We start from the raw sequence: 72,089 nt of genomic DNA, 5'->3' as shown, positions 1-72,089 counted from the left end.
AATACATGCCGTAACACATCTTCTGGTAGTATGGGTAGTTTTTCTTGGAGGCGGAGAGCACCTTGCTCAGGTAGTAGACCGGGCACTGGAAGGCTTGGATCTTGCCCTTCTCCGGCCGCTCGACCACCACTACCGTGATGACCGACCGCGAGGTGGCAGCAATGTAGAGCAACAGTGGCTCCTTCTCGCTTGGCGTGGCCAGGACGAGTGCGGTGGAGAGCATACACTTGAGATCCCGGAAAGCCTCGTCTGTCTGGTCGTTCCATTCGAACGGTGACGTCTTCTTCATCAGCTAATACAGGGGCAAGGCCCTCTCGCCCAGCCGACTGAGAAACCGGTTGGCCGAGGCCAAGCAGTCGGTGAACTTCTAGACATCGCGGAGCTGGGCCGGCTTGCGCATGCGCTCGATGGCCTTGATCTTCTCTGGGTTTGACTCAATGCCACGCTTTGAGACGAGGAAGCCGAGTAAATTTCCGGCCGGGACGCCGAAGACGCATTTATCCGGGTTGAGCTTGATCCGGTACTTGCGCAGGTTAGCGAAGGTTTCCTTTAGATCATTGAGGAGTGTGAGGTGCTGCTTGGTCTACACCATGATGACGTCCACGTAGACGTGGATGTTGTGGCCGAGTTGCGGCAGCAGGCATTTCTGCATGCAGCGTTGGAACATGGCGCCGGAGTTCTTCATGCCGAATGACATGGCGATGTAGCAATATGCCCCAAAGGGCGTGATGAAGGGCGTCTTCAGGGCGTCGGCCGAGTCCCGGAGTAAGCATCCAGGAAGGACAGGAGCTCACAGCCAGCGGTGGAGTCGATGACTTGATCGATCCGCGGGAGGGCGAATGGATCCTTGGGGCAGGCCTTGTTCAGGCTGGTGTAGTTGATACACATGCGCCAGGTCTTGTTTTTCTTCAGGGCGAGGACTAGGTTGGCCAACCACTCGGGGTGGAACACTTCCATCATGAAGCCGGACGCCAAAATCTTGGCGACCTCTTCACTGATGGTTCTTCTCTTCTCCTCGGAAAAGCGGCGTAGGGGTTGGCAGGCAGGCTTGGCGTCCTTGCGGACGTGGATTTTGTGCTCGGCGTACTTCCTCGGAATACCTGGCATGTCCTTTGGAGTCCATGCAAAGATATCCCGATTCTCACGGAGGAAGTCGACGAGCTCGCCTTCCTATTTGCTATCGAGGCGGGTGCCAACGACAACGTACTTGCTGCAGCTGGGGTCTTTCGGGTTCAGCTTAACCTTCTTGGTCTCCTTAGAGAGCTGGAACGAGGCCTCGTCGGTCGGCTCCTTGGCTGGGGCCGGCACGGCTGGCATCTCATTGGCCAGCGCGACGATCCGGTCGAGCTAGCGCCGGTCCTCGGCTATGACCAGCGACTCGGCCAGTTTGTCGGCGTCTCGGGCACACTCTAGAGACTTGCGGTAGTCGCTAGTGATGGTGATGAGGCCCTTCGGACCTGGCAGCTTCATCTTCAGATAGGCATAGTGGGCGACCACCATGAACTTGGCGAGCGCAGGCCGGCCCAACAACACATGATACGCACTGGACGGGTCTACCACCTCCAACCAGAGCGGCTCGCGTCGGAAGTGGTTGCTATCGCCAAACAGGACGTCAAGCCAGATCCAGCCGATCGGGGAGCAGGACAGGCCAGGTACGATGCCATGGAAAATCGTCTTGGTCGGCTCCAGGTCTTTGGCCTCAAGGCCGAGCTTGGTCATGGTGTCGCGGTAGAGGATGTTGATGTTGTTGCCGCCATTGATGAGGACCCAGGAGAACTTACACGTGCGCCGAGGCACGACTATGGTAGGGTTGAGGACGAGGGCATAGCCACCCGGGTTCAGCATGACGGTCGGGTGGTCTTTCCGGGTCCAGGTGACCGGGTGCTCCGACCAGTGCATGTACTCTGGCTTGGCCGGGATGACGGTGTTCACCTCCTACCGGAGCAGGTGCTCGCTACGCTTGTCGGGGTACACATCATCGCGCATCGCGGCGCCGGCCGGACATGGGGGAGGAGGAGGCGGAGGCGGCTACCACGCTCCCGGAGCCGGAGCCGGAGGAGGCGGGATGTCGCCACGCATGATGCGCTTGTTGTTCCGCTGGTTGTTCTGTTGCCAGCTGCTCTCGCCGGCCGGCTTGGGAGGGGGAACCGGCTTCGCCTTGTCGGCTTCGTCCAGTGCCACTTGGATCTTCATGGGGGAGTCGTCGTTGGCGTACTTGTCCGTCATCACCATGAGCGCGGCCATGGTGGCCGGCTCGGAGCGCAAGAGCCTGTGCTTGAGGAGGGTGCCATCCCGGCACCTGCTGACAAAGTACTGGATGGCCTGAACTTCATGGACGCCCTCGTAGCTGTTCCGGAGCTCGGTCCAGCGTGCGAGGTACTCGCGCCCGGTCTCCGTCGGCCCCTGCACGCACATGGCGAGCTGGCTGGGGCGGTCGGGTCGCTTGTAGGTGCCGGTGAAGTTGCGCACGAAGGCCTGCTCGAAGTCGACCCACGCATTGATGCTGCCCACCGGCAGGATGTTCAACCACGTGCGGGCCGAACCCTGGAGCATGAGGGGAGCATAGCGCACGGCGAGACGGCGGTTGCCGCCCACGATGCCAATGGCGGTGGTGTAGTCGATGAGCCAGTCCTCCGGCTTGATGGTGTCGTTGTACTTGGGGGTGTCGCGGGGGAGCATGAACCCCTTGTGGAAAGGCTCATCCCGGATTCGCTGGCCGAAGCACGCCGGCCCGACGGCGTTGTTCTCCTCCAGCTCTAGGGAGAGGGCAAGCTGGTCGAGGCGGTGGCGGGCGTCGGTGTCGTCGGTGGCGCGCGGGCCTAGCCGGCTGGCAACCGCGCCACGGGGGGTCGGGTCGACCGAAGCTGGACGTCGGTCGGGTTGCGGGGGAGGATCACGTCGGCGCCAGTATTCTGGGGCTGGCTCATCGCCCAAGCCGCCGGCAGTCGTCGGAGCATGGTTGCACCGGGTCCGGGTGCGGTCGGAGTGCGCTTCATCGGACGGCGAAGACGCCGTGTTCTGGTGGTCCTCGGGACCATTGGTGTGGATCAAGTAGGACCCCACCGGCTTGGCAAGTTGGTTGAGGTGGTCCTGCTGCGCGTTGGCCGTGTCGAGGAGGTTGTTCACCCGCTTCAGGCGGTCCTTCAGCTCCTCGCCGGCGAGCTGGTCCAGGCCGACTGCGGCCGCCTAGGCGGCACACATATTCTTCACGGGGGTCTCATAGACGGCAAGGATCGCGCTGCCCCGGGCCCGCACATTGGCGACCCGGCTTGGCTCGGCCACGGCGGACGTGAAGCCGTAAGCGGTGTTGCGCTCCAGTTGAGCGGAGTCCAGGCGGCGCTGCGTGGCAGCGAGCGTCTCGGACAAGTCCAGCAGGCGTTGGCAGTCCTCCTCGAGCCGAGCCCGGGTCTCGGCAATGTTGGAGGCGTCGACGTCGGTGGTGATGGGAATGCGAAGGCTTTGCATCATGGCACGTAACGGGTTCGTCTGGTTGGCGCAATCCGCCGCGACCCTGGCTTCGGCGGCCTTCCTCGCGCGCTGGACGAAGTAGAAGCACCGGTGTCGGTAACGAATACCTCCACGCAGAGGTCCATCGCCCTAGCGGGAGCACCGTCGCCGGGGGAGATGGGGGAGTCGGAGATGTCAAGTACCTTGCTGGGGTACTCATCAGCCGCGGGCGCATCGGAGATGTGCAGCACGGTGAAGGAGGCGGCGAGCGCGGCAATGACTTCATCCGCCAGCGTGACGGGCTCATCGGAGTCGGAATGGAGCCCTGTCTGAACATGTCTCCGGCCGAAACCTCGAGCTGCCCTGGAGGCGAGGTCGGCATGAGCGGGCGTGGGATGCAAGACATACCCAGTTTTAGGGCTCTCCAGAGAGATAACACCCCTAGTCCTGCCGAGTTTGGTTTATATGGAATAGTACAAATTTGCTCCTCGAGCAGTATGAAGGAAGAAGGAATACATGCCAAGGCTTAGGCTGATCCCTCTCTTATGTGTGTGTGTGTGGCTAGCCTGGTCGATCTTGTGTCTGCTCGTATGCATGAGGGCTCCTTGGGGGGTTTATAGGTCAACCCCCAGGGTTACAATGGTAATGTTACAAGGCCGTAGGGCCGGGTTGTCATTGTCCGGGAAGCCGGCGCTAGGACCCGCTGGATGTCAGTGCTCGTAGGGTTCTCCGGGCGCGGGCCCCGTGCACCAGGGGGCACGGTTTGCCGTCTTGTCGATCGTCATGGAGTGGCCGGGTCGAGTCCGCTACAGTGGTGCACCGTCAGGTCACCGCTTGCTGGCGTTAGCAGTGACGACGGGTGCACTGTAGCCACGCCGGCCCTGGTCAACAGGTAGGTGGGGCACTGTTGCCACGCCTCGGCTGGTCAGAGGAGTTGGTGGGGCAATGTTGCCTCACTCACCCTTGAATGGAGACTCGTCCCATCGTACATCTGGGATGGGACGGGAGCTGGCCCGTGGCCGGGTTGAGGAATACGCCAAGGGGGAGCTGACTTCTTGGAGAAGTCTTGATATGTCGGGTTCGGTCGTCTTGCGCCAGCGGTCGGGGCCGGGTTGAGGTGTTCGGCCAGGTCGAGGGGCTTGGCCGGGTTGAGCAACCCGGCTAAGTGCGAGCCGGATTGAGGGGCATTGTTGGCCCCGATGTTTTTGAAAAGGATGCGGGTTCCGTTGCCTGCCCGGGGTTCATCCCCCCGACAGTAAGAATCGCTAACCTCGATCTCGGGAGGAATTGGTTCCTCCTTTGGCCCTTCATATTGTATGACCAACTCATCATTATAAGCATTTTTTGGCAAAAAGTCATGAGCTTGTGTCCAAGAGAGAAACCCAACCCGTTGTTTTGTATAGCAAAATCATCATTAAGCTCACAAATCTTATCAATTAAAACATCGGTAGGGACCCTCTTTCTTAAATTTCGTTATAAGCAAAATGATCTATGGATCGTAGACGCATTATGTCCTCTTGATTAAAAAGAATTCCCTCTATGGGAGTACGACCACCATCTACTTTATAATGAGCGAAAATTTCACTAGCTTCTTTCATAATAAATCTAAATTCATGAGCTAGGAATATAGTGGCGGCGCTCTTAATAGAAGAATGCTCAATATTAGAAAATCTAGAAAAACCCTTTGTATGGATGGATGCATGTGAACAAATTGTCTTCCAAGTTCAACAACAAGCAAAGATATAGCATCCACAACACTACTAATTTTATGGAGGATAGATCCGCCCATGGTGGGGAGTGCACCAGCACAAGTAAAGAAAACTTGAATAACCCCCTTTCCAATAATATTTCCACTACCTATGCGGAATTTATTAGCGTGCAAGATGGTAGTTTCTTCATGTGGACCAGAATTAGCAAAATCATCAAAGTTTTCCCCATCCTTACTACTGTCCTTTTCAGCGATAACCTCCCCAGTTTCAGACATGGTGGCAACTGGCAAACGAGCAAACGAAGAAGACAAACGGAAAAAAAGGGGCGAAGAAAAGGCGAATCTTTTCGAAAATCATTTTAGAAGTGGGGGAGAGGAAAACGAGAGGCGAATGGAAAATAATGTAATGCAAGGGATGAGAGTTTATGATGGGTACTTGGTATGCCTTGGATTGGCGTAGATCTCCCCAGCAACGGCGCCAGAAAGTCTTCCTGCTACCTCTTGAGCTTGCGTTGGTTTTTCCCTTGAAGATGAAAGGGTGATGCGGCAAAGTAGAGTAAGTGTTTCCCTCAGCTTTTGAGAACCAAGGTATCAATCCAGTAGGAGACAACGCAACAAGCCACCGAACACCTGCACTAACAAACACCAACTTGCACCTAATGCGACAAAGGGGTTGTCAATCCCTTCACGGTTATTTGCAAAGTGAGATCTTCTATAGATGGGTAAACGGTAAAGTAATATTTTTGGTATTTTTGGTTTATAGATCGGAAAGTACAAGATTGCAAAGAAAGTAAACTAGAAACTAAAATTGTAGATTGGAAACTTATATGATGGAAAATAGAAGATTATATGATGGAAAATAGACCCGGGGGCCATAGGTTTGATTAGAGGCTTCTCTCAAGATAGAAAATAATACAGTGGCTAAATAAATTACTGTCGAGCAATTGAGAGAAAAGCACAAAGTTATGACGATATCTAAGGCAATGATCATGAATATAGGCATCATGTCTGTGTCAAGTAGACCGAAACGATTCTGCATCTACTACTATTACTCCACACATCGACCAACTCCTGCCTGCATCTAGAGTATTAAGTTCATAAGAACAGAGTAACGCATTAAGTAAGATGACAAGATATAGCGGAATTAACTCAAGCAATATGATGAAAACCCCATCTTGTTATCCTCGATGGCAACAATACAATACGTGTCGGTTCCCCTTCTGTCACTAGGATCGAGCACCGCAAGATTGAACCCAAAGCTAAGCACTCCTCCCATTGCAAGAAAAACCAATCTAGTTGGCCAAACCAAACCGATAGTTCGAAGAGACTTGCAAAGATATCAAATCATGCATATAAGAATTCAGAGGAGATTCAAATAATATTAATAGATAAGCTGATCATAAATCCACAATTCATCGGATCTCGGCAAACACACCGCAAAAAAAGTATTACATCGAACAGATCTCTAAGAACATCGAGGAGAACATGGTATTGAGAATAAAAGAGAGAGAACAAGTCATCTAGCTACTAGCTGTGGACCCGTAGGTCTGTGGTAAACTACTCACGCTTCGTCGGAGAGGCAATGGTGTTGGTGTAGAAGCCCTCCGTGATCGAATCCCCCTCCGGCAAGACGCCAAAAAAGGCCCCTAGATGGGATCTCATGGGTACAGAAGGTTCGGCGGTGGAAAAGTGGTTTCGTGGCTCCCCTAGAAGGTTTTGGGGTATTTGAGAATACATAGGTGGAAGAAATAGGTCGGTGGAGTCATGAGGGGCCCACAATGGTGGGGGCGCGCCCTACCCCCCTGGGCCCGCCCTCCATCCTTGTGCATGCCTCGTGGCTTCCCTGACGTGTACTCCAGGTCCTATGGATGTCTTGTGGTCCAAGAAAAATCATCGGGAAAGTTTCATTCCGTTTGGTATTCCTTTTCTGTGAAACTCTAAAATAAGGGGAAAAACAGAAACTGGCACTGGGCTCTAGGTTAATAGGTTAGTCCCAAAAATCATATAAAATAGCATATTAATGCATATAAAACATCCAAAATAGATAATATAATAGCATGGAACAATCAAAAATTATAGATACGTTGGAGATGTATCACCATCCATCTTATCTGCCAAGTATTTGGGGTAGTTATGCTTCCAGTGACCATTCCCTTTGCAGTAGAAGCCCTCAGTTTCAGGCTTAGGTCTAGCTTTGGGCTTCTTCATGGGAGTGGCAACTTGCTTGTCATTCTTCTTGAAGTTCCCTTTTCTTTTCATTTGCCCCTTTTCTTGAAACTAGTGGTCTTGTTAACCATCAACGCTTGATGCTCTTTCTTGATTTCTACCTTCGCCGATTTCAGCATCGCGAAGAGCTCATGAATCTTTTCCGTTATCCCTTGCACATTATAGTTCATCACGAAGTTCTAGTAGCTTGGTGATAGTGACTAGAGAACTCTGTCAATCACTATCTTATCTGGAAGATTAACTCCCACTTGATTCAAGCGATTGTAGTGCCCAAACATTCTGAGCACATGCTCACTAGCCAAGCCATTCTCCTCCATCTTGTAGGAAAGTACTTGCCAGAGGTCTCATACCTCTTGACATGGGAATGATTCTAAAATACCAATTTCGGCTCTTGGAACATCTCATATGCTCTGTGGCATTCAAAACATTTTTAAAGTCCCGGTTCTAAGGCGTAAAGCATGGCGCACTAAACTATCAAGTAGTCATCATTCCAAGCTTGTCAAATGTTCATAACGTCTGCGTCAGCTCCTGCAACAGGTCTGTCACCTAGCGGTGCATCAAGGACATAATTCTTCTATGCAGCAATGAGGATAATCCTCTAATCATGGACCCAGTCCGCATCATTGCTACTATCATCTTTCAACTTAGTTTTCTCTAGCAACATATCAAAAAAATAGGGGAGCTACAACGCGAGCTATTGATCTACAACATAATTTGCAAATACTATCAGGACTAAGTTCATGATAAATTAAAGTTCAATTAATCAAATTACTTAAGAACTCCCACTTAGATTGGCATCCCTAAAGTCATCTAAATGGTATGTGATCCAAATCAACTAAACCATGTCCGATCATCGGGTGAGATGAAGTAGTCTTCAATGGTGAACATCTTTATGTTGATCATATCTACTATATGATTCACGTTCGACCTTTCGGTCTCTAGTGTTCTGAGGCGATGTCTGTACATGCTAGGCTCGTCAAGTTTAACTCGAGTATTCTGCATGTGCGAAACCGTCTTGCACCCGTTGTATGTGAACATAGAGCCTATCACACCCGATCATCACGTGGTGTCCCAGCACGACGAACTATCGCAACGGTGCATACTCAGAGAGAACACTTATACCTTGAAATTTTAGTTAAGGGATCATCTTATAATGCTACCGCCGTACTAAGCAAAATAAGACGCATAAAAGATAAACATCACATGCAATCATAATATGTGACATGATATGGCCATCGTCATCTTGTGCCTTTGATCTCCATCTCCATCATCACTGGCTTGACACCGTGATCTCCATCGTAGCGTCGTGGTCGTCTCGCCAACTATTGCTTCTACAACTATCGCTAACACAAAGTAATAAAGTAAAACAATTACATGGCGTTTACATTTCATACAATAAAGAGACAACCATAAGGCTCATGTCGGTTGCTAATAACTTCTACAAAACATGATCATCTCAAACAATAACATATATCACATCATGTCTTGACCATATCACATCACAACATGCCCTGCAAAAACAAGTTAGACGTCCTCTACTTTGTTGTTGCAAGTTTTACGTGGCTGCTACGGGCTTCTAGCAAGAACCTTCTTACCTACACATCAAAACCACAATGGTGATTTATCAAGTTTGTTGTTTTAACCTTCAACAAGGACCGGCCGCAGTCAAATTTGATTCAACTAAAGTTGGAGAAATAGACACCCGCCAACCACCTTTATGCAAAACTAGTTGCATGCCTATCGGTTGAACCAGTCTCATGAACGGGGTCATGTAAGGTTGGTCCGGTCCGCTTCATCCAACAATACTGTCGAATCAAAATAAGACGTTGGTGGTAATTAGTATGACGATCACCGCCCACAACTTTTTGTGTTCTACTCGTGCATATCATCTACGCATAGACTTGGCTCTGATGCCACTGTTGGGAAACATAACACGCAATTTCAAAAAAATTACTATGCTCACGCAAGATCTATCTAGGAGATGCATTGAAACGAGAGGGGGAGAGTGTGTCTACGTATCCTCGTAGACCGAAAGCGGAAGTGTTTGACAACGCGGTTGATGCAGTCGAACTTCTTCTCATTCCGACCGATCAAGCACCGAATGTACGGCACCTCCGAGTTCTGCACACGTTCAGCTCGATGACTGCTACCTCTTGAGCATGCGTTGGTTTTCCCTTGAAGGGGAAAGGGTGATGCAGCAAAGCAACGTAAGTATTTCCCTTGGTTTTTGAGAACCAAGGTATCAATCCAGTACGAGACCACGCGTGAGTCACCTCGTACCTACACAAACAAATAAGAACCCCGCAACCAACGCGATAAAGGGGTTGTCAATCCCTTCACAGCCACTTGCAAGAGTGAGATCTGATAGAGATAATAATAAGATAAATATTTTTGGTATTTTTATGATGTAGATTGAAAGTAAAGATTGCAAAATAAAATAGATTGGAAACTTACATGATGGATAATAGACCCAGGGGCCATAGGTTTCACTAGTGGCTTCTCTCAAGATAGCATAAGTATTACGGTGGGTGAACAAATTACTGTCGAGCAATTGATAGAATTGAGCATAGTTATGAGAATATCTAGGTATGATCATGTATATAGGCATCACGTCCGTGCCAAGTAGACCGACTCCTGCCTGCATCTACTACTATTACTCCACACATCGACCGCTATCCAGCATGCATCTAGAGTATTAAGTTCATAAGAACTGAGTAGCGCTTTAAGCAAGATGACATGACGTAGAGGGATAAACTCATGCAATATGATATAAACCCCATCTTTTTATCCTTGATGGCAACAATATAATATGTGTCGTTTCCCTTTCTGTCACTGGGATCGAGCACTGCAAGATTGAACCCAAAGCTAAGCACTTCTCCCATTGCAAAAAAAAAGATCAATCTAGTAGGCCAAACCAAACTGATAATTCGAAGAGACTTGCAAAGATAACCAATCATACATAAAAGAATTCAGAGAAGATTCAAATATTGTTCATAGATAATCTTGATCATAAACCCACAATTCATCGGATCTCGACAAACACACCGCCAAAGAAGATTACATCGAATATATCTCCAAGAGAATCGAGGAGAAATTTGTATTGAGGTCCAAAGAGAGAGAAGAAGCCATCTAGCTAATAACTATGAACCTGAAGGTCTGAGGTAAACTACTCACACATCATCGGAGGGGCTATGGTGTTGATGTAGAAGCCCTCCGTGATCAATGCCCCCTCCGGCGGAGCACCAGAAAAGGCCCCAAGATGGGATGTCACGGGTACAAAAGGTTGTGGTGGTGGAATTAGGTTTTTGTGGTGCCCTCTGATGTTTTCAGGGTACGTAGGTATATATAGGAGGCAGAAGTAGGTCGGTGGAGCCACGAGGGGCCCACGAGGGTGGAGGGCGCGCCCCCCTGCGTCGGGGCCTCCTCGTTGATTGCTTAACGTCCACTCCAAGTCCTCTGGATCACGTTTGTTCCAAAAATCATGCTCCCGAAGGTTTCATTCCGTTTGGACTCCGTTTGATATTCTTTTTCTGCAAAACACTGAAATATGCAAAAAAAACAACAATTTGGGCTGGGCCTCCGGTTAATAGGTTAGTCCCAAAAATAACATAGAAGTGTATAAATAAGCCCATTAAACATCCAAAACAGAATATATAATAGCATGGAACAATAAAAAATTATAGATACGTTGGAGACGTATCAAGCATCCCCAAGCTTAATTCATGCTCGTACTCGAGTAGGTAAATGATAAAAATAGAATTTTTGATGTGAAATGCTTCCTAACATATTTTTCAATGTAATTTTTCTTTATTGTGGCATGAATGTTCAGATCCGAAAGATTCAAGATAAAAGTTTATTGTTGACATAAAAATAGTAATGCTCCAAGTATGCTAATGAAGCAATTATGTCTTATCAAAATACCATAGCCAAAGAAAATTTATCCTTACAAAGTCATATAGTTTGTCCATGCTTCATTTTTGTCACACAAAATGCTCTCATCAAGCACAACCCCGATGACAAGCCAAGCAATTGTTTCATACTTAGCCTTTTCAAACTCTTTCAACTTTTACGCAATATATGAGCGCGAGCCATGGACATAGGACTATGGATGGAATAGAATATGATGATTGAGGTTGTGTGAGAAGAAAAAAGGGAGAAAGTCTCACATTGACGGGGCTAATCAATGGGCTATGGAGATGCCCACCGATTGATGTCAATGCAAGGAGTAGGGATTGTCATGCAACGGATGCACTAGAGCTATAAATATATGAAAGCTCATCAAAGAAACTAAGTGGGTGTGCATCCAACTCGCTTGCTCACGAAGACCTAGGGCATTTGAGGAAGCCCATCATTGGAATATACAAGCCAAGTTCTATAATGGAAAAAAATTCCCACTAGTATATGAAAGTGACAAAATAAGAGACTCTCTATCATGAAGATCATGGTGCTACTTTGAAGCACAAGTGTGAAAAGGATAGTAACATTGTCCCTTCTCTTTTTTTCTCTCTTTTTTTATTTGAGCCTTCATTTTTTGGCCTCTTTTCTCTTTTTTATTTTTTTATTTTTCGTCCGGAGTCTCATCCCGACTTGTGGGGGAATCATAGTCTCCATCATCCTTTCCTCACTGGGACAATGCTCTAATAATGATGATCATCACACTTCTTTTTTACTTACAACTCAAGAATTACAACTCAATACTTAGAACAAAATATGACTCTACGTGGGTGCCTTCGGTGGTGTACCGGGATATGCAATGAATCAAGAGTGACATGTATGAAAAAATTATGAACGGTGGCTTTGCCACAAATACGATATCAACTACATGATCATGCATGGCAATATGACAATGATGAAGTGTGTCATAACAAACGGAACGATGGAAAGTTGCATGGCAATATATCTCGGAATGGCTATGGAAATGCCATAATAGGTAGGTATGGTGGCTGTTTTGAGGAAGGTATATGGTGGGTGTATGATAACGGCGAAAAGTGCGCGGTAATAGAGAGGCTAGCAAATGTGGAAGGGTGAGGGTGCATATAATCCATGGACTCAACATTAGTCATAAAGAACTCACGTACTTATTGCAAAAATCTATTAGTTATTGAAACAAAGTACTACGTGCATGTTCCTAGGGGGATAGATTGGTAGGAGAAGATCATCGCTCGTCCCCGACTGCCACTCATAAGGAAGACAATCAATAAATAAATCATGCTCTGACTTCATCACATAACGGTTCACCATACGTGCATGCTACGGGAATCACAAACTTCAACACAAGTATTTCTCAAATTCACAAATACTCAACTATCATGACTCTAATATCACCATCTCCATATCTCAAAACAATTATCAAGTATCAAACTTCTCATAGTATTCAATGCACTTATATGAAAGTTTTTATTATGCCTAAAAGCAAATTACCACGCTGTTCTAAAGGAGTCTCAAAATAATATAAGTGAAGCTGAGAGATAAATTATTTCTATAAAATAAAACCGCCACCGTGCTCTAAAAGATATAAGTGAAGCACTAGATCAAAAACTATATAGCTCAAAAGATATAAGTGAAGCACATAGAGTATTCTAATAAATACCGATTCATGTGTGTATATCTCAAAAGGTGTGTACAGCAAGGATGATTGTGGTAAACTAAAAAGAAAAGACTCAAATCATACAAGATGCTCCAAGCAAAACACATATCATGTAGTGAATAAAAATATAGCTCCAAGTAAAGTTACCGATGAACGAAGACAAAAGAGGGGATGCCTTCCGAGGCATCCCCAAGCTTAGGTTTTTTGGTGTCGTTCAATTTTACCTTGGGGTGCCTTGGGAATCCCCAAGCTTAGGATCTTGCCACTCCTTGTTCCATAATCCATCAAATCTTTACCCAAAACTTGAAAACTTCACAACACAAAACTTAACAGAAAATCTCGTGAGCTCCGTTAGCGAAAGAAAACAAAACACCACTTCAAGGTACTGTAATGAACTCATCCTTTATTTATATTGGTGTTAAACCTACTTTATTCCAACTTTTCTATGGTTTATAAACTCCATTACTAGCCATAGATTCATCAAAATAAGCAAACAACACACGAAAAACAGAATCTGTCAAAAACAGAACAGTCTGTAGTAATCTGTAACTAACGCAAACTTATGGAACCCCAAAAATTCTAAAATAAATTTCTGGACGTGAGGAATTTATATATTAATCATCTTCAAAAAGAATTAACTAAATATCACTCTCCAATAGAAAATGGCAGCAATTCTCGTGAGCGCTAAAGTTTCTGTTTTTTTACAGCAAGATCAAAAAGACTTTCCCCAAGTCTTCCCAACGGTTCTACTTGGCACAAACACTTAATTAAACACAAAAACACAACCAAAACAGAGGCTAGATAAATTATTTATTACTAAACCAGAACAAAAAGCAAGGAATAAAAATAAAATTGGGTTGCCTCCCAACAAGCGCTATCGTTTAACGCCCCTAGCTAGGCATAAAAGCGAGGATAGATCTAGGTATTGCCATCTTTGGTAGGCAATCCATAAGTGGCTCTCATAATAGATTCATATGGTAATTTAATTTTCTTTATAGGGAAGTGTTCCATGCCTTTCCTTAACAGAAATTGGAATCTAATATTCCCTTCCATCATATCAATAATTGCACCAATCGTTCTAAGAAAAGGTCTACCAAGAATAATAGGACATGAAGGATTGCAATGTATATCAAGAACAATGAAATCAACGGGCACATAATTCCTATTTTCAACAATAAGAACATCATTAATTTTTCCCATAGGTTTCTTAATAGTGGAATCCGCAAGGTGCAAGTTTAAAGAACAATCATCAAATTCACGGAAACCTAGCAAATCACACAAAGTTTTTGGGATCGTGGAAACACTAGCACCCAAATCACACAAAGCATACAATTCATGATATTTAATTTTAATTTTAATTGTAGGTTCCCACTCAATATAAAGTTTTCTAGGGATAGAAACTTCCAACTCAAGTTTTTCTTCATAAGATTGCATTAAAGCATCAACGATATGTTTCGTAAAAGCTTTATTTTGACTATAAGCATGAGGAGAATTTAGTACGGATTGCAACAAGGAAATACAATCTATCAAAGAGCAATTATCATAATTAAATTCCTTGAAATCCAAGATAGTGGGTTCATTGCTATTTAAAGTTTTAACCTCTTCAATCCCACTTTTACCAATTTTTGCATCAAGATCTAAAAACTCCGAATTTTTGGGACGCCTTCTAACTAAAGTTGACTCATCTCCAGTCCCATAATTATCAAGATTCATATTACAAAACAAGGATTTAATAGGGGACACATCAATCACTTTTAGATCTTCATATTTATTATCATGAAAACTAGAAGAACACGCTTTCACAAAGCAATCTTTCTTAGCACGCATCCTAGCGGTTCTTTCTTTGCACTCATCAATGGAAATTATCATGGCTTTGAGAGACTCATTGATATCATGCTTAGGTGGAATATATATAAGTTTCAAAGAATCAACATCAAGAGAAATTCTATCCACGTTCCTAGCCAATTCATCAATCTTAAGCAATTTTTCTTCAATCAAAGCATTGAAACTCTTTTGCGAACCAATAAATTCTTTAATACTAGATTCAAAATCAGAGGGCACCTTATTATAATTTCCATATGAATTGTTGTAGGAATTACCATAATTATTAGAGGAATTACTAGGAAACGGCCTAGAATTAAAATTACCTCTATACGCGTTGTTACCAAAATTGTTCATACCAACAAAATTCACATCCATAGATTCATTATTATTCTCAATAAAAGTAGACAAAGGCATATCATTAGGATCAATAGGAGCACTCTTATTAGCAAACAATTTCATAAGTTCATCCATCTTTCCACTCAAAACATTAATCTCTTCAATTGCATGCACCTTTTTACTAGTAGATCTTTCAGTGTGCCATTGAGAATAATTAACCATAATATTATCTAGGAGTTTGGTAGCTTCACCTAAAGTGATTTCCATAAAAGTGCCTCCCGCGGCCGAATCTAACAGATTTCTAGAAGCAAAATTCAATCTGGCATAAAAGTTTTGTATAATCATCCATAAATTCAAATCATGTGTAGGGCAATTACGTATCATCAATTTCATCCTCTCCCAAGATTGTGCAACATGCTCATGATCTAGTTGCTTAAAATTCATAATATCGTTTCTAAGAGAGATGATCTTAGCGGGAGGAAAATACTTAGAGATAAAAGCATCTTTGCACTTATTCCATGAATCAATACTATTTTTAGGCAAAGACGAAAACCATGCTTTAGCACGATCTCTAAGCGAAAACAGAAATAGCTTAAGTTTAACAATATCATTGTCCACATCTTTCTTCTTTTGCATAACACACAAATCAACAATGTTGTTTAGATGGGTAGCGGCATCTTCACTAGGAAAGCCAGAAAACGGATCTTTCATGACAAGATTCAGCAAAGCAGTATTAATTTCACAAGATTCAGCATCGGTAAGAGGAGAAATCGGAGTGCTAATAAAATCATTATTGTTGGTATTGGCAAAGTCACACAATTTAGTATTATCTTGAGCCATCGTGACAAGCAAGCAATCCAACACACAAGCAAACAAGTGAAGAGCGAACGGAAAGAGAGGGCGAAAGGAAAAGAGGGCGAATAAAACAGCAAGGGTGAAGTGAGGGAGAGGAAAACGAGAGGCAAATGGCAAATAATGTAATGCGAAGGGTAAGAGTTGTGATGGGTACTTGGTATGTCTTGACTTGGCGTAGATCTCCCCGGCAACGGCGCCAGAAATCCTTCTTGCTACCACTTGAGCATGTGTTGGTTTTCCCTTGAAGAGGAAAGGGTGATGCAGCAAAGCAGCGTAATTATTTCCCTTAGTTTTTGAGAACCAAGATATCAATCTAGTAGGAGACCACGCGCGAGTCACCTCGTACCTACACAAACAAATAAGAACCTCGCAACCAACGCGATAAAGGGGTTGTCAATCCCTTCACAGCCACTTGCAAGAGTGAGATCTGATAGAGATAATAATAATAATAAGATAAATATTTTTTGTATTTTTATGATGTAGATTGAAAGTAAAGATTGCAAAATAAAATATATTGGAAACTTATATGATGGAGAATAGACCCGGGGGGCATAGGTTTCACTAGTGGCTTCTCTCAAGATAGCATAAGTATTACGGTGGGTGAACAAATTACTGTCGAGCAATTGATAGAATTGAGCATAGTTATGAGAATATCTAGGTATGATCATGTATATAGGCATCACGTCCGTGACAAGTACACCGACTCCTGACTGCATCTACTACTATTACTCCACACATCGACCGCTATTCAGCATGCATCTATAGTATTAAGTTCATAAGAACGGAGTAACGTTTTAAGCAAGATGACATGATGTAGAGGGATAAACTCATGCAATATGATATAAACCTCATCTTTTTATCCTCGATGGCAACAATACAATACGTGTCGTTTCCCTTTCTGTCACTGGGATCGAGCACCGCAAGATTGAACCCAAAGCTAAGAACTTCTCCCATTGCAAGAAAGATCAATCTAGTAGGCCAAACCAAACTGATAATTCGAAGAGACTTGCAAAGATAACCAATCATACATAAAAGAATTCAGAGAAGATTCAAATATTGTTCATAGATAATCTTGATCATAAACCCACAATTCATCGGATCTCAACAAACACACCGCAAAAGAAGATTACATCGAATAGATCTCCAAGAGAATAGAGGAGAACTTTGTATTGAGATCCAAAGAGAGAGAAGAAGCCATATAGCTAATAACTATGGACCCGAAGGTCTGAGGTAAACTACTCACACATCATCGGAGGGGCTATGGTGTTGATGTAGAAGCCCTCCGTGATCAATGCCCCCTCCGGCGGAGCGCCTGAAAAGGCCCCAAGATGGGATCTCATGGGTACAGAAGGTTGCGGCGATGGAATTAGGTTTTCGGGGTACCCTTTGATGTTTTCAGGGTACGTAGGTATATATAGGAAGAAGAAGTAGGTCGGTGGACCCACGAGGGGCCCACGAGGGTGGAGGGCGCGCCCAGGGTGGTAGGCGCGCCCCCTGCCTCGTGGGCTCCTCTTTGATTGTTTGACATCCACTCCAAGTCCTCTAGATCACGTTTGTTCCAAAAATCACGCTCCCGAAGGTTTCATTCCGTTTGGACTCCGTTTGATATTCTTGTTCTGCAAAACACTGAAATAGGCAAAAAAACAGCAATTTGGGTTGGGCCTCTGGTTAATAGGTTAGTCCCAAAAATAATATAAAAGTTTATAAATAAGCCCATTAAACATCCAAAACAGAATATATAATATCATGGAACAATCAAAAATTATAGATACGTTGGAGACGTATCAATGAAGTCCCTCGAACTCTTGATCCAGCAAAGTGTCGAGGAAATAGATGAGTTCCGTCAGCACGGCGGCGTGGTGACGGTGATGGTGATATGATCCACGCAGGGCTTCGCCTAAGCACTACGAGAATATGACCGAGGGTGTAATCTGTGGAGGGAGGCGCCGCACACGGCTAATAGATATTAGTCTATCTTCTAGGCGCCTCCCCCCTCATATATATAGGTGGGAGGGAGAGAAGCCAAGGGGGTGCCCCAAGTAGGAGCAATCCTACTTGGGGGCCTTGTCCAATCCCCCCCCCCTCTTACCATATTTTCCGGAGGGGGGAGGAAGGAGGATGAAGGAGGGAAGGAAGGGGGAGGCAGAATCCCTCCCCTTCCTTCTCTCTTCCCCTCTTTCCTTCCCCTTCTGGTTCGGCCCATATGAGGGGCGCAGCAGCCCCTGCTGGCTGTTGCGTTACCCCTCTTGGCCCGTTAGGCCCATATCTTTGCCAGGGGGGCCCGAAACCCTTCAAGTGACCTGATATGTACCCGATACTCTCCGGAACACTTCATGTGTCTGAATACTATCGTCCTATATATCAATCTTTACCTCTCGACCATTTCGAGACTCCTCGTCATGTCCGTAATCTCATCCGGGACTCCAAACAACATTCGATCACCAAATCACATAACTCATATAATACAAAATCGTCATCGAACGTTAAGCGTGCAGACCCTACGGGTTCGAGAACTATGTAGACATGACCGAGACACCTCTCTGGTCAATGACCAATAGCGGAACCTGGATTCTCATATTGTCTCTTACATATTCTACGAAGATCTTTATTGGTCGAACCGTAATGACAACATACATTATTCCCTTTGTCATCGGTATGTTACTTGCCCGAGATTCAATCGTTGGTATCTTCATACCTAGTTCAATCTCGTTACCAGCAAGTCTCTTTACTCGTTCCATAATACATCATCCCGCAACTAACTCATTAGTCACATTGCTTGCAAGGCTTCTTATGATGTGCATTACCGAGAGGGCCTAGAGATACCTCTCCGATAGTCAGAGTGACAAATCCTAATGTCGATCTATGCCAAACCAACAAACACCTTCGGAGATACCTGTAGAGCATCTTTATAATCACCTAGTTGCATAATCTCATAGTCAAAGGAATATGTATATGACATGAAGAAAGCAATAGCAATAAAACTGAACGATTAATATGCTAAGCTAACGGATGGGTCTTGTCCATCACATCATTCTCATAATGATGTGATCCATTCATCAAATGACAACACATCTCCATGGTTAGGAAACTTAACCATCTTTGATTAACAAGCTAGTCTAGTAGAGGCTTACTAGGGAGACGGTGTTTTGTTTATGTATCCACACGTCGTAATGAGGATTTTATGGTTGCGACTATTGTTGTCAGTGACCACATTTCTAGGCAGCATCCGAGGTTTAGGGGATCGATCTGGGGCCATGATCCGACGTTGAATCACGACCATAGTTTAAAAAACGAACCACCGACGAGGCCGCCGATTCAGGTTTTTACCGATTGCACCGCCGGTTCACTGATTCGATGTCTGTTTTTATACCATAAATAACACATTTTCTGTACTAGTGTCGTACTAAATAGATGTAAAATACAATAATTTACTTAAATTTGACAAGAAAGTTGGCTAGACAAGATGGTTATTGGGCCAAAGGTGCAAATTACGCGCCTATATCTAGCATCCTGGCTTTGAATTCCCTTTGATGCAGGTAATTTTTCTATTTTTGTGTGTGGCACTGGTTCAACCGTCGGTTTTATACCTCTAGTTCATGCAAAAACCATCCGGTTTACATGTTTTTTCTCGATCCAATTGCAGGTCGGTCTTTTTAGCTTAAAAAGTCGATAGGGGCGCCAGTTTCGGTTTTTTAGGTCCAACCGCCGGTCCGGTCCGGTTTTTTAAACTATGGTCACAACAGAGAATTCGGCCATTGCCTACTCTTTGTCGATTACTTTTAGTGCATGTCGCCACTCTTCAACCCCAAGGTTTTCGGATGCCACCTTTAGATGGCTAGACATGTGTTCAACCGTATTCGCAAGGGAGTGATGGAGTATGATGATTATTTCGTATGCAAGGAGGATGCCCTTAGAAAGGTTGGCTTCTCCTCTTATTAGAAATGCACTGCAGCTATTCAGATGCTTGCATATGGAATTCCTGGTGATCTTGTTGATGAGTATGTATGCATGAGTAAGTGTGACGCCCCTGATTTGACCGTACACTAATCATACACGCAAATGTGTACGATCAAGATCAAGGACTCACGGGAAGATATCACAACACAACTCTAGACACAAATTAAAATAATACAAGCTTTATATTACAAGCCAGGGGCCTCGAGGGCTCGAGTACAAATGAGTCAGCGGAAGCAACAATATCTGAGTACATACATAAGTGAAACAAGTTTGCCTTAAGAAGGCTAGCACAACAGTAGCAACGATCGAAAAGGCAAGGCCTCCTGCCTGGGACCTCCTAACTACTCCTCAAAGCCGAACTCCACGTTGAAACATCCTCGGGATCCTCTGGCTCCTGGACTCCATCATATGATCGCAATGACCAAGAAAAGGGGAAAAGAAGTAGCAAAGCAACCGTGAGTACTCATCCAAAGTACTCGCAAGCAAGGATCTACACTACATATGCATTGGTATCAATGAAATGGGTAGTATCTGTGGACTGAACAGCAGAATGCCAAAAAAGAGGGTGATAGCTAGTCCTATCGAAGACTACGCTTCTGGCAGCCTCCATCTTGAAGCAGTAGAAGAGAGTAGATGATAAGTTAACCAAGTATCATCGCATAGCATAATCCTACCCCGCGATCCTCTCCTCGTCGCCCTGTTAGAGAGCGATCACCGAGTTCTATCTGGCACTTGAAATGGTGTGTTTTATTAAGTATCTGGTTCAAGTTGTCATAAGGTCAAGGTACAACTCTGGGTCGTCCTTTTACCAAGGGACACGGCTATTCAAATAGATAAACTTCCCTGCAGGGGTGCACCACATTTCCCAACACGCTCGATCCCCTTTGGCCGGACACACTTTCCAGGGTCATGCCCGTCCTCGGAAGATCAACACGTCGCAGCCCCACCTAGGCACAACAGAGAGGTCAGCACGCCAATCTAAATCCTATGCGTGCAGGGGTCTAGGCCCATCGTGTAACACCCACGATGCGGCTATATCTCCCACGTGTCGGAGCACGACTTAGAGGCATAACCGCATTGTAGGCAATGTCGCAAGAGAGGTAATCTTCACACAACCCATGTAATGAATAAGGAAAGGGATACATAGTTGGCTTAAAATCGCCACTTCACACAATACATGAATAAAGCATTACAACATCCAAATACAAACAAGGTCCGACTACAGAACCAAAATAAAAGAAGACTACCCCTAATGCTACAGATCCCCGATCGCCCCAACTGGGCTCCACTACTGATCAACTAGAAACGGAACAACATAACGAACACGATCTTCGTCGAACTCCTCCTGAGCTCGGTTGCATCACCTGCACGATATCATCGGCACCTGCAAGCTGGTTTTGGAAGTATCTGTGAGTCACGGGGACTCAACAATCTCACACCCTCGCGATCAAGACTATTTAAGCTTATGGGAAGGGTAAAAGGTATGAGGTGGAGCTGCAGCAAGCACTAGCATATATGGTGGCTAACATACGCAAATGAGAGCGAGAAGAGAGAGGCAAGGCACGGTCGATAAACTATGATTAAGAAGTGATCCTAGACTACTTACGTTCAAGCATAACTCCAACATCGTGTTCACTTCCCGCTCCGCCGGAAAGAGACCATCACGGCTACACACGCGGTTGATGCATTTTAATTAAGTTAGGTTTCAGGTTTTCTACAACCGGACATTAACAAATTCCCATCTGCCCATAACCGCGGGCACGGCTTTCGAAAGTTCAAAACCCTACAGGGGTGTCCCAACTTAGCCCATCACAAGCTCTCACAGTCAACGAAGGATATTCCTTCTCCCAGGAAGACCCAATCAGGCTCGGAATCCCGGTTACAAGACATCTCGACAATGGTAAAACTAAACCAGCAAAGCCACCCGAATGTGCCGACAAATTCCGATAGGAGCTGCACATATCTCGTTCTCAGGGCACACCGGATGAGCCAGACGTCGGGTAAGCCAGCCTAGAGTTGCCCCTGGTGGCCCCGGACATCGCTCAGTTCGGATCAACACTTAGAGAAGCACTGGCCCGGGGGGGTTAAAATAAAGATGACCCTTGAGTCTGCAGAACCCAAGGGAAGGTGATAGGTTATTAGTGCAAATGGTAAAACCAAGGTTGGGCCTTGCTGGAGGAGTTTTATTCAAGGCAAACTGTCAAGGGGTTCCCATTATAACCCAACCGTGTAAGGAACGCAAAATCAAGGAACATAACACCGGGATGACGGAAACTAGGGCGGCAAGAGTGGAACAAAACACCAAGCATAAGGCCGAGCCTTCCACCCTTTACCAAGTATATAGATGCATTAATTAAATAAAAGATATTGTGATATCCCAACAAATATCCATGTTCCAACAAGGAACAAACTCCAATCTTCACCTACAACTAGCAACACTATAAGAGGGGCTGAGCAAAGCGGTAACATAGCCAAACAACGGTTTGCTAGGACAAGGTGGGTTAGAGGTTTCACATGGCAACATGGGAGGCATGATATAGCAAGTGGTAGGTATCGTAGCATAGGCATAGCAATAGAGCGAGCAACTAGCAAGCAAAGATAGAAGTGATTTCGAGGGTATGGTCATCTTGCCTGCAAAGATCTCTGAGTTGACGTTAGCTTGATCCTCGTAAACGTACTCAACGGGCTCCTTGATCACGTACTCGTCTCCCGGCTCTACCCAAGCAAGAACACAAGCAAAGGGAGACACAATCAACCACGTGCAATGCACAAGCAACATGATGCAAAACATGGCATGATATGCGGGATGTGATATGCGATGCATATGCATGTCTTGGAAAGGAAAAATTGAACCTGACCTCAACTTGGAAAACCAAGAGTGCCACTGGAAAGGGGAGTTGATTTCGGTCGAAATCGATATAAAGATCACCGGAATCGGATGCACGGTTTGGAAATGACAAGCCAAAACAAATATGGCACCGATCTGCGATTAACAGCACGAGACCATCTAAATGCATCAAGAACAACAAGCTACAGCACTCTAACACCACAACAAAATACATGGCAGAGATCCACTCATGATGCTTGACAAAATATGAACACTGAGATACGGCTAATTCACTCAATAGCAGGTTCAAACAAGCATGGCGAAAGTGCAAAAGATATCAGGTTACAGACTTAGTGAAAACAACAAGTCAGGAATTTAACATCAGGAAGCAATGTTTAGAGCAAGATGACAACATGCTACAGGAACATATCATGGCAAGGCAACGCATGGCATGAAGCTACTCAAAGCATAAAATAAAAGTCCCTTACTGACCATAAGCCAAAAGGGATCAGAAAATATAATGGCAACCATGTGAACATAGCAATTATCGTTAACAGATTCAGACTTAGCAGAAAACTGGAACATGGCAAAACAGATATTAAGTAGGCATGTTTACGAGCTCGATGCACTCACCACAAGGCATTGCATGATAAACTAAGCATACACCCAGCAAGTAGACATGGCATAGAAGCTAAACATGGCAAGAACAACAACATAGCATGCATCGAACAACTACAACAACCTCGGCAAAAATGCTTAACATGTAAACATTCTGCCAGGAACATTTTATAGCAAAAGTAGAGCTCAATTGAGTCAAGCTAGGGTGCTCCATAATTGCAAACAAAGACATGGATGGATAGAGCACGACAATATCTACAAAACATCCCTACTGGTCATGCTCAAAAGAGGCATGGATCACTCTGTAGCAACAAGAATATATGGCATAAAAATAATGGCAGGGCAAAGACTTAGAATATTTCTAAGTCCCTGAAATCAGCAACATTACGAGAGCTACTTTGCATGCTTGTGCTAGTCACCACAAAGACCACAAAAATACATGGCATACAACCATGTAAAGATGGCATGGCATACTTCAAAACACATGTAGGGAACAAGTTCATAGGAGGCACACATCAATCATGGCGAAAATGACAAATGTCCAATTACTGATATGAATCTGAAACTAACAGAAACTAGCACTCTTGCAACAGCATTTAGGGCATCAATATTAACTCAAATGAACATGATGCAATGGAATTAAATGAAGTACTCGTCGAGACGAACAATTTGATATGCTACACGCCCAAAACGGAGCCACGGAGATGAAGTTATGATGCGATGAAAATGCCCAAAAATACTGGGGACTTAGACGAAAATTAGACCTCCGATAAGTCAACGGGATGAAGCGGTGCGGGACGACGAGATCCGGGATGGGGACGATGCGCTTGGATGGACGAGTGGGTCGATCTGATCCCACTCTCTCCGGATCCGGCCGGGGAAACTCCGGTGAGGGGCGAGGACGAACTCCGGTGAGGTCGCGGGGGCGGACCCGGTCGGAGGCGAGGGCCGGCGAGGATGCGCGGTCGTCGGCGTGGGCGCACGCGGTGGCGGAGCGGAGCGGATCCGGGGCGGCGGTGACTAGGCGGTGCGGCGGCGCGGCAGGTCGGGCGACCGTGGCGACGAGGTGTGGTGGAGGCGGCGAGGTGAGACGGCGGCGGAGCGCCTCGGCAGCGGCGGGCGGCTGCGCCGGCGATGGTGGAGATGCTCGGGTGGCGGCGTGCGTGAACGGGCGCGGGCGGCGGAGATGCGCGCACCGGGCGGGCCGGCCTCGGGCCCCGCGGGCCGCGGCGGCGCGCGGTGGAGAGAGAGGGAGGCGGTGACAGGTGGCGGTGCCTAGTTGGCTAGCGGCGGCAGTGGGGTGATGTGGCATCATGCCATTTGTCGGAGTGAGGTGGCTGCGGGGCGGCGGACATGTCCGGTGCGGTGGGAAGTTTTGTCCGGCGGCGCAAGGAGCGGGGCTAGGGTTTCATCTGCGCGAAAAATCCGGGAGGCACGCATATTTATAGGTAGAGGGGGCTAGGAGACTCCAAATGAGGTGTGGTTTTTGGCCACGCGATCGTGATCAAACGACCTAGATGATGGAGGAGGTTTAGGTGGGTTTTGGGCCATTTTGGAGGGGTGTTGAGCTGCAACACACACGAGGCCTTTTCGGTTCCTCGGTTAACCATTGGAGTACCAAACGAAGCCCAAATGGCACGAAACTTGACAGGCGGTCTACCGGTAGTGAACCAAGGCCGCTTGGCAAGTCTCGGTCCAATCCAAGAACGTTTAACACCCGCACACGAAAAGAGGCAAAAGGGGACGCCGGAGGACATAGGAGCACCAGAATGCAAAACGGACAACGGGGAAAATGCTTGGATGCATGAGACGAACACGTATGCAAATGCGATGCACATGATGACATGATATGAAATGCATGACACGCAAGCATATGACAAGGCAACAACAGCGAATAACTAGAAGACACCTGGCACAACGGTCTCGGGGCGTTACACATCGCCCATTGCACACCTGCACGTTGCGTACGCGGCCGGTGAGCAGACCTAGCGACCTCCATTACAAAGAAAGTTGCGTTATGCGGTCCAACCTGGCACGCACTGCTCAGTCGCTGACGTCAAGAAGGCTTCGGCTGATACCATGACATCGAGTGTCCATAACTGTTCCCGCATAGTTGGTTAGTGTGTATAGGCCAGTGGCCAGACTCAGATCAAATACCAAGATCTCGTTAAGCGTGTTAATTGATGTAACCACGGACACCGACCAGGGCCAGGCCCACCTCTCTCCTAGGTGGTCCCAACCTGCCCTGTCGCCCCGCCACAAAGATCCACCCAGAGGGCCGTCGGGATAAAGGTCCTTTCAGCCCCCAATCCATGAATCACTCGCGGGTACTCTACGAGTCGACCCGTCTTTAGTCATCACATGTATCATGTATAAGATATATAATATATAACAGTGATCACCTCCCTAGTGATCATGACCCGATAGTATAGCATGGTAGACGGACAAGAATGTAGGATGACTGATGATAAAATAGCATCCTATACTAAGCATTTAGGATTGCAGGTAAGGTATCCACAACTGTAGCAACAATGACAGGCTATGCAACCGAATAGGATTAACCGAAAGCAGTAACATGCTACACTACACTAATGCAAGCAGTAGAGAGAAGAATAGGCGATATCTGGTGATCAATGGGGGCTTGCCTGGAAGCTTTGTTGCATAGGAAGAAGGGTCGTCAGTGACGTAGTCATACTCAGTGGCCTCAACGCTGGTCTCGGGGTCTACCAAAGAAGAAGAGGGGGGAACAAACAATAAATACGGAGCAAACAAGGCATCACAAAATATAACAAGGCAATACGTGGTGTCAGGGATGATCTAACGCAGGGATAGGTGATACCGGAAAAGGGAGGAAACATTCGGGAAAGTATCCCCGGTGTTTCGCGTTTTCGGACAGATGAACCGGAGGGGGAAAGTTGTGTGTTTGCTATGCAAGGGACATGTGACAGATGAACAAACTGCGCATTCGGATTTGTCTCATTTTTTGATCAACTTTCATGTAGAAAACTTTTTCATCAGAGCTACGTTTGAATTTATATGAATTTTTGAAGTTTAAACAATATTCTAAAATTCATGGGTTTATATTAATAAAAAAACTATGCAGAAAAGGCCAGGTGTACCCGGTGCAGTGCACCCAGAGGTGCACCAGTGGCCGACCGGTGGGGCCAGTCAACTACTGACGCAACACTTGACTGGTTAAACTTTGACCAGTCAGCGGGTCCAGTGTGGCCCGCATGTTAGTGTCTCATTTTTATTTATTTATATTTGTTTTTAGTTCTATTCTTTCTTTTTCCTTATTTTACAGAGGGAGGGGTAGTTAGGACTAAAGGGGAATTAACCCCAGTTGGCAGCGGCCTAGCTGACCCCTCCCGTGGTTGGGCACGCACAGGAGCAGAGGACTTCGACGGCCTAAGCCAGGAGCAGCAGCGGGCTCCGGCTGGGGGTGGCTCCGGTGGCCGGAGCGGGCGCAGCAGTGGCGGTGGAGGCGAGCTCAGCGGTGAGGCGCAGGGCGAGCAGGGGATGGTCGGGGTGCGTGGCTGCAGCGGCTGGGCCACGCGCGGGCACGCGAGATTGAGGCGGCACGGGAGCTCGCGGCGAAGCGGGCACGCGGGCAGGGGCAAAGCAGTATGCCAGGATGCGGCAGCGGTGCAGGAAGAGGGAGCGGCGACTCGCGGGGCAGCGTGGAGCGGCGGGTGCAGGAGGCGACGGCGGTGGTGCGACAGTAGCAACAAAGGAGGCGAGCGGCGTCGGATGGCCAAAGCATGCGGTGTAGGCGGCGTAGGGTGCAGCCGAACGCGGGCATAGACGCGGGGGAAGCACAGCCACAGGCGCGACGAGCGCGCGCGGGACCGAGCCCGGTGCGGGTATGGTGGCGCTTCGGCCATGGCGGATGCGAGCTCGCAGGACGACACTACGTCGACTGATCGACAGGGGCAAGCCGGGATTCGGAGGAGGGGCTCATCTCGGTGCCAAAGATGAGCTCGAGGTGGCAAGGGACAGACCGGAGTGGCGGCAATCAAGGACGGAGGCCGGCGATGTACACGGTGAAGATGAGCTCTATGGCGAGTGTACGGGGCAGGTCTGCTCGATTTGGTGCTTGGGATGGACGGAGTCGATGGTGACGGTCCTCCTGGACGTGTTCTCATGCACCGGGAAGCATGGTGGCCGTGGTGACGACGACGACCGTGACGAGCGGCGGACGGGCCGCGACCATTTGGACAAGAGCGAGTGAGGGAGGGGAAAGTGAGGGTTTGTGTTTCGTCAGGGGGTCGTGGGGATGCACTTAACCTCCAGGTGGGCTCCGGATGGTCGCCACGACGACAATCGGCGATGTGGATGGCAACAGAGGTGGGGGAAAAGGCATGGTGGGCTGGCCTGTGGGGTGGCCGACTGGGCCGGCTGGGTCGAGGCCCAGTGGAGGAAGGGGGGTTTACTATGTTTGCCTTTCTCATTTAATGTTTCTATTTCTATTTAGTTTTATTTTATTTTCAGTTTTATAAAAATATGACACTAGCCCCTAAATTTGTTTTATTAATTAAGACACTGCCACAAATAACTTGGCACCTAAATAAAATAGTTTTATATTTGTTTTTTATTTAAAATAATTTAATAATTATTTTTAGCCACTATTTTATTTAATTTAGGACATGAATCCACTTTTAGAAAAATGTTGGTTCACCACCATATTTAGTTATGGAATACTTGCAACACTTTGAACATTTTAGTTTGAAAGTTTGAAAACTTTCGCTGTTTGACTTGATTTTGAATTTTGAATTTGAACAGGATTGAACCACCACGGGATTAACAATAGTAATCATGGTGATGTGGCATCATTAGCAAAGGTTACTGTAGCTTAATTACCCGGGCGTCACAATTCTCCTCCACTACAAGAAATCTCGTCCCGAGATTTAAGGAGTGGGGTAAGGGGGAAAGACTAGGTTACGAAATTCTAGCGATTCTTCTCGGTCTTGGTTGCTTTTCTCGAAGAGGTCGACCCACTATGTTGATGTATTCATTTCTCTGCTTCCAGTCATCATGATGAAGTCGGCATCCTTTCTTCAAGAACTTCATCGTACTTGCGAAAGAATAAGGAGGGTTTCTGGGAGAACGGACCTCTACAAGGTTGACTATCTGGTAGATAACATCGGGGAAGGTGGCGGAAAGTAACTCTCAAATTGAAACTTAAGAAAATATCATGAGCAAAGTAAGGAAGTATCATGGGAAGTTTTGAGCGTGCAGGCAATCGTTTGATGCCTGAAACAGGGCGTGAAAGGGGTTCAAAGCAACGGGAATAAGTATTGTGTCTGATAGCAGAATTGATCACTAGGAAGGTGGCCCGTGAATTACATACGAAATCAAGCGCGAGGAATAACTTTAGCTACAGGAGAGTCAGGTTTTGATCCTGTGGAACTGTGGGTTATGGGCCCACCATGTGGGTTAAAAGTAGAAAGGGCGCTGACTTCTTGCACGGTCAGGATAGCAAGGTATGTCAGAGGCTAACCTATCAGTCATGTTGGCAACAATAGTTGGTACCAAGGGTGAGGGATGAAGAGAACCATTTTCTTGCTCGTTGAACGAGGCGGACCAATAGGCAAAGTTCTCATCCATCAATGGCTATCGGAAGGTCATCAACAATAGTAACAGGGTCTTACTGACAGAGTTGTACACCGAGGTGTTTTTATAAGCAATGAATTATTACTTCTTAGATCATATAGATCACAAGAAAGGTTAAACGAAGCAATGGAAAGGAAAATATGGTTATCAGATTTAAACAGAACAATGAAAAGGAAATGTGCACACACGAGTATTAGGTGTATCTCCTTCCCAAGAGCAAGCATAGCGGGATAATCATGACATGACTGAAAATAGATAACCACCTAGGGAAAGGGGCAAGGAAATTCATGATGTTACCCATACATCGGTTGGATAATTGATAAAGAAAATTTAGCATTGTGATTCAAATGTTCTTATTGAAAATCGGAGTACCACAGACATGCTTCGAGATAGCATTGACATGGTTATCAGGTAAAGATCGACTTTGGATACACAAAGGATCCATCAGGAACAACTCATAGAATAAGTCTTATAATTTTCTCATGGAAGAATGGCTAACCTTGCTAAAAAGGAAGCTATAACAATAGGTTATCCGGCCAGGGGTGCTAGGCATGACATCACCTTATCGGGTCATATAAAGACCAATGTTATAACTCTTGGGAATATGTTCCAACCATCATATCTGACCGAGATTCAGATCTGATTGGTGTCAGGATACCTCAGTCTCAGGATGTCTGAGAAGAAAACGTGCGACACAAATTGACGGTATGACAATGTAAGATTCTCGGGAAATGAACTGTGGAAGCGGGTTCCGAAACAAGAGTTCATCATTAAACCAAGGAGAGGATGAGGAGGTGGCTGATGGACTCAGGAACATTTCCTCGAGATTTCCAAAAAGATGGATGTCCTCAATCATGTGAACAAGGAGATAACATTTGTTAGATCAAATGATATAATGATGTATGCCCAAGGGAAACATACGCGATTAAACATTGATCGAAAAGTGCATCCAAAATATGGACTAAGTAGCATGAACAGTGTTAGGATGATGAGTCAACAATCAACACATGAAGAAAGAAACTATCATTCGTAACTTTCAAGAAATAGGTTTGCTAGAAGTTTTGAGTTCACACATCATAGTTCGTTTGTCATCATTCTGTTGGGGAACGTAGCAGAAATTCAAAATTTTCCTACGTGTCACCAAGATCTATCTATGGAGAAACCAGCAACGAGGGGAAGGAGAGTGCATCTACATACCCTTGTAGATCGCTAAGCGGAAGCGTTCAAGAGAATGGGGTTGAAGGATTCGTACTCGTCGTGATCCAAATCACCGGAGATCCTAGTGCCGAACGGATGGCACCTCCGCGTTCAACACATGTACAGCCCGACGATGTCTCCCATGCCTTGATCCATCAAGGAGAGAGGGAGAGGTTGAGGAAGACTCCATCCAGCAGCAGCACAACGGCGTGGTGGTGGTGGAGGAGTGTGGCAATCCTGCAGGGCTTCGCCAAGCACCACGGGATATGAGGAGAAAGAGAGGGAGGGCTGCACCAACGAGAGAGATCAAATCGCGTGTTATGAGCAGCCCAAACCTCAACTATATATAGGGGAAGGGGAGGGGCTGCACCCCCTTTAGGGTTTCCACCCCTAGGGGTGGCGGCCAGCCTAGATCCCATCTAAGGGGGGCGGCCAAGGGGAGGGGGAGAGGGAGGCGCACCAGGATGGGCCTTAGGGCCCATCTGCCCTAGGGTTTGCCCCCTTCTCCTCTCCCTTGCGCCTTGGGCCCTTGTGGGGGGCGCACCAGCCCACCTGGGGCTGGTCCCCTTCCACACTTGGCCCATGAAGCCCTCCGGGGCTGGTGGCCCCACTTGGTGGACCCCCGGGACCCTCCCGGTGGTCCCGGTACGTTACCGATAAACCCCAAAACTTTTCCGGTGACCAAAACAGGACTTCCCATATATAAATCTTTACCTCCGGACCATTCCGGAACTCCTCATGACGTCCAGGATCTCATCCGGGACTCCGAACAACATTCGGTAACCACATACAAACTTCCTTTATAACCCTAGCGTCATCGAACCTTAAGTGTGTAGACCCTACGGGTTCGGGAGACATGCAGACATGACCGAGACGTTCTCCGGTCAATAACCAACAGCGGGATCTGGATACCCATGTTGGCTCCCACATGTTCCACGATGATCTCATCGGATGAACCACGATGTCGAGGATTCGATCAATCCCGTATACAATTCCCTTTGTCTAGCGGTACGATACTTGCCCGAGATTCGATCGTCGGTATCCCGATACCTTGTTCAATCTCGTTACCAGCAAGTCTCTTTACTCGTTCCGTAACACATCATCCCGTGATCAACTCCTTGATCACATTGTGCACATTATGATGATGTCCTACCGAGTGGGCCCAGAGATACCTCTCCGTCACACGGAGTGACAAATCCCAGTCTCGATTCGTGCCAACCCAACAGACACTTTCGGAGATACCTATAGTGTACCTTTATAGCCACCTAGTTACGTTGTGACGTTTGGCACACCCAAAGTATTCCTACGGTATCCGGGAGTTGCACAATCTCATGGTCTAATGAAATGATACTTGACATTAGAAAATCTTTAGCATACGAACTACACGATCTAGTGCTATGCTTAGGATTGGGTCTTGTCCATCACATCATTCTCCTAATGATGTGATCCCGTTATCAATGACATCCAATGTCCATGGTTAGGAAACCGTAACCATCTATTGATCAACGAGCTAGTCAACTAGAGGCTTACTAGGGACATGGTGTTGTCTATGTATCCACACATGTATCTGAGTTTCCTATCAATACAATTATAGCATGGATAATAAACGATTATCATGAACAAGGAAATATAATAATAACTTATTCATTATTGCCTCTAGGGCATATTTCCAAAAGTCTCCCACTTGCACTAGAGTCAATAATCTAGTTCACATCGGCATGTGATTAACACTCACAGGTCACATCGCCATGTGACCAACATCCAAAGAGTTTACTAGAGTCAATAATCTAGTTCACATCACTATGTGATTAACACTCAATGAGTTATGGGTTTGATCATGTTGCTTGTGAGAGAGGTTTTAGTCAACGGGTCTGAACCTTTCAGATCCGTGTGTGCTTTACAAATCTCTATGTCATCTCCTAGATGTAGCTACCACGTTCTATTTGGAGCTATTCCAAATAACTGTTCTACTTGGAGCTATTCTAAATTGTTGCTCCATTATACGTATCCGGTATGTCTACTCAGAGCTATCCGGATAGGTGTTAAGCTTGCATCGACGTAACCCTTTACGACGAACTCTTTTACCACCTCCATAATCGAGAAAATTCCTTAGTCCACTAGTTACCAAGGATAACTTTGACCATTGTCCTGTGATCCATTCTTGGATCACTCTTGTACCCCTTGACTGACTCATGGCAAGGCACACTTCAGGTGCGGTACACAGCATAGCATACTGTAGAGCCTATGTCTTAAGCATAGGGGATGACCTTCGTCCTTTCTCTCTATTCTGCCGTGGTCGAGCTTTAAGTCTTAACTTCATACCTTACAACTCAGGCAAGAACTCCTTCTTTGACTGATCCATCTTGAACACCTTCAAGATCATGTCAAGGAATGTGCTCATTTGAAAGTACTATTAAGCGTTTTGATCTATCCTTATAGATCTTGATGCTCAATGTTCAAGTAGCTTAATCCAGGCTTTCCATTGAAAAACACTTTCCAAATAACCCTATATGCTTTCCAGAAATTCTACGTCATTTCTGATCAACAATATGTCAACAACATATACTCATCAGAAATTCTATAGTGCTCCCACTCACTTCTTTGGAAATACAAGTTTCTCATAAACTTTGTATACACCCAAAATCTTTGATCATCTCATCAAAGCATACATTCCAACTCCGAGATGCTTACTCCAGTCCTCAGAAGGATTGCTGGGGCTTTGCATACTTATTAGCATCTTTCAGGATTGACAAAACCATCCGGTTGTATCACATACAACCTTTCCTCAAGAAAATCGTCGAGGAAACAATGTTTTTTGACATCCTATCTGCAAGATTTCATAAATAATGCAGTGACTGCTAATATAATTCCAACAGACTCTTAGCATCGCTACGAGTGAGAAAGTCTCACCATAGTCAACTCCTTGAACTTGTCGGGAAACTTCTTAACGACAAGTCGAGCTTTCTTAATGGTGACATTTACCATCATTGTCCGTCTTCCTTTTAAAATCCATCTGTACTCAACAGCCTTACGACCACCAAGTAGCTCTTCCAAAGTCTACACTTTGTTTTCATATATGGATCATCTCTCGGATTATATGGCCTCAAGCCATTTATCGGAATCCAGGCCCACCACCGCTTCTCCATAGCTCGTAGGTTCATTGTTGTCTAGCAACATGACTTCCAAGACAGGATTACGTACCACTCTGAAGTAGTACGCATCCTTGTCATCCCACGAGGTTTGGTAGTGACTTGATCTGAAGTTTCATGATCACTATCATAAGCTTCCGCTTCAATTGGTGTAGGTGCCACAGGAACAACTTCCTGTGCCCTGCCACACACTAGTTGAAGAGACGGTTTAATAACCTCATCAAGTCTCCACCATCCTCCCACTCAATTCTTTCGAGAGAAACTTTTCCTCGAGAAAGGACCCGATTCTAGAAACAATCCCTTATTGCTTTCGGATCTGAGACAGGAGGTATACCCAACTGTTTTGGGTGTCCTATGAAGATGCATTTATCCGCTTTGGGTTCGAGCTTATCAGCCTGAAACTTTTTCACATAAGCGTCGCAACCCCAAACTTTTTAAGAAATGACAGCTTAGGTTTCTCTAAACCATAGTTCATACGGTGTCATCTCATCGGAATTATGTGGTGCCCTATTTAAAGTGAATGTGGTTGTCTCTAATGCCTAACCCATAAATTATTGTGGTAATTCGATAAGAGACATCATGGTATGCATCATATCCAATAGGGTGCAGTTATGATGTTCGGACACACCATCACACTATGGTGTTCCAGGCTGTATCAGTTGTGAAACAATTTCCACAATGTCTTAATTCTGTGCCAAACTCGTAATTCAGATATTCATCTCTATGATCATATCATAGATCTTTTATCCTCTTGTCACGACGATCTTTCAACTTCACCCTGAAATTACTTGAACCTTTCAATAATTCAGACTCGTGATTCATCAAGTAAATATACTCAACATCTACCCAAATCATCTGTGAAGTAAGAACATAACGATATCCACTACACGCCTCAGCACTCATTGGACTGCACACATCAAAAATGTATTACTTCCAGCAAGTTGCTTTCTGGTTCCATTTTACTGAAACCGAGGCTTTCAGTCATCTTGCCCATGTGGTATGATTTGCATGTCTCAAGTGATTCAAAACCAAGTGAGTCCAAACGATCCATTTGCATGGAGTTTTTTCATGCATATACACCAATAGACATGGTTCGCATGTCTCAAACTTTTCAAAAACGAGTGAGCCCAAAGATCCATCAACATGGAGCTTCTTCATGCGTTTTATACCAATATGACTCAAGTGGCAGTGCCACAAGTATGTGGTACTATCATTACTATCTTGTATCTTTTGGCATGAACATGTGTATCACTACGATCGAGATTCAATAAACCATTCATTTTAGGTGTAAGGCCATTAAAGGTATTATTCAAATAAACAGAGTAACCATTATTCTCCTTAAAGGAATAACCGTATTGCGATAGACATAATCCAATCATGTCTATGCTCAACACAAACACCAATCTCGATGGTAGAGGGAGCGTACGATATTTGATCAACCTTGGAAATACTTCCAACACATATCGTCATCTCACCTTTAGCTAGTCTCCGTTTATTCCGTAGCTTTTATTTCGGGTTACTAACACTTAGCAACCGAACCGGTATCCAATGCCCTGGTGCTACTAGGAGTACTAGTAAAGTACACATCAACACAATGTATATCCAATATACTTCTATCGACCTTGCCAGCCTTCTAATCTACCAAGTATCTAGGGTAATTCTGCTCCAGTGGCTGTTCCCCTTATTACAGAAGCACTTAGTCTCGGGTTTGGGTTCAACCTTGGGTCTCTTCACTAGAGCAGCAGCTGAATTGCCGTTTCATGAAGTATCCCTTCTTGCCCTTGCCCTTCTTGAAACTAGTGGTTTCACCAACCATCAACAATTGATGCTCCTTCTTGATTTCTACTTTGGTGTCAAACATCGCGAATATCTCAAGGATCATCATATATGTCCCTGATATATTATAGTTCATCACGAAGCTCTAGCAGCTTGGTGGTAATGACTTCGGAGAAACATCACTATCTTATCTGGAAGATCAACTCCCACTTGATTCAAATGATTGTTGTACTCAGACAATCTGAGCACAAGCTCAACAATTGAGCTTTTCTCCCTTAGTTTGCAGGCTAAGAAAATCGTCGGAGGTCTTATACCTCTTGACGTGGGCACGAGCCTGAAATTCCAATTTCAACCCTCGAAACATCTCATATGTTTCGTGACGTTTCAAAACCGTCTTCGGTGCCTCAACTCTAAACCGTTTAACTGAACTATCATGTAGTTATCAAAACGTGTATGTCAGATGTTCGCAACATCCACAGACAACGTTCGAGGTTCAGCACACTGAGCGGTGCATTAAGGACATAAGCCTTCTAAGAAGCAATGAGGACAATCCTCAGTTTACGGACCTAGTCCGCATAATTGCTACTATCAACTTTCAACTAAATTTTTTTCTCTAGGAACATATCTAAACAGTAGAACTAAAGCGCGAGCTACGACATAATTTGCAAAATCCTTTTTGACTATGTTCAGGATAAACAAGTTCATCTTATGAACTCCCACTCAGATAGACATCCCTCTAGTCATCTAGGTGATTACATGATCCGAGTCAACTAGGCCGTGTCCGATCATCACGTGAGACGGACTAGTCAACATCGGTGAACATCTTCATGTTGATCGTATCTACCATACGACTCATGCTCGACCTTTCGGTCTCTTGTGTTCCGAGGCCATGTCTGTACATGCTAGGCTCGTCAAGTTAACCTAAGTGTTTCGCGTGTGTAAATCTGTCTTACACCCGTTGTATGTGAACGTTAGAATCTATCACACCCGATCATCACGTGGTGCTTCGAAACAACAAACTGTCGCAACGGTGCACAGTTAGGGGGAACACTTTCTTGAAATTTTAATGAGGGATCATCTTATTTACTACCGTCGTTCTAAGCAAATAAGATGTATAAACATGATAAACATCACATGCAATCAAATAGTGACATGATATGGCCAATATCATTTTGCTCCTTTTCATCTCCATCTTCGGGGCTCCATGATCATCGTTGTCACCGGCATGACACCATGATCTCCATCATCATGATCTCCATCATCGTGTCTTCTTGAAGTTGTCTCGTCATCTATTACTTCTACTACTATGGCTAACGCTTTAGCAATAAAGTAAAGTAATTACATGACGTTTAAGTTGACACGCAGGTCATAAATAAATAAAGACAACTCCTATGGCTCCTGCCGGTTGTCATACTCATCGACATGCAAGTCGTGATTCCTATTACAAGAACATGATCAATCTCATGCATCACATATCATTCATCACATTCTTCATGGCCATATCACATCACATAGCATACCCTGCAAAAACAAGTTAGACGTCCTCTAATTGTTGTTTGCATGTTTTACGTGGCTGCTATGGGTTTCTAGCAAGAACGTTTCTTACCTACGCAAAAACCACAACGTGATATGCCAATTGCTATTTACCCTTCATAAGGACCCTTTTCATCGAATCCGATCCGACTAAAGTGGGAGAGACAGACACCCGCCAGCCACCTTATGCAACTAGTGCATGTTTGTCGGTGGAACCGGTCTCACGTAAGCGTACGTGTAAGGTTGGTCCGGGCCGCTTCATCCCACGATGCCGTCGAAACAAGACTGGACTAGTAACGGTAAGCATATTGAACAAAATCAACGCCCACAACTACTTTGTGTTCTACTCGTGCATAGAATCTACGCAATAGACCTAGCTCATGATGCCACTGTTGGGGAACGTAGCAGAAATTCAAAATTTTCCTACGTGTCACCAAGATCTATCTATGGAGAAACCAGCAACGAGGGGAAGGAGAGTGCATCTACATACCCTTGTAGATCGCTAAGCGGAAGCGTTCAAGAGAACGGGGTTGAAGGAGTCATACTCGTCGTGATCCAAATCACCGGAGATCCTAGTGCCGAACGGACGGCACCTCCGCGTTCAACACACGTACAGCCCGACGATGTCTCCCACGCCTTGATCCAGCAAGGAGAGAGGGAGAGGTTGAGGAAGACTCCATCCAGCAGCAGCACAACGGCGTGGTGGTGGTGGAGGAGTGTGGCAATCCTGCAGGGCTTCGCCAAGCACCACGGGATATGAGGAGAAAGAGAGGGAGGGCTGCACCAACGAGAGAGATCAAATCGCGTGTTATGAGCAGCCCAAACCTCAACTATATATAGGGGAAGGGGAGGGGCTGCACCCCCTTTAGGGTTTCCACCCCTAGGGGTGGCGGCCAGCCTAGATCCCATCTAAGGGGGGCGGCCAAGGGGAGGGGGAGAGGGAGGCGCACCAGGATGGGCCTTAGGGCCCATCTGCCCTAGGGTTTGCCCCCTTCTCCTCTCCCTTGCGCCTTGGGCCCTTGTGGGGGGCGCACCAGCCCACCTGGGGCTGGTCCCCTTCCACACTTGGCCCATGAAGCCCTCCGGGGCTGGTGGCCCCACTTGGTGGACCCCCGGGACCCTCCCGGTGGTCCCGGTACGTTACCGATAAACCCCAAAACTTTTCCAGTGACCAAAACAGGACTTCCCATATATAAATCTTTACCTCCGGACCATTCCGGAACTCCTCGAGACGTCCGGGATCTCATCCGGGACTCTGAACAACATTCGGTAACCACATACAAACTTCCTTTATAACCCTAGCGTCATCGAACCTTAAGTGTGTAGACCCTACGGGTTCGGGAGACATGCAGACATGACCGAGACGTTCTCCGGTCAATAACCAACAGCGGGATCTGGATACCCATGTTGGCTCCCACATGTTCCATGATGATCTCATCGGATGAACCACGATGTCGAGGATTCGATCAATCCCGTATACAATTCCCTTTGTCTAGCGGTACGATACTTGCCCGAGATTCGATCGTCGGTATCCCGATACCTTGTTCAATCTCGTTACCGGCAAGTCTCTTTACTCGTTCCGTAACACATCATCCCGTGATCAACTCCTTGATCACATTGTGCACATTATGATGATGTCCTACCGAGTGGGCCCAGAGATACCTCTCCGTCACACGGAGTGACAAATCCCAGTCTCGATTCGTGCCAACCCAACAGACACTTTCGGAGATACCTGTAGTGTACCTTTATAGCCACCTAGTTACGTTGTGACGTTTGGCACACCCAAAGTATTCCTACAGTATTCGGGAGTTGCACAATCTCATGGTCTAAGGAAATGATACTTGACATTAGAAAAGCTTTAGCATACAAACTACACGATCTAGTGCTATGCTTAGGATTGGGTCTTGTCCATCACATCATTCTCCTAATGATGTGATCCCGTTATCAACGACATCCAATGTCCATGGTTAGGAAACCGTAACCAGCTATTGATCAACGAGCTAGTCAACTAGAGGCTTACTAGGGACATGGTGTTGTCTATGTATCCACACATGTATCTGAGTTTCCTATCAATACAATTCTAGCATGGATAATAAACGATTATCATGAACAAGGAAATATAATAATAACTTATTTATTATTGCCTCTAGGGCATATTTCCAACACATTCCAGTTATAAACAACACGGGGACCAAGAAGGAATGGTGATGGTGAGAAGTATCACTTGTATCAAGAATTCTCAAGAGGTGGTGAAATTCCCACGACATTCTTGACATAAAAGGTGGTAATATTCCAAGGTAAGGAAGAACAAATGCTGGATAGCAAGGAACTCAAGGTATAACACATAACACGAACAAGTTTGTGTTGGAGGGAAGGCAATAAAATGGTCGATGATAACACAAATCATCAAGGGCAAGGATGGTATTTCTCATCATGAATTCGATTGATATCTATACCAATATAAAAAGACCCAAATGGGCAGATCCAAACCATCTCGACCGTCAAATCATGTTATCTAGCGGTTCAAATCGCTCCAATGTTGAGCACCAAACACGTTTAACGCTCTAATTACCCACCACTGCCATTGGTTATAAACACGTTTTGACTCAACGCTATCCCTTGAAATCTGTCATGTAATTAATATCCTACCATTCTCGCGGAAAAGTAATTGATATGTTACCAAATATCTACGTGCACCAGATATCTTACCTAATATAACATGCAACTAATATCCTACCTAATATAAACGTGCATTGCACGTACATTATTACTAGTCCTAGTAGGAGTCAAGATGTTGATGATGATCATGGCAATTTTGTCGAGAGGCTCCACGAAGAAGCAATCGAACAACGACTATATCAAGCAAAAGGACCGATGCCGTGAAAGATTAATGGATCCACGGGTACGACACCAACTCAAAATCAAGCTTGTTGTTAGAGGTGAAATGATAAGACAAGGAAGATCGACGTAAGTTTAGCTCATCGTCGAAAGTTGTGCTCCGAGAATAAGGACCAGGTAGCACAGTTATAATTGGCACGGTAATAATGTAGCCAATTGGGCTAGGAATGACATGATGGAGTATTAAACTTCCCAACAATAAAGTACTAGGAGTACTGAATCACAGTGTTGATTCGATTCACTATGCGGTGTTCTCGGTTGACGACAACCCAGAACCCGTGGAGTGACTATCACAGGAAAAGGGTACTACTTCACCAAAAGTTCAAAAGAGGTAGGGCAATAGCATGATATCCTCAAGATACCAGGGGGTAAACTCGAGAGTAGGATAGAACAAGGGTTGGACAGGGGTAATGATTTGCAGAATACAAGTACTTCAACTTGCCCGAGGAAAGAATCAAGGAAGATCAATATGGCCGGAACCATGATTGCAAAAGACCAGATCCCAGATATAAGATGAACTTATACCAAGGGAAAATTAATTTAAGAGAAGCTTCCATGATAAGATCAACATCGTGTCCATGGGCATGAACACAAAGTTCAAGGTCGACTCCCACTTCTACAATGCATGACCATTCATTCACTACTCTTATAAAATAATTTTAGTGTGAAACCTACCTGGTGAATTACCAGGGGAGTATGACCCGTGAAAACTTTTCGGGTTCAAACCGATTAAGGAAGGCATAGGTTCAACCCATCGGGGCATCTTAGAAACATATACCACAAACTTCAGGAGTAAAATAACTCAAGCTCAGAAGCAGATCATGGTTGACAAAAGCAGAGGATATAATTTACCAAAGGCATTAGATATCAGGGGAAGAACTGACAAGGTTATTGGATATGAAGGACACTGTCGGATAATAACCAAGCAATTGGTCTCGCGGACCACAAGGAATCTGATTTGAGTATCGGTTCTCAATCAGAAGGAAAAAAGAATGCACATGCATCAGATTATAGAAACAACCGACTGATTCAAATCTCAAATGCAAATGAATTATGATTTCCAAATCAAGGGATAAAAAACAAACGTTCTGATCGAAAATGAATAAGTTCAATAGACTTAGAAGCACAACCGATCTAGGCATTGATTGGTCAAGAACCAGCTCATATCGAAATGACGTCTGAGCCAGAAGGATGAATTCTAGGGACTGACTAAGGATTGCGAGCATTCACAACACATTGAATCAAAAGACTCAAAATGATAATGACAAGGGATGCCAATAAGATTATGAGACTTATGGGATTAACAATAATGCAAGTAAGCAAGAATTTCAAGAGCAATAGGTGGCTCAGGATTTTCGGAAGATCGAATGGTATTTCGAAGACTCATGTGAAACACATGAACAACTGGGAATGAGCGAATACTCGATAAGTGGAAGGAATTACCCACAGGGGTATTCTTGTGGCAAAGAACTGTAAGGCAGTATGCACAAAGTATTCTCATAACAATAGAGAGAATTTCGGGGTATCTTGTAATAACAAGATCAACGGGGAATGATTGTATGAATGGAAAGTGTACGTGGTTATCCATAGGGGGTTATCAATGAAAGGAAATTGCAAAAGCGATGGCACAAAGTCTCGAGAGAACATCGTATAGTATCTTTGGAATCTTCTGGTGAAGCAAGCGATCGTCCGGACCGAGGGGATCTCTGGGAGAAAGTATTTACGAGAACCTAGAGTTAGAGTTAGAAAATCATTTAACCCGAATAGGAGAGAGATCAGAGTCCAAGAGTATAGACGGGGAGTAAAAGATCCTAATACCACCCAATGGCGATGTGGGCCCGTAAGCCACACAACCATGTTAGTAAAAGTTTTGCAATTGACTAGACTCGACATCGTCCAAGGAGTTTGGAAGGGGGGGTTCCTACAGGCAGTCAGCTCTGATACCAACTTGTGACGCCCCTGATTTGACCGTACACTAATCATACACGCAAATGTGCACGATCAAGATCAAGGACTCACGGGAAGATATCACAACACAACTCTAGACACAAATTAAAATAATACAAGCTTTATATTACAAGTGACGAGTCAGCGGAAGCAACAATATCTGAGTACAGACATAAGTGAAACAAGTTTGCCTTAAGAAGGCTAGCACAATAGTAGCAACGATCGAAAAGGCAAGGCTTCCTGCCTGGGACCTCCTAACTACTCCTCGAAGCCGAACTCCACGTTGAAACATCCTCGGGATCCTATGGCTCCTGGACTCCATCATATGATCCCAATAACCGGGAAAAGGGGAAATAGAAGTAGCAAAGCAACCGTGAGTACTCATCCAAAGTACTCGCAAGCAAGGATCTACACTGCATATGCATTGGTATTAATGAAATGGGTAGTATCTATGGACTGAACTGCAGAATGCCAGAATAAGAGGCGGATAGCTAGTCTTATCGAAGACTACGCTTCTGGCAGCCTCCATCTTGAAGCGGTAGAAGAGAGTAGATGGTAAGTTAACCAAGTATCATCGCATAGCATAATCCTACCCGGCTATCCTCTCCTCGTCGCCCTGTTAGAGAGCGATCACCAAGTTGTATCTGGCACTTGAAAGGGTGTGTTTTATTAAGTATACGGTTCTAGTTGTCATAAGGTCAAGGTACAACTCCGGGTCGTCCTTTTACCGAGGGACACGGCTATTCGAATAGATAAACTTCCCTGCAAGGGTGCACCACATTTCCCAACACGCTCGATCCCCTTTGGCCGGACACACTTTCTTGGGTCATGCCCGGCCTCGGAAGATCAACACATCGCAGCCCCACCTAGGCACAACAAAGAGGTCAGCACGCCGGTCTAAATCCTATGCGCGCAGGGGGTCTGGGCCCATCGCCCATTGCTGACCTGCATGTTGCGTACGCAGCCGGTGAGCAGACCTAGCAACCTCCATTACAAAGAAAGTTGCATTACGCGGTCCAACCCGGCGCGCGCCGCTCACTCGCTGACGTCAAGAAGGCTTCGGCTGATACCACGACGTCGAGTGCCCATAACTGTTCTCGCATAGTTGGTTAGTGCGTATAGGCCAGTGGTTAGACTCAGATCAAATATTAAGATCTCGTTAAGCGTGTTAATTGATTTAACCGCGGACGTCGACCAGGGCTAGGCCCACCTCTCTCCTAGGTGGTCTCAACCTGCCCTGTCGCCCCGCCACAAAGATCCACCCAGAGGGTCGTCGGGAGAAAGGTTCTTTGAGCCCCCAATCCATGAATCACACTACAACACGGTAGAGATTTGAAGGCATCCAAAAATGCCTTTGAAAGGCCAAAAAATGCCTTCAGAGGCATTTTTGAAGAATGCCTCCGATGCTCAGCCTGTGTAGGCATTTTCTGGAAATGCCTCCGATGCTCATGACTTATGAGGGCATTCTAAAAAACGCCTGTGAAAAAATGCCTCCGATGCTCATGACTTATGAGGGCATTCTGAAAAACGCCTGTGAAACTGCAATAAAATTTTACTTATATGGCATGTAGTTAATGAGAAGTATACTAACATAATATGTTATAACACCGGGCCTTTCTCACGCACACAAATAGGAGTATCATTTTATTTGTCCACGTGTATCTTAGAGCACACATCTTTCAGTCTATGTATGAGAACTCTTACGTCACATAAAGCGGCTCTCCTTTTAAACCGGTCAAATTTTAGTTCGTCAAGCGGTATGGAACTAAATAATTTGCAACTTTGTTCCGAACGAGAAATAGCTCACGCAAAAATGAAAAACGTGCATACCATGACTCAAACCATCGACCTCTGTTCTTTCAGAGTCAACAGTCAAGTCAGCCAACCAACAAACCAGTCGTCTTACTTGATGGCATTGCACGCACAGCCTTAATATGGTATCTTCATCCGGCCACGTCAGTCAAAGGACTAGAAGCCCGTACAGGTACATATATTCCATACAATAGGGACTAAATTGAAAATCTAACCGAGATTTGGAGGCATTTTTCTCCAGAACACCTTCAAGTGTGTGCGGGCAGTTTACAATACGCCCCCTAACCTTTGATATATTACAGCATTTTCTGAAAACGCCTCTAAATCTGAAGTGGCGTTCTGCAAAACGCATCTCAAACTGTTATACATATTACTGCATTTTTTCAAAACGCCAGTAATTAAGCATCTTTTTGAGGCATTCCTCATAAGTGTCTCCTAACAAGAGACATTTGAAGGCGTTTTGTTCGGAACGCTTTTAGGAGAGGTAATCCAAGGCACTTTTTTTAATGCCTTTGTTTCTTAACTGTGTTGTAGTGTCACTCGCGGGTACTTTACGAGCCGACCTGTTTTTAGTCATTACATGTATCATGTATAATATATATAATATATATCCGTGATCACGGCCCGGTAGTATAGCATGGCAGACGGACAAGAATGTAGGGTCACTGATGATAAACTAGCATCCTATACTAAGCATTTGGGATTGCAGGTAAGGTATCAACAACTGTAGCAGCAATGACATGCTATGCAACAGAATAGGATTAACCGAAAGCAGTAACATGCTACACTACTCTAATGCAAACAGTAGAGAGAAGAGAAGAATAGGCGGTATATGGTGATCAAGGAGGGGCTTGCCTGGAAGCTTTGTTGCACATGAAGAAGGGTCGTCGATGACGTAGTCGTACTCAGTGGCCTCAACTCCGGTCTCGGGGTCTACTAGAGAAGAAGAAGGGGGGAGAAACAGTAAATACGGAGCAAACAAGGCATCAAAAAATATAACAAGGCAATACGCGGTACTAGGGATGATCTAACGCAGGGATAGGTGATACCGGAAAAGGGGAGAAACATTCGGGAAAGTATCCCCGGTGTTTCGCGCTTTTGGATAGATGAACCGGAGGGGGAAAGTTGTGTGTTTGCTATGCAAGGAACATGTGACAGATGAACGAACCGCGTATTTGGATTTGTCTCATTTTTCTGATCAACTTTTATGTAGAAAACTTTTTCATCAGAGTTACGGTTGAATTTATATGAATTTTTAAAGTTTAAACAATATTCTAAAATTCCTGGGTTTATATTAATAAAAAACTATGCAGAAAAGGCTAGGTGCACCCGGTGTAGTGCACCCAGAGGTGCACCAGTGGCCGACCGGTGGGGCCAGTCAACTGCTGGCGCAACAGTTGACTGGTTAAACTTTGACCAGTCAGCGGGTCCAGTGGGGCCCGCATGTTAGTGTCTCACTTTTATTTATTTATATTTGTTTTTAGTTCTATTGTTTCTTTTTCCTTTTTTTACAGAGGAAGGGGTAGTTAGGACTAAAGGGGAATTAACCCCGGTTGATAACGGCCAGCCGGCCGCCCCCCCCCCCCCCCCCCCCCCCGCGCACAGGAGCAGAGGACTCCGGCGGCCTAAGCCAGGAGCAGCGGCAGGCTCCGGCTGGGGGTGCCTCCGGTGGCCGGAGCGGGTGCAGAAGTGGCGGTGGAGGCGAGCTCGGCGGTGAGGCGCAGGGCGAGCAGGGGGGTGGCCGGGGTGCACGACAGCAGTGGCTGGGCCACGCGCGGGCGCGCGAGCTTGAAGCGGCACGGGCGCTCGCGGCGAAGCGGGCGCGCATCTAGGCGCAGGCGGGGTGCGAAGCAGCAGGCCGGGATGCGGCGGCGGCACGGGAAGAGGGAGCGGCGGGTGCAGGAGGCGACGGCGGCGGTGCGGCAGCAGCAACAGAGGAGGCGAGCGGCGGCGGATGGCCAAAGCGTGCGGTGCAGGCGGCGTAGGGTGCAGCCGGACACGGGCATAGACGTGGGGGGAGCACAGCCACAGGCGCGACGAGCGCGCGCGGGAGCGAGCCCGGTGCGGGTATGGTGGCGCTTCGGCCATGGCGGATGCGAGCTCGCGGGATGACACTACGGCGACCGATCGACAGGGCCAAGCCGGGATTCGGAGGAGGGGCTCACGGCGGTGCCGAAGACGAGCTCGAGGTGGCCAGGGACGGACCGGAGCGGCGGCAATCGACGACGGAGGCTGGCGATGTACACGGTGAAGATGAGCTCGATGGCGAGTGTACGGGGCAGCTCCGCTCGATTTGGTGCTCGGGATGGACGGAGTCGATGGTGAGGGTCCTCCTGGACGTGTTCTCATGCGCCGGGAAGCACGGTGGCCGTGGTGACGACGACGACCGTGACGAGCGGCGGACGGGCCGCGACCATTTGGACAAGAGCGAGTGAGGGAGGGGAAAGTGAGGGGTAGGGTTTCGTCAGGGGGTCGCGGGGATGCACTTAACCTCCGGGTGGGCTCCGGATGGTCGCCATGACGACAATCGGCTATGTGGACGGCGTATGCGTGTGCACAGCGCCATAGCCTCCCTGCCTCTGTACAAAGGTGGGGGAAAAGGCATGGTGGGCTGGCCTGTGGGGTGGCCGACTAGGCCGGCTGGGTCGAGGCCTAGTGGAGGAAGGGGGGTTTACTATTTTTGCCTTTCTCATTTAATGTTTCTGTTTCTATTTAGTTTTATTTTATTTTCAGTTTTATAAAAATATGACACTAGCCCCTAAATTAGTTTTATTAATTAAGACACTGCCACAAATAACTTGGAACCTAAATAAAATAGTTTTATATTTGTTTATTATTTAAAAGAATTCAATAATTATTTTTAGCCACTGTTTTATTTAATTTAGGACATTAATCCACTTTTATAAAAATGTTTGTTCACCACCATATTTAGTTATGGAATATTTGCAACACTTTGAACATTTTAGTTTGAAAGTTTGAAAACTTTTGCCGTTTGACTTGATTTTGAATTTTGAATTTGAACAGGATTGAACTACCATGGAATTAGCAACAGTAATCATGGTGACATGGAGGAGCTTGGAGTGTACAGGGGAAGGAGAAGCGAAGATAAGGATACCTGGTGGTGGAATGATGATGTTCAGAAGGCGATTAAAGAGAAGAAAGATTGCTTCAAACGCCTATACCTGGATAGGAGTGCAGACAACATAGAGAAGTACAAGATAGCGAAGAAGGCCGCAAAGCGAGCTGTTGGTGAAGCAAGGGGTCGGGCATATGAGGAGCTCTACCAACGGTTAGGCACGAAGGAAGGTGAAAGGGACATCTATAAGATGGCCAAGATCCGAGAGAGGAAGACGAGGGATATTGGCCAAGTCAAATGCATCAAGGACGGAGCAGGCCAACTCTTGGTGAAGGACGAGGAGATTAAGCATAGATGGCGGGAGTACTTCGACAAGCTGTTCAATGGGGAGAATGAGAGTTCTATCATTGAACTGGACGACTCCTTTGATGAGACCAGCATGCGTTTTGTGTGGCGAATCCAGGAGTCTGAGGTCAAGGAGGCTTTAAAAAGGATGAAAGGAGGCAAGGCGATGGGCCCTGATTGTATCCCTATTGAGGTGTGGAAAGGTCTCGGGGACATAGCGATAGTATGGCTAACCAAACTTTTCAACCTCAATTTTCAGGCAAACAAGATGCCAGAAAAATGGAGACGGAGTATATTAGTACCAATCTTCAAGAACAAGGGGTATGTTCAGAGTTGTACTAATTACCGTGGAATTAAGCTGATGAGCCATACAATAAAGCTATGGAAGAGAGTCATTGAGCACCGCTTAAGAAGAATGACAAGCGTGACCAAAAATCACTTTGGTTTCATGCCTGGGAGGTCGACCATGGAAGCCATTTTCTTGGTACGACAACTTATGGAGAGATATAGGGAGCAAAAGAAGGACTTGCATATGGTGTTCATTGACTTGGAGAAGGCCTATGATAAGATACCGCGGAATGTCATGTGGTGGGCCTTGGAGAAACACAAAGTCCCAGCAAAGTACATTACCCTCATCAAGGACATGTACAATAATGTTGTGACAAGTGTTCGAACAAGTGATGTCGACACTGATGACTTCCCGATTAAGATAGGACTGCATTAGGGGTCAGCTTTGAGCCCTTATCTTTTTGCATTGGTAATGGATGAGGTCACAAGGGATATACAAGGAGATATCCCATGGTGTATGCTCTTTGCGGATGATGTGGTGTTAGTTGACGATAGTCGGACGGGGGTAAATAGGAAGTTAGAGTTATGGAGACAAACCTTGGAATCGAAAGGGTTTAGGCTTAGTAGAACTAAAACCGAGTACATGATGTGCGGTTTCAGTACTACTAGGTGTGAGGAGGAGGTTAGCCTTGATGGCCAGGTGGTACCTCAGAAGGACACCTTTCGGTATTTGGGGTCAATGTTGCAGGAGGATGGGGGTATTGATGAAGATGTGAACCATCGAATCAAAGCCAGATGGATGAAGTGGCGCCAAGCTTCTGGCATTCTCTGTGACAAGAGAGTGCCACAAAAGCTAAAAGGCAAGTTCTACAGGACGGCGGTTCGACCCGCAATATTGTATGGCGCTGAGTGTTGGCCGGCTAAAAGGCAACATGTTCAACAGTTAGGTGTGGCGGAGATGCGTATGTTGAGATGGATGTGTGGCCACACAAGGAAGGATCGAGTCCGGAATGATGATATACGAGATAGAGTTGGGGTAGCACCAATTGAAGAGAAGTTTGTCCAACATCGTCTGAGATGGTTTGGGCATATTCAACGCGGGCCTCCAGAAGCTTCGGTGCATAGTGGACGGCTAAAGCGTGCGGAGAATGTCAAGAGAGGGTGGGGTAGACCGAATTTGACATGGGAGGAGTCCGTTAAGAGAGACCTGAAGGATTGGAGTATCACCAAAGAGCTAGCTATGGACAGGGGTGCGTGGAAGCTTGCTATCCATGTGCCAGAGCCATGAGTTGGTTGCGAGATCTTATGGGTTTCACCTCTAGCCTACCCCAACTTGTTTGGGACTAAAGGCTTTGTTGTTGTCGTTGAATCATGGTGACATGGCATCATTAGCAGAAGTTACTGTAGCTTAATTACCCGGGCGTCACAGTAAGTCCACATGCCTTGCATTGTTGTACAAGTTCTGCAAGGCTGTCATAGCATTGTTTGGCCTAGAGTACCCGAGAGAGCCAAATGATGCGAATAGTGCCCGGTTTGTTGGTGATAAATGTAGATAGAGGCTTTCCGTGGATGCTTGGTAGTATAGATTGTATGCATTAGAGGTGGAAGAAATGTCCATCTGCTTGGCAGGGGTTGCATAAGGGACATGTCAAAGGTTGAACTGTCATACTTGAAGTTGTGGCTTCACAAGATCTCTGAATTTTGGCACTCTTTTTTGGGCATGACAGGTTCTCACAATGACACCAACATGCTTCGACGCTCTCCGGTGTTCGGAAGGCTTGCAAAAGAGGCAACTACCCAGAGGTCAACTTTGAGATCAATGGCCACCAATACAACAAGGGATACTACCTTGCTGATGGTATATATCCTCAATAGTCAACTCTTGTGAAGACAATCTCCAGTCCAATAGGAGAGAAGAGGGCTATGTTTGCTCAAGCACAAAAGAGTGCTACGAAGGATGTGGAGCATGCTTTTGATGTGCTTCAATCTCGATGTGTCATCGCTCGGTATCCTGTTAGAACTTGGAGCACCAAAAAGTTGTGAGAGGTGATGACTGCTTGTGTGATCATGCACAACATGATCGTAGAGGATGAGCGTGATGACCAAATCTATGATCAAGGGTTTTAATTTCAGGGTGAAAATATTATGCCTGATCATGGACTGGCAATATTTACACAGTTCACTCAATTTCATATGAAATGTGATTAGCCAATTCACATTCAACTTCATAAATGATTTGGTTGAGTATATGTGGACTCAACTCGGCAACAAATAGATGCATCGGTTTTTTTACTTTCTATGTATTTGTGACAACTTAAACTTCATTTGGTTTATAAACTATGAGATTTTTGTTTGGTTGTAAACTATTTTTTATTGTGATACTATCTGATTTATTTGGTTGTAATAAAACTACGTGCAATGTTGCTTTTTAGATATATGCATGCAAAAATTGTGCACATTTGACCACCGGCAGGCCGGGCGGACCAAATGGATCGGCCGGTTGGGCACACTATGGACACAAACACAAACATGCACGGACGCCGTCCCTTTGACCCACACAAAAGGACTAAAAAAAGATAAAAACCACGTTCATTGCATTCGCCGGTTTGAGTTGCCCTAACCCCTAGTTAGTTGCACCCAGGACAAGCAGGTTGGGGGCATGCCACACTGATGTGATGCGGTTTCTAAAAAGGATATGATGTGTGTGAGAAGTGCAAGCAGCAACTGATCTCCATAGAGCTCTTTATTTTTCTTTCAATGAAAATATTTTTTTCACATCTTAAAAAATCTGAAAAATATACACATAGACATATGTTTATAGTATAAATGTATAAAGTTTCATAAACATATATGTTAATATGTGATGTACATAAAAAGACAAGCAAATGGATTAAAATAGGCCTTCTCTTTTGGACTGATATTTTTCCTTTTTGTGCAGCATGCAAATAATCAAATTAGTTGCTGAAATTTTTTACATACTTGAAGAACATGCATATGTACTTATATAAAAAAATTGACATTTCTTGAAACTCTTAAATATATTTATTTATTTATTGAAAAACGGGCTCCATATAGCCCGTACTTTGCAATGCCGGTCTCATGATGTCTGGTTGTAGGGGACCTCCTCGCTCACCTGGACCAGCCCATTTGCGTGACGCAAGAATCAACAAAAACCAGCAGCACCTGGCGGGAATCAAACCGCTGATCAGCAGCAGACACGCACGCGTTGCTAGCCAGTCCATCCGGATGACTTTTGTTGATGATTTACAGCGCGACTTTTAGAGAAAAGAACCACAGCGGCAAAACATAAAAGAATAGCTCGCAAAAATTTCTCGAAAACGTGTTTTAGTGGGACCCAACACATGACCTCCCGTGAGAGAACGACGTCACTAGCTCAGCGACTTTAAAAACAAATCAAATGAGATTTTCTTCTCACAAAAATAAATTGTTTTCTTTTCAAAAAACGGATATTTTTAAGAAGAAATGACTAATTTTCAAAGACACAAACATTTTTGGGAAATCTGAAAAATCAAATAAAGGAGCAACATTGAAAACAAGATTTACTTTTTTTTTAACTACGAACAACTTTTTGAGAAAAATGTGAAGACTTTTTGTAACAGCAACAAATTTGAAAAATGCGAACATTGTTATCAAAACAGGAACCTTTTATGAAATTGCTGAAGATTTTTTGAATGAAGAACAAATTATGAAAATATGAACACTTTTTAATTTGCGAATATATTTTGCAAAGGAGAACATTTTTAAAAATTTCTGAACGCCTTTTGAAATTGTCAATACATTTTGAAAATGAGGATATTTTTCAAAAATTCGTGAAAATTTTCTGAAACATGAACATTTTTTAAATTGTGAACAAATTAACATATTTTGAAAGATCTGAACATTTTTTTGAAATTTTAAACAAATTTAAAAAACAAGAACGTTATTTGAAATTCCTGAACATTTTTGAAAATGTAAACACTGTCAAATTTGTGAACACGTTTTGAAAAAAACTCGAACATTTTCAAAAACAGAATCACTTTTTGAAAATCATGACCAATTTTGTCGAAGCGGTAACATTATTTGAAATTGCAGAAGAAAAGTTGACAACACGAACATTTTTCGAATGTATCAATAATTTTTGAAACTAGAACATTTTTTGAAACATCTAAAAAAATGAAACGTGAACATTATTTGGAATTTAGGAACAATTTTTTAAAACATAAACATATTTTGAAATCCCAACATTTTTCGAAAAGTTGTGAAAATTTTGAATAAAAACATTCCGAGCTGAAAAACAAGAGCATATTTAAAATTCCTGAACAATTTTTAAAAAATGCAAACTTTTTTTGCATTTCTGAACAATTTCTGAAATCATGAACATTTTTTCAATTTTGAATGTTTTTTCAAACCATGAACATTTATTTAAAAGTCTGAACAATTTTCGGAATATGAACCTTTTTAAGAAAATAAAAAGAAAAGGAAAAAGGAAAAGGAAAGGAAAAAAGAAACAAAAATAAAAAAATAAAAAATAGAAAAACCAAAAAGAAAACAGGAAAACCGGTAAAGGAAAAAAACGGTCAGCGAACCTTCTAGAAATTTCCCAAAACCGGCTGGTTAGCAGTGGTAAATTGGGCTTGCCCATTTCTAGCGCGGCGGGCGTTCTGCCTGTGCGTTTCGTCAACACTTTGAGGCAATAAACGGCGAATAGGGTTTTCCCGTGGGTTGATGGGTTATGTGAGTTTATTGTTTTGTTTGGGGCGTGTTTTGTATTATCTGGGAGCTGGTGATGTGGGCTAGCCCACAAAAAGAAGGGAATCTTCAACATTTCGTGTTGCTTGCGGGCCTGGCCCTATAGAAATGGTTGATTCTATAGTTTTTCCAAATGCAACCTTTTCAGCTTTTTCTTTAGTTGCTGACCTTTCTTTTCCTATTATTGGACTAGTTGAGTCCTCATGCATGCAGCCAAACACCATACAATTGAAGATTTCACTTTGTTAGGCCATACAACCCCAAGCACGCAATCAAACACGTCTTTAGAGGTTTGTACGGTTTTGCAAGACCTGAAGCAGATATCATTTAGAGCGCTGCTATACACACGACGGTGTGCAGTCGATGTTTGCACGATGGTACTGATCTGGCCGTGCATGCGTGGCACAAAGTGAAGGTCGTCTGCTGGATCACATCATCGTCCCATGTTCGGCTAGTGTGTGTCGGCTGCTCAGTAGTTCTGTATCATTTAACCAGTCTTTAGAGGTACTTAGATGTCGCCGTATAAAGTTCTTGCTCAAAATTGCCCTTAGTGGAGACATTCCTATACCATACCTCAACATACTTTGGCTGTAACTTAATATTATTATGAGTCATGTATAGGAAACTAATGTAGGGTGAATAAGAGGGAGGAACAAGCGATAGCATTGGCAAATAATTAGCAAACAATAATATTGTACGAACACAATCAAAATAAGAACAAAAAAAACTATTATCAATTCACTTTTTCATATATAGTCCATTTGAAATTCATAAACGGGCTAAATTGTGGTATAGATTCATATAAAAATAGATGAAAAATATATATATTAAATTAAACCAAAACGTCTAGAACAAAACTAGGTGCTTTTTCAGGGAACAAAACTAAGTATTGGAAATCACATACTATTAAAGTGGATAATGGCTTGACCGATTGTGAGGCGGAATGTTTTAGCATGTTTTGATGAACATACAACATATATTAAAGTAAGATGAGCATGTGTGGGAGCATCTTGAGTCATGATATGATACTGTGACAGATAAGCATGTGGAGTCATGATATGTTGCTGCAATATCAGGTGGTCAAGGAAGTGAACACATGCATGGTTTCGATACGAGTCTTCAATGTTTAGATTCAATTCTTGGCGCAACCATTACAAAAGAATACTATAAATAGATAAGACATGAAGGTATGAAAATCAAGAGGTTATGAAAAATCCAATCGTTTTGCACACTGGACCTCATACCGTCAAGGATCCTCTATCACCCAAAAGTTTTACCGACACCTAATAGAGCCCATCCATACGCATATCAGCTCTCAAGCTACCAATATAACATGATGTTGTTAATCTAGCTTTGATTGCAGTATCATACATGTACTGTGGAGAATTATCGAAAAATCCAGTATAAACATCACCCGGACGTACCTCTAGCCTGACCCTATAATATACAGCTTGATTCACTACCTTGCTAACTTTAGACCTATACACACAAAAAAAACTTTAGACCCACAAGACCGTGACCTGATGTTTTGAAGTACTCGGGTCTTGACGATTACACCAAATTAAACTATGCAGTATACTATGCTGGAGACGAGCAGGCTTGATTATCTTCTCATCTCAACTTGGCCACTCTGCCGTTGTATCTCGTCCATGACTCGGCCACAACCTCCGGCACTACCTTCCTAGTGGCCAAGGAGGACATCACCTTCGCCCTCGTCACCTTCCTCACCAGAAGCCGCCATGTCTTGTCCGCTTTCTCCGTCTGCGCCTTCGCCTTGAAATGGCTGCACAAAATTAGCCAATCACGATGAAACGTTAGGTTGCGGTAATCTGATATCACCATCACAAGTAAATAAAATCTATAGTTGGCAACTTGGCATGCGTCAGAGTCATTTGGGTGGAGATTTTTGGTAGCGCTGGCCCTGTCGTCCAAGTCATTTTCATGAAAAGGTAAGAAAGCTACGTCCGTTTTCTCAGTACGATGGAACAAATGAATTCGTCCGGCGGAAGGCGTCTCGCCGGCCTGCTGCATCGACCGACGCAGAGGTCGGTCGATGTGATCCCCTTTTCGGGGCAAAGAAAATCTCGGCAGACTGCACCTTGTGCTGCTGATCCGGCGACATATCCTCGGGCATACGCCTGACGAGCTATCGCTAGATATGTCCATCGATCGGACGGGACGGACGTAAATTTACGGCGGGAAAATGCATGCATGTTTCTTGGTTGCGTTTTCTCACCTGCAGAGCGGCACACGGCAGGCCTGGTCCGGCCGGTCGCAGACGGAGGCGTGGAGGCGGAAGAGCTGCAGCATGCGCTTGCACCGCGCGCAGCCGCCCGGCGCCACCTTTTTCTGGCACGTCGCGAAGTGCCGCATCAGCAGCTGCAGGCCCCGGCAAGTGCACCCTGCCTCGGCGCACGGCGCGTCCGCGCAGACGGCGCCGTCGCCGGGGAAGATGTGTTCGAGGGAGGCCATGGCCTCGCCCAGCTGCCGGCACGCCTCCTGCGCGGCCCTCTCGCGCGCCCACCGCTCCTTGCGCTGGTCGGCGTCCTCGAGGAGCTGGAGGAGCTCGAGCTGGAGCGCGATGTCGTGGCGGCGGGCGAAGCGCCATCCGTCCGACCGCTCGACGGCGGAGAAGTCCTTGGCGGCGAGCCGCGCGCAGCGCAGGTACAGCCGCCGCGCGTCGCAGAGCCTGGCGAGCTTGAGCATGTCGACGGCGCGCTCTGGCGTGAGCCGCGCCGACACCGCGGCCTCCGCCGCCCGCTTCAGCCACCCCACCCGGTACGCGTGTGCCAGCGCCAGCAGCTGCGTCCCGTGCGCGCCCACCAGCTCCTCCTCCTCCGGCGCCACCTTGGCGGAGTAGAGGAAATGGAGGAAGGCGCGGACGGCGTCGAAGGAGACGCCGAGGACGCGGATGGTGCAGTGGGCGCCCCACCCGCGCCGCGCCCTGTCGATCATGCGCTCCAGCACCGGCGACGCCGAGGCCTGAGGTTGCCGCCAAGTTCCAGACCAAAAGGTCAGCGGCATAGCACAAGGCAAGAAGATCCAGACAAAGAAGAAACATGATCGGCAGGCTGGCTTACAAGAACGCAGGAATGAGCCGCGATGCTCTGTCCGTCCGACGTGACGATCCGCACGTCCGCCGCCGACGCCCGGAGCGCATCGAAATCAGCGCACAACGTCATTGATCCCTTGTTGCACTGCACGATCCTCTTGGAAATCCTTTGTGCTCTTCTGGTGAACTCTTTGGTTTCGGTAGCCAATAGACGAAGGTAACTAGACCAAAGCGATGTGGACGAGGAATGGGGAGAAGCCGGGAGCTCGGCGACAGCTATATAGTGCCGTGGAGAAAGGGAGCTGACGATGATAATATATGCCGCGCCGCACAGTGCACACACAGGACCAGGTATACGCGGCGGATATCGCCGTTGATGAGAGGGCGGATTTGACCGGTGAGACGGCTGGAAGAGAAGAGGAGGATCCGAGTCATCGGCTAGATCCAGGGCGGCCCACCAGCAGCGTTCGCGGCCGGTGCCTCGCCAGGCTGGGCCTACGCCGGTGCTGATCGGGACGCGTGGACGATGCGTGTGCCACGAGCTCGGTGGGGTAGAGCAGGAAATATTTGTGTTCCGTTCTTTTGTTGCTTTTGGCCGAAGATTTGCTGACTCGGACACACGTTTGAGCCCCTGCCTGTTTTATTGGATGCATATCCAAAGGCCATATTTATTTGGAAATGTTTAAATTTTGTACTCCCTTTGATCCATATTACTTGTCTTATTAAGACACGTTTTAATGTTAGATATATTCATATCTAGACAAATGGATCGAAGGAGGGAGTATAAGATTCCTCTCTTCTAGTTGGTACTTGGATGGAAGCTTTTTTTTTACGATGATAACTTTCAATCTATTCATCAGCTAGTACAAAGAACACCATAAGTAAATGGTCCTGATAACGCCCACACATGTGGCATATTAGACATCCGCTCACACACCGTGTGTGGCGTGGGCAGGAGGCAGCCCACACTGACCGTGTGTGGGCGAAACATTATACTTGCCCACATGTGTGGACGCAGCTATTTCGTGTCACACGTCCAACAAGTACTACTCATTCCCACCCTGCACGTGTGGCACGAAGCAAATATGCCACACGTCCTGGCACAACTACGTTAGGTACCCGCGGGATGATGATTTAATTGTCATCCGAGATGGCAAATGTAGTTATCTGGGATGAAAAATGTAGCTGTAAAAGCATGACAACTCTCTCTGTTTTGATTAACTATAGTTGTCATGTCTAATTTATGGTAGTTGCCGCGTGTAATCAAACCATAGTTGTCGTGTGTGATTAACTACTTGCCACATATGGTCAAACAATAGTTGCCATGTGTGTTTACCTAGTTGCCACGTACGCGCAACTGCAGTTGTGTCACGTCCAATATGCGATACTATCCTAAAGAGACTCGAAGGTCCCACCAAGGATAGAACCGCATATTGACACACTTTTGCAAGGTGGATATCATTACATCGACATTACATAATAAATGGGGATACATAAAATGCATACAAATGCCGCAAGAATACATCAATACATCATACATAAGATCAACATCCGACTACGGATGAAAACACAAACAAAAGCTCGAACGACATCCACCCTGCTAGCCCAGGCTGCCGACCAGGAACCTAACCCAAGATCGACGACGAAGAAGAAGAACTCCAACACAAGCAAAACATTGCTCTCGCGTCATGATCATAGCATTACTTGTACCTGCAACTGTTGGTGTAGTAATCTATGAGCCACAAGGACTCAACAATCCCATTACCATGAGTATCAAAACTAGCAAAGCTTAATGGGTATGTGTCGGTGTCAAAACCGGCGGATCTTGGGTAGGGGGCCCCGAACTGTGCGTCCGAGGTTGATGGTAACAGGAGACAGGGAACACAATGTTTACTCAGGTTCGGGCCCTCTCATTGGAGGTAAAATTCTACGTCCTGCTAGATTAATATTGATGAGTATGGGGGTTACAAGAGTTGATCTACCACGAGATCGTAATGGCTAAAACCCTAGAAGTCTAGGCTATCTGATTGTCATTGTCCCTACGGACTAAACCCTCCGGTTTATATAGACACCGGAGGGAACTAGGGTTGTACAAAGTCGGTTACATATAAAGGAATCTTCATATTGGGACGCCAAGATTGCCTTTCATGCCAAGGAGAGTCCCGTCCGGACACGGGAGATAATCTTCGGTCCGGTATCTTTACAGCCCATCAGTCCGGCCCACGTACCATAGTCCGGACGCCTGAGGACCCCCTAATCCAGGACTCCCTCAGTAGCCCCTGAACCAGACTTCAATGACGAGGTGTCCGACGCACAAACTGGCTTCGACATTGCAAGGAGGGTTCCTCCTCCGAATACTCCAACACAGTCTTCAGACGCAACAAACGTGTCCGGCTCTGCAAAATAAATTCCACACACAACCGCAAAGAGTATAATATATCTTGAGTCCAATCCACTGACAACTATTGGTAATGTGACACCACGTCACCACTCGGTCATTATTTTGAACCGTTTTTCGGCCTGCCGCTTCGAGACGCGGTCTCATTGGCACGTCTTGTCAAAGCAGAGATCATGTCCCCTTATTGCGAGATTCTCATCAATACGGGCGTGGGTAATCCAACCGCGCCGTTCACATGACCCTTGGGAATATGTGAGTTTCAAGGCGAGTGGGGAGGCGCTTGATATTCACTGCCTTTATAAGGAGATAAGGATTCCCCCTTTTCACCCACGCCTTCTCCTTCTCTTTGCCCTCCCATTCTCAAGCTCCAGCGCCCGAGTCCTCATCTTTTCCGCCTCAAGGAAGCACTCGACCATGTCCAGATCTGGAGCACAAGGCAAATGGATGGCCTCCTCCGTCAAGGAGAAGGACATCACCAAGCTTCGGGAGGCTGGGTATCTGGCGAAGGAAATCGCCCATCGACTTCTAGCCAAGGGGAAAATCGTTCCCACCCCGAAGCCCAATGAGCGGGTGGTGTTTATCCCCCATTTTGTCTGCCGGTTAGGGTTTCCTATCCATCCTTTCGTCCGCGGACTCATGTTTTATTACGGGCTAGATTTCCATGATCTAGCTCCAAACTCCTTCCTCAACATCTCGGCATTCATTGTCGTGTGTGAGGCTTTCCTCCGCATTCCACCCCACTTCGGACTATGGATCAAGATCTTCAACGTGAACCTGAAGGTGGTGGATGGCCAACACGCGGAGTGCGGAGGCGCCATGGTGAGCAAGCTGCCCAACGTCACATGGCCCAAGGGTACTTTTGTGGAGACCATCAAAGAGTGGCAGAAACTATGGTTCTATATCACAAAGCCCCGCGATACCACCTGGGTTGCGGCTCCCGAATTCAAGTCTGGAGCTCCAATGCGGCTCACCTCCTGGATAGAGAAGGGTCCGAATTGGTCCTTGTCAGACAAGCTGATCCCGCTACAAACACGCATCCAAAGTATGGTGGACAAAAACATCAAGCTCGTCAATGTGATCCAAGTGATGTTAGTTCGCCGGATCCTTCCATGCCAGAGCCGGACTTGCCCTTTGTGGGAATTAGATCCGGAGAAGCACTGTACCTTGGAAAGGCTCTTTGGAACCACACATGAAGATATCTGGAAGTTGCTCTTCAAGGGCAACGAGACACCGCTGGAGACGGACGAGGACCGCGGGCACGATTTGGCCCATCCTGCCAGTGCTGCAAGTCTTTTGCGTTTTCAAGGTGTATCCTCTACTTGCTTATTCAAGGAAGATACCTAAACTCCACTAGTTATTTTTTCAGGTATGGACAGAGAAAGCAGAGCGGATTAAGTGTCCGGGTCCGCTGCCCGAGGAACCAGCCATCCCTCTTCTGACGAAGATGCTGGTTCCGGTGCCTTACCAGGTGCCGGAGAAGAAGGCCAAGGGGGCCCGGAGTGGCCTCCGTCGCAAAGGAGCTTCGGACAGGACGTCCGAAGACAACGAGACTCCCTCCTCCACCGCTGAAGACAACGAGGAAAGCAGCTCTCCCCCTGAGGAGGAAAGAAGAAGAGGGCGGCCTCCACAAATCTGGAGGCAGAGGCGTCCAACAGGGGGAAGAGATCCCTTGTGGATAACTCCGCGTGGGACGTCGACAACAGCCCAGAGCCGCGCCGCCGAAACAAGCCCCTGGCCACATCATGAGTACTCAAAAGACTCTGACATATTCATATATTCGGCCTCTTCGGTTCGTAGTTTTAACGCATTAAATCATGCGCTTGTAGTCCGGCCCGCGACAGCTCCCTGCGATCCTCATCAGGAGGTTCGCTGGATTCAAAGGCGATGGCCAGCGAGTCATCGCCGATCACTCAATCTCCCACAGCCAAGGGCGACGACGTGGTGATGTCCCAAAGGACCTTCCGGGCCAAGGAGAGGTTCAGGAGGCTGTCCGGATGGCGCCAGAGGGTGACCCTTCGGCCGCCAGACACCTGGGAGAGAGAACCCTCGTGGAGACTGGCGATGGGGGCCATGTCTAGTTCGGATCCCAGCCGAGTATGGTTCCGGAGACCTATACGGCTCCGGAATCTGGCAAGCAGCCTCCTTCGAAAGAAGGCGGTGTGCCTATTCCGCCGGTGACCTCTGTCTAGCCAGAGGCACCAGATAATCTCCTGGAAACGCTACGAGGTGCTTCCATTATGGAGGAACACTGTATCCTTATGGGTACGGTGGTTGAGAGGGTTCAGTCCGTCAAGAGCGGACTGACCGAAGCCTGCACCAGCCTGCTGACAGGCTTCGAGGTAAGCGATGCGAAAGAAAAGGTCATAGTATAGACAGTGTAGCCCCTGAGACAGTGTCCGGTGTTCGGAAAGAAAAGCCGGACAGAGGATCAAGTAATTTTTGCAGGAAACTAACTAAATATGTCTTATGAGCACAGGCGTGGCTGCTGGCCGCCACTTCTCATGCCGCCGAGGTCTCCGGACTAAAGCAGAGTCTAGAGCAGTCCAAAGAAGAGCTCGGCCTTGTGAAAAGGCGGCTGGAGGACATGCAAGGTATGTGGAGACTTGTTGTATATTCGGAAAGAATAAATGATGTATATTGATTGTAGTGCCGTGATATTTGTAGGAGCGGCGATTGAGGTTGAAACCCTCAAGAAAGCCCTGGCCGAGGCCGAGGAGAGGGCGGCGAAGGGACAAGCCTTCCGGAAAAAGCATGAGGCCAGGGTTGGGGAGGTCCAGTAGGAGCTCCAGGTCGCTTTGAAGAAATACGAGTCCTTGGAGCGTCAGCATGCAGACCAAGAGTCTGAACTTGAGAAGGCCCGCTAGAGCGCACAAGAGGCCTGGACCGAAGCCCAAGGCGCCCTCCAAGAAATCCAGGAGGCCAAAAAGATCGTGGCGGGTAAGGCTTTTATTATGCAAAGCAAGTATGTGAAGAAGAGGTATCTCTTACTGACCCAGATTTGGAGTTCTCCAGGGGCGTTTGCGGATATGCCGCATAGCGTTTCTGACGCCACTGAATTCTTCCGAGCCGAAGAGGGGAGCTCGACGGAGAAGCTGTTCTGGTCGCAATACCTTGCGCCAGAACATTCGGTGCCCTTGAGCGACCAGCTAAAACAGCTGGTCGAACTGCATAGGGTGGCCGAACTGGCCATGAAGGACTTGATAGTCCGGCTGTGGCCAGCCGAAGCTATACCCGGCAGCTACTTCGGTCTCGTGAAGCGGCTAGTCGACGCCTGCCCTCGGCTTGATGCCATCAAGCGGTCGGTTTGTATCGAAGGTCCGCGGATGACCTTTGCCCGTGTCAAGATGCAGTGGGCGAAGATGAATGCTGCCACGATCGTGACCGAAGGACCGCCCGTGGGCAAGGAGCACCACACGCCCGAGCGATATTTTAGCGAAGTCCTTGAGAGATCCCGCATTGTGGCGGAGCAGTGTACAAAGGATGTAATCTTCGAATGAATACAGTTATATTGTCTCGCCCTATATTATAAGAACAAGTTCGGCTATGTAATATAATGTTTGTTTAATATTTTACCTCCTGTGCGGCCGTGTTTATGAGCTTTTGAGAGTTGGCCAGTCGTTGGCTTCAGCCCCCACGTAGGTAGTACGGGGGTGTTCGGGATGGAATCTTAATACTCTTGATCCAATTTGTTTGGTCCTTAAAGGAGGTGTTTAGCGCAACGAACCAGACAATCGTACTATGTGGCTTTATCACCCTCACTTAGCCATAGGAGTTCTACAATGAAAATTCCGGCGCAGCCCCTAGTATCCAAACTAGGGTACTATAAACACCTGATCGGGTAAAAAGCCGATTCGTCGCATAATGCGGAAAAAATCGCTAAAGATTTGAAACCTCCGAAGAGCTGACCGGCTCTCGTCGCATCATGACAGTCAGTTTTCGGCTTTCTCTACTGAGGTGCTCATCCGGATAAACCAGGACACAATCGCAGTAGTTCTCCCTTTACTACCCTAGCCGATATAGCGGAACGTAAGGTAGTAAGCACAGGAGCCGGGCAACCCAACTATTGACCAAAGACATGATTCGGAGCCAATGCATATAATGCTAAATTCAGGGTGCCGAACTATACTGTAAAAGTGTTTGGACTTATTGCCATAGTGTGGGGCACAATAAAGCCCCTGGCGGATTACTGCGTACCAAGGGGGTATGGATGCAAATTAAAATAGCAAAAATAAAAATAAAGAAGAAGCTAGTGCCACATATGTTGGGCCATAAACTATTTTCATTATAATTTTAATTAATACGTTAGAGCGTACTTGAAAAAAAAGTGCGAGAAGCAACAGTGGCTATTTAACATGCCAAGACCAAGGAGGAGCTGCGTACGAGTCCTGAAAACAGGTAGAGTGATCGCCAAGAAGGACATCTAGAGATTCCCCCGCACGTATGTGCTACTTGCCACCTTGGTGTGTCCGTCCTTCGAAAGGACCGATTATGAGGCCGATGAGAGGGGCCTGCGGAAAGGAAACCTGAAGAGGAAAAAAAGAAAAAGTGAAAGTATGTGTGTCCAGGGGAGGTCGAGCCTTATTATGGATCACATTCTAGTTATGCCTCTGTCTATGCCCATGGTATTTTGAGTGCGTAGTTATGTACACGCAGTACGAATGCCGCTTCTTGGTTGGGACCGGGACGGAGGCCGAATTGCTAGTCGAGCTCTTGACGAGCTGGGCTGTCCTGCTGCAGAGTAGTCCAGACTTGTTTGACAGTGTTCGGGAGCTCGGCCGACAAATTAAGGTTCTTCTTGAGGAGACCACTCTGTACTTCTGCTGCTAACGCAGCGGTGTGCTCTTCGGTACGGAGGGAGCGTTCCATGTTTCCGTTGACTATTATGACGCCGCGTGGACCGGGCATCTTGAGCTTAAGATAAGTTTAGTGTGGCACCGCGTTGAAGCGTGCAAATGCGGTTCATCCGAGCAGTGCGTGATAGCCGCTGCGAAAGGGGACGATATCAAAGATCAGCTCTTCGCTTCGGAAGTTGTCCGGAGATCCGAAGACAACCTCTAGTGTGATTGAGCCCGTACAGCGGGCCTCTACACCTGGTATGACTCCTTCAAAGGTAGTCTTTGTGGGCTTAATTCTTGATGGATTAATGCCCATTTTGCGCACTGTATCCTGATAGAGCAGGTTCAGGCTGCTACCACTGTCCATGAGGACTCACGTGAGGTGAAATCCATCAATGATTGGGTCGAGGACCAGTGCGGCTGAACCACCATGACGGATACTGGTCGGATGGTCCCTGCGATCAAAAGTGATCGGGCAGGAAGACCATGGGTTGAACTTTGGGGCGACTGGCTCCATCGCGTAGACGTCCCTGAGCGCGCGCTTGCGTTCCCTCTAGGGGATGTGGGTAGCGTATATCATGTTTACCATTTTAACTTGGGGGGGGGACTTCTTCTGTCCCCCTGTGTTCGGTAGCCGGGGCTCCTCGTCATCGTCCTCGCTTTGCGACCCCTTCTCCTTGTTCTCGGCATTTAACTTACCGACCTGTTTAAAAACCCAACAGTCTCTGTTGGTGTGATTGGCTGGTTTGTCAGGAGTGCCGTGTATCTGGCATGGGCGATCGAGTATGCACTCCAAGCTGGATGGGCCCAAATTGTTCCTTTTGAACGGCTTCTTCCGTTGGCCAGACTTGGAGCCGCTGAATCCGGCGTTGGCCGCCGTGTCGTCGGTATTATCACCGTTGTTTCGATGCTTGTGTCTGTTGCGTCGGGGCTTGCTATTGCTATTTTTGGCTTCCGCAGTGCCAGGTTCGCTTGCACTGTTATTGCTACGGGCTAGCCAGCTATATTCGCCTGCGCAAAAGAGGGTCATAAGTGCCGTAAGGGCTGCCATGGACTTCGGCTTCTCTTGGCCGAGGTGTCGGGCGAGCCATTCGTCCCGGATGCTCTGTTTAAAGGCCGCCAAGGCTCCAGCATCCGGGCAGTCGACGATCTAGTTCTTTTTAGGTAAGAACCTAGTCCAGAGTTTCCTGGCTGACTCTCCGGGCTGTTGAATTATGTGACTTAAGTCATCAGCATCCGGAGGTCGAACATATGTAACTTGGAAGTTGTCAAGGAAGGCCTCTTCCAAGTCCTCCTAGCTGCCGATGGAGTTTTCGGGCAGACTGTTCAACCAGTGTCGGGATGGTCCTTTGAGTTTTAGTGGGAGGTATTTGATGGCATGGAGATCATCGCCGCGGGCCATATGAATGTGAAGAAGAAAGTCCTCGATCCATACTGCGGGGTCTGTTGTCCCATCATATGATTCTATGTTTATGGGTTTAAACCCTTTTGGGAATTCGTGCTCCATTACTTCATCGGTGAAGCAAAGTGGGTGAGCGACGCCTCTATATCGGGCCACGTCGCGACGTAGCTCGGATGGAGTCCGTCTGCGGTTCTCGGCCTGGGTGTGAGTATGACTATTGCGTTCCGGCTACATAGCCGTTATCGCGTGTCGGGGCACGTCCCCATGATCCATAGATCAATCTGTTCTGACCTGCTCTAATGTCCAAGTCCTATCGTAGGTCATATGTGTGTCCTCGAGCTGTTTTATCTCTGCCTTTACGGTGAGGTAGGGCAGGCTAGTGTTCGGCTTGAGTTGCCGCTTTATCCCGACCACGTGCTGGTCGGTCAGCCACATTGCACGATGATGGTAGGGGCTCCAACGCCTCGTCATCGAACTGAGGTAGCAATTTGTGCTTCGGGTAACTTTTGGTTGGGCGCTTGAGGCCATATTCCTCGGCTGCCAGGACATCAGTCCATCTATCATTGAGCAGATCTTGGTCAGCTTGAAGCTGCTGCTGTTTCTTTTTCAGGCTCCTTGCTGTGGCTATTAGCTGGCGCTTGAAGCGCTCCTCCTCGAGAGGTTCCTCAGGCACGATAAAATCCTCGGTGTTGAGGCTCGCCTCATCCCCGGAGAGCGGAAGATAATTACTGTCCTCTGAGTCTTCGTGTGTGGCCTGTTCATCAGGGCTAACTTGTCGTCTTCCCGTTTATCTTGTTCGGAAGTTGCCTCAACGGGGTCTTCATTGTCTTCGACATTGTCCGGAGTGTTATCTTCTCCTGTGCCGGTGTTGCTGTCTTTGCTGCAGCATGACTTAGAGCGGCGCCGCTGACGCCGACGCTTTGGTTGTATCTTGGGAGGTTTATCCTCAACTGGATCTTCCTTGTCACCGCCGCTATTCTCTTTTGGTGCATCCACCATGTATACGTCATACGAGGAAGTGGACGTCCAGCGTCCGATAAACGGTGGGTTTTGGGCCTCTTCTTCTCCGACATCGTGTCCATACCGTCGATGTCGTCGGAGCCGTAATCGAGCATGTCAGTTAAGTCTTTGACAGTGGCTATTAAGTGGGCGGGGGGTGGGAAGCAAAATTCTCCGTCATCAGCCTCCAGTTTGAACCAGATATAATTCGGTTGTGAGTCCCCTGCTAAGGAGAGTGTTTTTAATGAGTTTAGCATGTCACCTAAAGGCGAGTGCCGGAAGATGTCTACGGAGCTGAATTCAACGATCGACGCCTGATCAAGTTTGTCATGCGCGGACGCACATGCTTCGGAACCTGTAGCCGGAAACGTGTCCGAGGTTCTAGTAACACAGATCTCACTTGAGGTTGGGTCTGTGTGCGGCTCCAACACCACTGAGTCTGCGGCCTCCGTGGTAGGGTTGAGCGTCCCGTCCTCGGATGGCGTGATCTGCTCCAGATGTAGAGCCGGAGCAGTTGCAGGTTCTATCTCCTGGGTGTGGTTCGATGACTGATTTAAGTCATGTTCATCATGGTGACGGGGAGCGGCTACTACCGTGGTCTCGAATCCGTCGAAGATCAAGTCTCCGCGGATGTCCGCGACATAGTTCAAGCTTCCAAATCTGACCTGATGGCCATGGGTGTAGCTATCGATCTGCTCTAGATGGCCAAGCGAGTTGGCCCGTAGTACGAAGCTGCCGAACATGAAGATCTGTCCGGGGAGGAAGGTGTAGGATCGAAAGTATGTCTAGAGGGGGGGGGGTGATTAGACTACTTGACCAAATAAAGATCTAGCCTTTTCCCAATTTTAGTTCTTGGCATATTTTAGCTATCTTAGCACAAGTCAAGCAATCTCCACACAATTCAAGCAAGCATGCAAAAGAGTATATGAGCAGCGAAAAGTAAAGCATGCAACTTGCCAGAATGTAAAGGGAAGGGTTTGGAGGATTCAAACGCAATTGGAGACACATATGTTTTTGTCATGGTTCCGATAGGTGGTGCTATCATACATCCACATTGATGGAGACTTCAACCCACGGAGGGTAACGGTTGCGCGAGTCCACGGAGGGCTCCACCCACGAAGGGTCCACAAAGAAGCAACCTTGTCTATTCCATCACGGTCGTCGCCCACGAAGGACTTGCCTCACTAGCGGTAGATCTTCATGAAGTAGGCGATCTCCTTGCCCTTACAAACTCCTTGGTTCAACTCCACAATCTTGTCGGAGGCTCCCAAGTGACACCTAGCCAATCTAGGAGACACCACTCTCCAAGAAGTAACAAATGGTGTGTTGATGATGAACTCCTTGCTCTTGTGCTTCAAATGATAGTCTCCCCAACACTCAACTCTCTCTCATAGGATTTGGATTTGGTGGAAAGAAGATTTGAGTGGAAAGCAACTTGGGAAGGCTAGAGATCAAGATTCATATGGTTGGAATGGAATATCTTGACCTCAACACAAGTGTAGGTGGTTCTCTCTTAGAAAATGTGTATTGGAAGTGTAGGTATGTTCTGATGGCTCTCTCCCCCAAAATGAAGAGTGGGTGGAGGGGTATATATAGCCTCCACACAAAATCTAACCGTTACACACAATTTGCCAAACTCGGTGGGACCGAATGGTTAAACTCGGTCGGACCGATTCAGCAAACCTAGTGACCGTTAGGATTTTCGGTGGGACTGAGATGCAACTCGGTAGGACCGATATGGTTAGGGTTAGGGCATAACGTAATCTCGGTGTGGCCGATTACACAAACTCGGTGGGACCGATTTTGGTAATAAGCTAACCAGAGAGTTGGTCAGGTAAACTCGATGGGACCGATTCGCTCATCTCGGTGAGACCGAAATGTTGCAAAAGGGAAACAGAGAGTTTACATTGCAATCTCGGTGGGACCGATCGCTCATCTCGGTAAGACCGAAACGTTACGAAGGGAAACAGACAGATTACAATCTCATCTCGGTGAGACCGAGATCCCTATCGGTGAGACCGATTTGCCTAGGGTTTATGGCAGTGGCTATGACATTTCAAACTCGGTGGCGCCGGATAGAAAGAATCGGTGGGGCCGAGTTTGACTTTTGGTTTAGGTCATATGTGGATGTGGGAAGGTATTTGAGGATTTTGGAGCATATCACTAAGCATTTTGAGCAAGCAAGCCATTAAGCAACACCTCATCCCTCCTTGATAGTATTGGCTTTTCCTATAGACTCAATGTGATGTTGGATCACTAAAATATAAAATGTAGAATCTTGAGCTTCAAGCTTGAGCCAAACTTTTTGTCCTTAGAATTTTGAGGGATCCACTTTCCTCATCCATGCCATGCCATTCATTGAGCTTTTCCTGAAATATTAATCTTGGAATAATGTTAGCTCAATGAGCTATATGTTGTTAGGAATTACCAAAACCACCCAGGGATAGTTGCACTTTCAATCTCCCCCTTTTTGGTAATTGATGACAACATATAGATCAAAGCTTCCAAAAATGATAATAAGAGTGAAAGATATTGTCACTTTGAGAAGTATGTGAAAAGCAAGAGCTCCCCCTAAATTTGTGCATATCTTAAGATTTGCTTTGGTATGCAAATGCACAATGAGTTAGGATCATGGGTTACTCTTCCATGTCACATACATCTTGGTGGAGCGCTCAAAATGATAAGAATTAAATACATGCACTCATCACCAAGCAAAGTGAATGATCATATAAGGATAAGTAAGATAATATCATCTAACAAGCATAAGTGTAGCTTATGATCAACCACACGATCATCGATGTCTCACAGATAATAGCATAGTATCTCAAGCAATGAAAAGACAGCCAAAGTTCAACCACCAAAGCAAGAGAGAATAAAAAGCAACGCTCTCTCTCGAAGCCTATGATCTATACATTTTTCTCCCCCTTTGGCAACAAGTTACCAAAAAGTTCATAGAAAATGCATAGCACTAGAACGTCTCTCAAGCTTGGTCTTCAGGTGGTGGTGTTCGGAGAACGCCAAGGATGAAGGCTTCAGTTGATGTGGATGGAGCTGAAGGAGTTGGTGCTGGAGTTGGTTGCGCTGGAGCTGTAGCTGGTGCAGATGAAGTGACTCTAGTGTCTGGAACAGGCACTGCAGCAGACCTCTGAGCTCTAGGCACTCTGGCAAATGCATCAGTGGTTGTCTTGCCCTTCCTCTCCTGCATATCATCTTGAAGTTGCTCCACAACTGACTGAATCTCAGTTACTTTAACATCTAAATCATAGAATTTTTGCTCGACGATTCTTTCCAAGCTCTCCTGGTTTTGAGTCAGGGTGGCCAGTCCCTTCTCAATCCTCAGAGTTGATGCTATCAAGTAACCAATCTGGTCCTGCTTGCTTTTCAAAAAGTACTCAGATGCCTCCTCTTGAGTTGGCATCTTGGCAGCCTTCTCTTTCTTTGCTTTCTCCTTCTTCTCTTGAGCTTGTACTGATGATGGTTCATTCTCATTCATCACAACTTGATTGTCCTCAAAGTCAGGATAGATAGGCAAGTGTTCCTTATCCAACAAGTATGTGCCTGTGCCCATCTTTGAGTTTATCAACTCCTGGATCTGTGGGGCATATCCACAACTTCTTTTCTGGTCAGCTGCAGTCCTCTTGATAGTCTCAACTATAAGGCTCATGACCTTGAACTTCTGTGGCACATCAAATATATGTAGCAAGTTAATTGCATGGCTCTGATCATTCTGTGATCACCAGACTTGGGCAAAAGAGTGTGCCTAAGGATCCAATTGATTGTAGGCAGCCCTGACAGCAAGTGTTTTACTGACCCAAACTGGTGAGTCTCAAGATCATCTTCAGGAATCTCCTTGTACATGTTTTCCATGGAGTTGTGATCCATCTTCTTCTTGGCATAGACATCCAAGTCATCTTCTTATTCCTTAGGAGCATTGATCAGATTTGCCCATTCCTCAATAGTTGAGTGGTACCTTGTACCTTCAAACATCCATACTATCCTGCCATCTGGATAGAAGTGTGCTGTGGAGTAGAATTGCATTATGAGCTCCTCATTCCACTTTGTGAGCTTCTGCCCAACAAAGTCTGCAACTCCACAAGCACTGAAGCTGTCAAACACACCAGGATAGTGTTCCTCATTTTCCTTGATATACTTCCAGTCGACCCACCTCATTTCACACACTATAGGCTTCTTGTCCAACAACACTGTCTCATAGAAGTCCCGTTGTTCCTTTGTGTGGAACCTGTAATAAACAGCAGTCCTTCTCCTGGTAGATCTGTCTCTCTCCATAGCCTCAACCCTGAGTCTCTCCTGATCTTCATGTTCTCAGCCACAGGATGAGCATCATTATGGTCTGGAATCTTGGGTTTGAGCTTTCTCAGGACTTGTCCTTCATCATCTTCATCAGCAGCAACTTCAGGCACTGGGGCCTTGTTCTTCCCAGCAGCTGGTATACTTATCGTATTCCTCTTAGGTGCACTCTTGGGCTTGGAGGCTGCTTTGGGTGCTTCTTTGGGCTTTGATGAAGCAGCCCCTGTCCTGATAGCATCACCCATAAGCTTCTGTGCCTTGGGTGCTGGTGCAGCAACCTCTTCTTCCTCTTCCTCTTCAGAATCTCTCATGATTGAGGATCTCCTGAGCACTCTAGCAGTGGTCTTTTTGATCCTCTCCTTCCTCTTCTTCCCTTCTGCAGCAGCCTCTTTGGGTTCAGATCCCAAAGGGACTTGAGTAGATGCTCTGGCCTTAGACATTGGAATTCTCTTTGCAGGAACCTTTTGCTTCATGCCTGGCTTGGTGGCAGCAACAGTGCTATATTCCTTCTTAACCACTTTCTTCTTGGAAGTGGCCTCATCCTCAACTGCCACATAGTCTTCATCCTCAGACTCTGAAGTTTTCTTCTTCCTTGTTCTGGTGGCAGCTTTGGGCAAGTTGCTGGGAGTGCTCCTGCTACCATCATCTGAACTGCTAGAGGGACTAGTGCCCTCACTCAGGTGAACCTGCTCCTCTGACCTGTTCTGGCTGTCACTCTGATCAGACATATTGCAAACACTGACAGCAAACCCTGTGAATAGATATAGATGAGATAGAGTGGATGAGCATCACAAAATGCAGAGGTTTTTGCAAGAGAATGAGTCAAAAACTTAGTTTTAGTTTTCCATAGAAAGCATTTCGGATCAAACGATTTGTAGACTCGGTGATACCGAAGCAGCTGTTGGAACCTAAACTAGTGAACTCGGTCAGACCGAGTCACAGTTCGGTGGCACCGAGACTGCTAGGGTTTCACAAAGTCCTGAACTCGGTCACACCGATTTGCAATTCTCGGTCAGACCGAAAATTACATGTGCAATGGCCTGAGCCGAATCGGTGGTACCGAGTTCCACAACTCGGTGGGTCCGAGATGGTTTCGGCGGAAACCTAACCCTAAATTTTCAATTCAACTCTAATCTACGGAGTGTTTTGACTGGATAAGATCGTTTCAATCGTGGTAAGAATCATAATGAACACAATGTGCTAGGAATCGGACGGGGATAGCACTGTGATCGAGTCCATACCCTAGTTTGGCGATGAACTCTCTATGGCGGCAACGGCAGGGAAGAATTCCGTTGACAGCGGCGGAGACCAGCGACAGGAGGCGGCTGGCGATGAGGAGGACGATCCGGAGACCCAGGAGGCAGAGCGAGCAATGCACGGGCGAAGGGGTTTCAGAGAAATTTCCAAATTTTTTCCCATGAGTATATATAGCCCGACCCTGTCGGTGTGACCGAGTGGAACAACTCGGTGGCACCGAGATTCATAATTGCAAGCAGTTACTGAAACTCAGTGTGACCGAAAGGTTCAAATCGGTTGCACTGAGATTGAAAACCTAGATCGACTTAGTGATCTCGGTATGACCGAAATGGATGAATCGGTCAGACCGAAACGCACAAAGAAGTTTTGGAAGTTTAAGTCTATGACGAATCGGGGACTCCGAGTGCTCCTCACACAGAGTGGTTCGAATCTGACTTGATAAAATTTTGTGATGTAGCATGAATAGAGTTTGAGACAAGAAAAGCATAGATAGCTAGAGAGGGTTCTTAGGCATTCTTGTCCATCCACTTGGCAAAAGAAAAGAAAACCAATCAATCAAAACAACAAGTGGATGTCCTCGAATGAGTAAAATATGCAATCAACATGCTCACACAATAAAATGGCAATTGAAATATGTGGCAAAGCATGCACAACCAATTCTAGCATCTATCAAACAATTGGCGATGACTAGGTCATCTATATATGAGTATATTGACTTAGGAGTCAAATGAGAACATTTGATCATAGGTCATACTCATCATTTAAGCACAAGTGGGGTTACCACTTTTACATAAAGCATTTGTTGTGTTCACACCATTAGAGTTGCTTTAGCTCAATTCTTAGAGTAAAGCTCCCCCTAGATGTGAGGTCCCCCCTAAGAGGGATGAACTAACCTTGGGTTTTGTCGATGATGACTTCATGTAGATGTTGAAGATGTGGATGCTCAATGTTGATGTAGATCATTTGAAGCTATCCATTGGAGTGAGTTGCACTTTCAATACCTACACGGGTTAGTCCCACAAGGAACAAACAAGGATATCCATATACATAAAGTGATGCACACACAAGATGATGTCTATGAAAGCTTTTAGGTTACCTTGTCCCTTGTCTTACCAACAAGAGGGTTTGTGACTCCTTGAACTAGTGCAAGATGTGGAAGTTGATTGCACTTGTTCTTGCCAAGATGATAAGAGTGAAGTATGTTGGCGGAGTCACCCTCAAGAACTCTCTAGTTCTTCTTCTTCGGGATCCACACCATCTTGATGGGAATCCTCGATGTTGTAGTTGTACTTGATGAAGTGGAACTTGAAGTAGTCTTGGGAACCCACTTTACCAAGGCCTCAGGAGCTTCTTCAAATGCATCAATTTCCTCTTGAAGCTTGTCCTTGCCTTTTTGCTTGTGGTCTTGTGGTGGAAGATCATCTTGAGCTTGTGTCCCTTTGAGAGAAGTAGGATCATACTTCTCTTGTTGAGGAACAAACTTCGTCTTGGGATATTGATCTTCTTCCCACTCAACTCCATTGGCATTGAACTTTCGTTCAAAACCAACACCTTGATTCTTCCGGTGCCTTCCTTGCTTGCGTACAATTTCCTCGAATTGCTTACTTCCGGCAAGGCTCTTGTAAACACCTTTCTCTATAATTCCCTTCAATAAGCTATTTTCTTGCTCAAGTATCACTTGGCTAAGAGAATCATTAGTGGAATCAAGAGAACTACTAGAAGCAACAATATTGGATTTAGCATGATTATTGTTACTACTAGAGGAAGAATCTTTCTTGTTCTTGTTACTAGACTTGACTTGAGGCATGTAAGTGGATAAGAGTAAACGCTTGGCAATGTAAGAAGAACTTTTCTTACGAAGATCATCATTGATTGCTTTTAAGAACTCATGCTCTTGCTCAAGGTTGAGCTTTTCAAAGCGCAATTTCTCATGAGTCCTTAAAAGTTCTCGATGATCTCCTAAGATAGTTTCATGAGCTAACTTAAGAGTGTTTAGTTCTTTAGTTAGAGACTCAATCTTCTCCTTATCATTGTCATTCGTTTTATCTTGATTAGCATGATTAATTGACG

At 46.3% G+C, this 72,089-nt stretch overlaps 3 protein-coding genes across 3 annotated transcripts in view; all 3 read right to left on the bottom strand.

Moving 5' to 3' along the window:
- LOC147985912 (uncharacterized) overlaps window positions 1–289 on the bottom strand; it is a 1,591-nt gene extending 1,302 nt beyond the window's left edge. Inside the window, exon 1 of the mRNA XM_087541793.1 lies at window positions 1–289. This exon is cut by the window's left edge and continues 492 nt beyond it. Within this exon, the coding sequence (XP_087397919.1) occupies window positions 1–289 (289 nt within the window).
- A 1,058-nt stretch (window positions 290–1,347) lies between these two features.
- Window positions 1,348–1,899, bottom strand: LOC147985911 (uncharacterized). Its single transcript, XM_087541792.1, has one exon. The coding sequence runs from the start codon at window positions 1,897–1,899 to the stop codon at window positions 1,348–1,350; it is 552 nt and encodes a 183-aa protein (XP_087397918.1).
- Window positions 1,900–53,102: 51,203 nt separating this feature from the next.
- Window positions 53,103–55,131, bottom strand: LOC125538744 (BTB/POZ and TAZ domain-containing protein 2). The gene is made up of 3 exons (XM_048702021.2): window positions 54,849–55,131; window positions 54,005–54,750; window positions 53,103–53,551 (listed from the first exon to the last, which is right to left on the bottom strand). The coding sequence occupies exons 1-3, from the start codon at window positions 54,948–54,950 to the stop codon at window positions 53,380–53,382; spliced, it is 1,020 nt and encodes a 339-aa protein (XP_048557978.2). The 5' UTR covers window positions 54,951–55,131; the 3' UTR covers window positions 53,103–53,379.
- Window positions 55,132–72,089: the final 16,958 nt, after the last annotated feature.

This window comes from Triticum urartu, chromosome 2A, assembly GCF_056163025.1.
Source record: "Triticum urartu cultivar PI428250 chromosome 2A, HENAU_Tu73, whole genome shotgun sequence".
Classification (NCBI taxonomy): domain Eukaryota; kingdom Viridiplantae; phylum Streptophyta; class Magnoliopsida; order Poales; family Poaceae; genus Triticum; species Triticum urartu.
This window is presented reverse-complemented; position numbering and strand designations above follow the sequence as displayed.

Coding starts and splice junctions, on each gene's coding strand:
- LOC125538744 (XM_048702021.2), bottom strand. CDS start 54,950: ATGACGTTGTGCGCTGATTTCGATGCGCTCCGGGCGTCGGCGGCGGAC. Junction 54,751..54,848: donor CGGCTCATTCCTGCGTTCTT/GTAAGCCAGCCT, acceptor CGGCAACCTCAG/GCCTCGGCGTCGCCGGTGCT. Junction 53,552..54,004: donor TGCCGTGTGCCGCTCTGCAG/GTGAGAAAACGC, acceptor AATTTTGTGCAG/CCATTTCAAGGCGAAGGCGC.
- LOC147985911 (XM_087541792.1), bottom strand. CDS start 1,899: ATGCACTGGTCGGAGCACCCGGTCACCTGGACCCGGAAAGACCACCCG.